At 33.9% G+C, this 72089-nt stretch overlaps 2 protein-coding genes and 1 long non-coding RNA gene across 4 annotated transcripts in view; 1 reads left to right on the top strand and 2 right to left on the bottom strand.

The window, feature by feature from the left end:
* Positions 1-28207: 28207 nt before the first annotated feature.
* LOC132749665 (putative transporter SVOPL) lies at positions 28208-59291 on the bottom strand. The gene is made up of 15 exons (XM_060739523.1): positions 59135-59291; positions 57682-57771; positions 56688-56860; positions 56164-56262; positions 48224-48295; positions 46208-46332; positions 45612-45675; positions 43197-43322; positions 41058-41189; positions 37274-37427; positions 36573-36650; positions 34210-34403; positions 33645-33734; positions 32594-32707; positions 28208-31430 (listed from the first exon to the last, which is right to left on the bottom strand). The coding sequence occupies exons 1-15, from the start codon at positions 59184-59186 to the stop codon at positions 31404-31406; spliced, it is 1590 nt and encodes a 529-aa protein (XP_060595506.1). The 5' UTR covers positions 59187-59291; the 3' UTR covers positions 28208-31403.
* On the bottom strand, positions 37654-40872 carry LOC132749664 (uncharacterized). Its single transcript, XR_009628451.1, has 3 exons — positions 39194-40872; positions 38382-38666; positions 37654-38150 (listed from the first exon to the last, which is right to left on the bottom strand). It is a non-coding gene; the product is annotated as an uncharacterized LOC132749664 (long non-coding RNA).
* Positions 59292-70971: 11680 nt separating the features above from the next.
* The window catches only part of LOC132749662 (zinc finger protein 85-like), an 8682-nt gene continuing 7564 nt past the window's right edge, over positions 70972-72089 (top strand). Inside the window, exon 1 of one of the 2 annotated variants that reach the window (XM_060739521.1) lies at positions 70972-71130. The gene's annotated coding sequence lies outside the window, so the exon portion shown is untranslated. Of the gene's footprint in view, positions 71131-71277; positions 71555-72089 lie in introns of those variants that run through there. The other variant, XM_060739522.1, reaches the window with a different exon arrangement.

Raw genomic sequence — 72089 nt, 5'->3', positions numbered from 1 at the left:
AAATGAATGACCCCCTGGGACAGGGCCAATTTTGACCCCAAGGGCTTTCATTTGAACAAACATGGTAGACACTCATTAGAAGATGTTTCATGCTAAACATCTTAGCTCTAGCTCTTTGGGTTCTTTAAAAGAAGATTTTTTAAGTTTTAACTATATGCATATAGGGAAAATCAAAGACCCCCTGGGGCCGGGTCAATTTTGAACAAGCTCTACCTCTAAGGGTTTTTTAAAAGAAGATATTTAAAGTTTTTTCTTTTGGTTGCCATGGCAACCAGAGTTCTGCATGGAATTCAATTCTTTGAACAATTTTTAAAGGTGACCACCAAAGGAACATTCCTGTGAAGTTTGGATGAAATTGGCTTTGTGGTTTATTAGGAGATGTCAATTAAAGTAAGAGTTTACGGATGGACGAATGACGGACGGACGACGGACGGACGCCTGATGAAAAGCGACCACAAAAGCTCACCCTGTCACTTTGTGACAGTTGAGCTAAAAAGTAATAAGTTATATTTGTTGTGTTTTCTATAAAAGTCATATCCGTGAAGGACAGAAGATACTGAATATGACCTATATATATAGAGGAAACTTTTAACAGTGGACTGGTCTTAACCGCAGGCTGTTCAATACAATCAGGTCACTCAACAATAAACTGAAAAAGTACTTTGGTCATGATTTTGTGCAAGTGGGAAAGAGACTACAGTATTCTAGACACTATGATAGAGATTTAGTACATCCCGGGTGCTCCAAAAAAAAGGCATGACACTATTTAAACATGAGGTCTTAAAGTGTTTTAGGAGAACTTTACGCTAGACGGAGAATAATTATGTATTGAACTATCTAGTACATGTTTAGTTAATAAATTATCATATTTACAAGAAATAAAAAATAAACATATGATTCATGTATTCCGTCTGTTTTTAATTGTTATTTGAAATACTCATCACCACATTCCCTTGGGACAAACCTCTTTTATTAAAAAAATTATGTTTTGGGGGCATTATTTCTTGAAGAGATATAGAGATGATATAATCATTAGTTTTTAGCTAAGACGAATGCTTTATTGTCATTTTTGTAAATGAATCCATAATAAAATCTACATAACCAATACATAATAATAATATTTTAAGTTATTAAGCATATCAGGATTTTTTATTTACATGGTTTTTAGATCAAAACTAGGAAAATGGCCATTAAATATTATTATAATAGAAGCAAGAGTATGGAAAAGTATAGCGACCACCCCTATATTTCTCAGGAAAAAAACGCATATCATACATGATTATTTAATTGCTTCCTGTATTACGGAAACATATTGCGACCACCCCTATATGATATTACTGAAACGTATAGCAACCACCATTATATGATACATATCAAACAACTTTTTTTAGTAGGTGTGCTATATGTAAATATGCTTTAAAAAAGAAATACATATATAAAAAGATGTAAGTATTTGCGCACGTAATGGAGGAGTCACAGTCCTTAATCCAGAAAGCCTCATTCATATGGCTCGTATATAATCTTAAAAGTATATATAACCAGAGACATAGGTAACGGAGATAAGCTCCTATATACTCCATTGAAATATCACTCATGCCTATAAACAAGAGGGCCATGATGGCCCTGAGGTCGCTCACCTGTATATAGGCCCCTGGAGCAGGGCCAGTTTAAACCCCAGGGCTTTTATTTGAACAAACTTAAGACACCCATTAGAAGATGTTTCTTGACGTTAAGTTTTTACTACACACATATAATGAAAAACAATGACCTCTGTCCTCCCCCACCCCCGGGCCAATTTTTACCCAAGGGCTTTTATTTGAACAAACTTGGTAGACAACCATCAGAAGATGTTTCATGCTAAACATCTAAGCTCTAGCTCATTGGGTTTTTTAAAAGAAGATTTTTTAAGTTTTTACTATACACATATATTTAAAAACAATGACTACCCTGGGGCATGGCCAGTTTTGACCCCAGGGATTTTATTTGAACAAACTTTGTAGACACTAACCAGAAGATGTTTCATGCTTAATATCTAAACTTTAGCTATTTGGGTTTTTTCAAAGAAGATTTTTTAACTTTTTGCTATACACATATAAGGAAAATCAATGACCCCCGGGGCGGGGCCAATTTTGACCCCAGGGCTTTTATTTGAACAAACTTGGTAGACACCCATTAGAACATGTTTCATGCTAAATATCTTAGCTCTAGCTCTTTGAGTTCTTTAAAAGAAGATTTTTTAAGTTTTTACTATATGTATATAGGGAAAATCAATGATCCCCTGGGGCGGGGCCAATTTTGACCCCAGGGCTTTTATTTGAACAAACTTGATAGACACTCACTAGAAGATATCTCATGTCAAATATCTAAGCTCTAGCTCTTTCGGTTTTTTAAAGGAAGATATTTAAAGATTTTTCTTTCGGTTGCCATGGCAACCAGAGTTCTGCATGGAATTAAATTCTTTGAACAATTTTTAAAGGTGACCACCAAAGGAACATTCCTGTGAAGTTTGGATGAAATTGGCTCAGTGGTTAATGAGGAGATGTCATTTAAAGTGATAGTTTACGGACAGACGGACGGACGGACGACGGATGAAAAGCAATCACAAAAGCTCACCCTGTCACTTTGTGACAGGTGAGCTAAAAAAGAGACCACCCTTCAGCAACATGAAACAATGAAGAAGATAAACTGTAGACTAACAACAACACAGAGTCAATTAACAATGGACTTAAAGTTTCAATAGAGTGGAAACCAAAAGAGACTGATGAACTGGTGTCTAAATTGTATGATGCAACAAGGGTTCAACATATAGATGTGAGGACAATTTACGGCACTGGCAACTACAGTTTGAATCCAACATTTAGCAAGTTAAAATTGTCAGAATTGGTTTGGCGCTCATTTACAATCATTACGATTACTAGATCTATATTCTGAATATAATTCTATTAAAATATCTAATTTACTTTTTGTATACTCATTTGTATGTGTTTAATCTGCTGTAATAGAAACATTTGCTAGTATTGTTCGAAGACATGTAAGACAAAGGCTGGAGGGAAGAAACGAAAGATAACGCATGATGAGGAAGGACTGGATAGAAAGTTTGAGTATACCAAGCTATTGGTATGGAGAGGATTAAATTACATGATCAAATGAAAGGCTGTAGGATTAAATAATGGAGAGATTATGATGTGGTTTGGGAAAATGGACCTTTAAGTGTCTGATAATGGAAACCACTCCAAATATTTTATTCTTGGTCATCGATTGATTAGAGGTTTTTAAAAGTGCTATCCTAGAAAAAAATCTGCAGAGTGCTTGTCTTTTTCATACGTTGTTGCGACTTCCTTACATTTGTTACAAAGGGATATATTCTTCTGTTTGGTATGAACCATCTAAATATGAAGAATTTGGATGATGATATAACATTATTTGATGGCATGGACAACAGCAAGCAGAGAACAATTGAAAACCACAGCGAAAGAAATAATGAGAAAATATGGTGTGGAATGACAAAAATAGACTCAGAATTGGAGGAATATTTAGCCTGCAAGGGTTATGTTTCTGTAAAGAAAGTACATATTTTGCTTATAAATTACTTCATTAAGAGGATTTTGTCACAAAAAATCTTAGTTTAATTTAAGTCTTTATTTACATCCTTAATTTTTAAGTCTTTATTTATATCCTTAATTTTACTTACTTTTCTTGCACTTTTTGTTTGGTTTTGTGTTTCAGACTTAGACGATTTCAATAAACCCATGATAGAATGCCAGAACAATGACTGTTCGAAAGGCCAATGGTTTCATTATGTGTGTGTAGGAATTGCTGAAGAGAACATACCATCAGAGTGGTATTGTTTGGAGGAATGCCAAAATGATGTGATACATTACAGAAACTGTATTTGCAAGAAATACATAAAAGACGAGCCAATGATGGAATGATCATATCCCATTTGTGAAGAACAATGGTTTCAATGTTGGTTGTTGCTGAACAGTTTCCAGACACAAGTATGGTATGTTATATTTAGAAAACTAAGTAAATCATTGTACAATTTAACAGTTCATTCAGTTTAATGTTTTAAACTTTAAAGTTATTAAAAAATTAATACCCCATCTGTACCTAAACATTATGGCAATATTTTACAGAATAAATGCCGTATTACTGCCACTTCATACTACACAAAAATATTTTTAATTCCCAATTTTATCATACAAATTCACCAAAATTGTGTGAATTGTTCCAATACAGGTTTATTATTTAGGCAAATAAGATTCTTTATAAAATACACAATTAACACATTCATTTATTCTGAATAATCTAAAAAATCTTTAATTTACTTTTTGTTATACCTGATGTGAATGTGTATGATGATTTAATCTGCTGTTAGAAACAAGCTCAGGTATTGTTTGAAGACCTGAAAGACAAAGGCTCGAGGGAAGAAACGAAAGAAGACCCATGATGAGGAAGGACTGGATAGAAAGTTTGAGTATACCAAGCTATTGGTATGGAGAGGATTAAATTACATGATCAGAAGAAAGGCTGTAGGATTCAATAATGGAGAGATTATGATGTGGTTTTGGAAAATGGACCTTCTAAATGTTAGAGCTGAAACAATATTTTGTTTAGTCCTGGATCCAGAGGTACTTGCACTTAGTCAGAGGTACAGACATGAGATGTTGGGGAGGAACAGGCAGGCTGTGGAGAACTACAATAAAACCATGCGGCATTCCGGTAATAGAAACTTTACATTGTGGAGGCATGGCTGTCTAAATGCAGGCATCAGAAGAGTGATTCCAAGTTGCTGTGTTTGGAGAATAAGAGACTCTTACCCGTCTCCTACTAACCAGTACTCTGGCTTTCAGCCAAGCTGGTTCATGTGATGTTAGAGCAGGACATTTGAAACATACGATTTGTGCATCTGTAAATATTGTATGGGGTTAATCTTGACTTAGAGTACATAAATGGCTCAATCTTGTGGGATTTCAAGCCAGGAATGAAAATTGATCATTTTTTCTCAAGGTTAAATGATTTAATTTCATCTTATCCTTTATCAACTATGGTTATCATTCATTGTGGTGGAAACAACATTGGTTAAAACAACATAATTAAACTGTTAATTATTTAAAATATCTAACGCAGGAGTTGTTTACTACTTCTCCAAATATTTTATTTATTTGGTCAGGAATTATCCCACGCATATCATTTCGCAACGAATTTAACCATTCCTGGCTTGAAAAGGCAAGGAAAAGGATAAATAGTTAAATAGGGGGATTTTTTTAATTAAAAATGGAGGTGCTTATTTACAATATCCCTAAATAAAAGAGTCTTCTAAAATCTTGTTGCTTATAGACAGTAATCATAAATATTTATCCCCCACCCCCTCCTCTGTTACAATTTTTATTTTTTAATTAATTGTTTTTATCAGATATTAGAAAAAAGTTTATCTCTAGCAATGTCAGATGCTTATTTGATACACTGTTGATTGCTTTGCAGATGCTTTGCAGAATGATATTGAAGACTTAATAGATGACGATTTTACACCGAATTGTGGAAGACAAGGTAGTAGATCAAGGTGGGGACAACGGAGTAGTTGTCGTTGGAGAGGTAATGGAAGAAGAGAAAGGGGCAGTGGAAGTAGGAGTAGAGAACAGAGTTTAGGAAGATCAGACAAATAGCATATTGATGAGTTATGGAGACAGAGAAAACAGCGAATGAAGGTACATATGTCATTAATGAACCATTTACATCAGTTCTTAATATGGCTAGATCTGAAATGGTGCATGTTGTTTTAATGATTAAGGTTACATGTTATACTGCCCTGTCTTTCTTCCTTTACATGAAATCAGACATAAATGTTGGGGTATCTAGATTAGATATAGTTATCCATACAATAATAATAACCAAAGAATAGTGCTAAACTGGTCAGCATTGAAGTACAGGCTTTTACTAGATATTCAAAGTACAGTACAGCATGACATTGTGCAATATTTTCCTGTTACTGTCCAGTGAACTTTTTAATTTTTATGAATTTCTATGGTTGGAATCCAACCTACAAATACAGTACATTGAATATGCACATTTACCACATTTGTGACTGGTTTTTAAAAAGCGACAGCCTTTTTTATATAATATTCTTCATTGCACCTTTTTATACACTGAGCAATGATCGAGGTTTTTTTCATAATTACATTTCAGGTGGAGAAAACAGGGTATAGAGGCAGACAAGCTGTGTAGTCTAGTTCTTGCTTTTATCGACAAAGAACCAGGACTAGTGTTTGACCTCTGTGAAAGTAAGGACAGTATTCCTCCAAGCCATGATCCACCATCACCAAACCCTTCTGAAGGAATGGCACCTTCATGGTGCAATTGTGGACGGTGCCGAGAAATCGGAGCTGACCTAGACAACAAGTGTTGTGGCTGCTTGCCAAGAAATTGTGTTGCAACAAGAGATGTAAGAACAATTTTCAGCTACATTTAACACTTTGTAGACATAAAAGGAAATGGGCCATATGATGCAGCCTGGTTAATTATCTGAAATCTTATAAATAATAATTTTTCTCTTTTGATAGAATTGCTGTTCTGGCATTGATTAATTAATATATCCAAGTTGTTATGTAAAAACACTAGTGTGTGAACACTTCCCTTACTTGAGCATAGTACATGTACAATTTAGGCTGCATGCCTCCAGATGAGCCAAAGTATTCCAAGAAAGTCACACTTGAGAAAACCAGGAATGAGATTTTAAGTAAATGGAATCAAATACACAATAAATGACTGATTTTTGCAGTATTTATGAACATCTTTCTACTGCACGACTTTTACAGGAGAGTTTATTTTTGCATATTTTGGCCTCTTTCTGGTAATTTATGCAAGTTGTATGTGCCATTAACTTTGCAATGTGTAAATTACTTTCTTCAATCACTTTACAATATTTTTCTTTAAAAAACATATTCAAAATTTTCATAAAAACTAGCATAAATCTGAAGGCATGCTGGTTTAATTGTTGGACATCAGAATGATAGATTATTATTGTTCATTGCAGAAAATGGAGAGATTGGTATAAGATCCCTAAGTGCTTGCTCTAGGTCAGAGTTTTTATACAGATATGTTAGCGAGGAGGAACCAGAGGGCGGAAAATGCTAACAAAACAATGTGCTATTCAGCATATAGGAATTTCACCCTCTGGAGGCACAGATGACTTGTTGCTAGTATACGAAGTGTTGTCCCTTCAGGACCAAATATTGGCAGAATCAACTTGTATGTAAGAAAAGACACAAGCTATGCAGTCATGTTCAAAGTTTGACTAAATAAAAAGTATTGTTAAATTGTGATTTAATTATTTTCAATTTAAAATTGTCATAATTATACAGAGAGACATAGGGAATGAAAATATATATTTACCACAATTAAAATACTACAATAAAGAGACAGCCCCACAGCATCGTGAAACAATGAAAAAGATAAACTGTACACTAACAACAACACAGAGTCAATTAACAATCTACTTAAAGTTTCAATTGACTGAAAACCAAAAGAGACTGATGAACTGGTGTCTAAATTGTATGATGCAACAAGGGTTCAACATATAGATGTGAGGAGGACAATATACGGCAACTACAGTTTGAATAAAAAAATTTGAGAAATTAAAATTGTGGGGAATCGTTTATGCCACTCAAAACAGAATGGAAAAAAACATTTTTATCAATTAAAATTTTCTGAACGCCGACAAGTTTTAAAGTTCATTACCGACATAACTGTTCCGCGGGTGTTGGTCCCCACTTTTGGGGTTTAAAACCCCAGCTGGGGAAAACCGGGCCAAAAGTGCAAAAACCTCCAGAAAGTAGAAAGAACCTGGCCAAAGTAGCAAGAATCTGGCCAAAAGAAACAAGAACCTGGCCAAAAGAAATAAGGACCTGGCCAAAAGTACCAAGAACTATCACACCAAAGAGGTGAACCTGTGTATATAATGATGTTGTTAGAAACAATGTTGTATTTCTAAGTAAATAAATACTTATTTCGGCCAAGGGAAGAGAACATACAGTCCTCCTTGTGGAGTGGCCTAAAATGCAGATGGGTACAGCTGTAACTACATCTGTAACTAATCCCTCTTCTAATGTAGTATTTTTATTTTGTGGGGTTTTTTTTATTGATTGACTCTCAATAATTTAAGAATTAAACATGATGTTACTAATAATCTTTTAGATACAATTATATACAATACTATCAATGTCCTTACTAAAATCTTAGTCCTACCAGCCCTCATGGGAACCTTGGTAACATTCAACTGATAAAAAATATAATTTTCATATCACTAAAATACACATTTATAATTTTTTTTAAGCTTCAAAAATACCATTCCATCAATAAGAAGGCTCTATGAGGTATTTAAATGTCCCTTGTTTGTGCCTCCTTAGGAGTTCTTTGTTCCTCCTTAGCAGTTCTTATTAGTGTTTAGTAGGACCCGTATGATCATGTTGATAAGAAAGATTTAACATTATGAACAAGGTCAATGCTAATTTAAATGTAAAGAAAATAATTAATTAGTTTTTTGTAATACATAATTGTGTTATTAACATTGACAGCTTAATATTGTCTCCAGATAATTAACGTATAAATGATGATTTCCAAAGCATTTTTGTATTGACAGATTATGATCAAAACAAAGGTCAGACATAATAGTGACAAAAACAATACAAATGACACTATGCCAATTAATTCTGCAAACTTGGAGTCAAATTCAATTAACTTGGAGTCAGATTCGGACAGTCCTTTTCCCCTTTAGATGCTCCAATTTCCTCCCAAATTTCGAAAAGATTCAAAAAAGAATATGGAAAACAAATTTGTGGATTTTGGTTTAATGTTGCTGCTATCTTGGGGCCACGACCAGGATACAACCTCAATTATTTTTAAACAAGAGCTGTCACAGGAGACAGCCAAGCTCGACTAATAAAACACTGGACGCAGTAAGGAGGACAAAACTATGAAAGAAAAATCAATTATGTATAATTATGTATTAAGTTATAGTAAAACAAGGGTGCCATAGTCACAAAATACGCCCGTTTACGAAAAAGCTTTAGATGGAGATGGGGGCATTATGGATAAGTGTTATCTAGCAAGCAAGTTTTTATTCTTGGCACTGTGTTGTTAAATGAACCTTAAAACAAATCAGTAGGGAAGATATGCACAGAATGTGTGACCTTGACCTTGGTCGCAGGGACCTGAATTTTATGCACGGCACTCAGCCTCACAATGATGAACATTTGTGCCAAAATATATTGAAATCCCTCTATGCATGTAGAAGTTTTGCTCCAGACAAGTGTTTTTCTATGAGCTCTAACTGTGACCTTCACCTTTGACCTAGAGACTTGGTTTATGTGCAGGGCACTACGTCTCATGGTGGTGAACAATTCTATAAAAGTAACATTAAAATTCCTCCATGCATGTAGAAAATATGCTACAGACAACATCTGAATATTTAATCATCTCCAGTGACCTTGACCTTGCAAATATTAACCTAAATTAAATGTGTAACACCTGTAGTCATGATAGTTACCATTTGTGCTACAATCCATCAATAAATGATGACTAAATGGTCCCTATAACCATCTTCAAATTTTTATCTGAACTTTGACCTCTATGTGTAACCTTGACTTTGGTCGCAGGGTTCTGAATTTTGCATGCGACACTCAGCCTCACAATGGTGAACATTTGTGCCAAGTTATATTGAAAACCCCCTATGAATGTAGAAGTTTTGCTCCGGACAAGTGTTTTTCAATGAGCTCTAAGTGTGACCTTGACCTTTGACCTGGAGACCTGGATCATGCATGGAGCAATACATACCATGGTGGTGAACATTTCCATAAAGTATTATAAAATTTCTTCCATACATGTAGGATATATGCTCCAGACAAAATCTGGATATTTCACCATCTTTAGTGACCTTGACCTTGCATATATTGACCTAAAGTACATGTGTCACAGCCATAGTCATTATAATGACCATTTGTGTTACAATCCCTCAATAAATGATGATTAAATCGTCCCTATACACATCTTCATATTTTTATCTTTTTTAAAACGGGCGTATAAAAAGTACATGTAATTGTAATTTAATAACTAAAAAATTCTGATTTAAGATTTTATTCTAGGGAAATACATTTCATTACAATTCTTAATCTTTGAATGAGCTGAACTGATATTTACTTGAAAATTAAAATATAATTAAATTTCTATGAGAAAGTATTTACATTTGATAAGGTAATTACTGCATGATCTTTATGAACAAATACCAAGTCTACAGAACACCATAGTTATCACAGTTAAGAATCTTGACCAATGAATGAAACATGTGTAAATAAATGTTACATTCTTTAGAACATACTCAAGTCCAAGAAAGAGGATTATTTCATGCCCTTTGATTAAATTCTATTTTTAGAATTGAAAGTGAAAGTAGATCAAGGGGAGTAATTGTGTAAGTCATTTATGAACAAAGTAATAACTTTGTTGTCGCCCTTTGATTAAATTATATTTACAAAATCTGGATATTTAATCATCTTTAGTGACCTTGACCATGTATATATTGACCTAAATTATATGTATCACAGCTATTGTCTTCATAATGACCATTTGTGTTACAATCCCTCAATAAATGATGACTAAATGGTCCATATACACATCTTCATATTTTTATCTGAACTTTGACCTCTATGTGTGACCTTGACCTTGGCCGCAAGGACCTGAATCTTGCACGCGACACTCCACCTCACAATGGTGACCATTTGTGCCAAGTAATATTGAAATCCCTCTATACATGTGGAAGTTTTGCTCCGGACAAGCATTTTTCAATGAGCTCTAAGTGTGACCTTGACCTTTGACCTAGAGACCTGGTTCATGTGCTCGACACTGCTCCTCATAGTGGTGAACATTTATATGAAGTTTCATTAAAATCCCTCCATACATGTAGGAGATATGCTCCAGACAAAATTGGACGCCGCCCGCCCTCCAGGGGCGTTCCCATAATACGTCCCGTTTTTCAAACGGGCGTATAAAAATAATATTTGTTAACATAAATTCCAAGATCAAGGGGAATATTCTAGAAATAGTCATGCTAGAGTTATGGACCTTGTCAAACAACATTTGTGTAATGATAAGAATTATATATTTGAAGTTTGAAGTAGATACCTTAAAAAGTAAAGAAGTTATTATATTTCTTAAAGAAAATCCTAAGTTCAAAGAGAGATAAATGTGTAAATATTGCTTCAAGAGTTATGAACATTGTCACATAAAATGAAATTGATGATAAGGAATAAGTATTTGAAGTTTGAGGTAGATACCTTTAAAAATAAAAAAGTTATAATAAAAAACTAGAACTATCACTAAATGTGATTAATACCCCCACAAGACTGCTTCGGAAATGAGGATGTTACTAGTAACAGAATACCTTGTAAAAGAATTGAAATATAGAGTTATGGTTGTGGGCAATTAAAGATAGTTGTGGTTCTTGTATATTGCATTTCCTTTCAATGTGGTTGACCATTGAAGAAGTTTTATTGAATTACTCTGTAATAAGTCCAGAAATACAAAGAAAAGGAACAAAGGGCAATAACTCTATAAATACTGAAGATGGAGTTATAGTTCTTGTGCACTGCACTTCCTCTCTCTTTTTGTGCTTGACCATTGTATGAAGTTGTTTTGAATTTCAACCAGTACGTTTTAAGTTATGCTCCAGACAAGGAAAGTATCAAAGGGCAGTAACTCTGTATTTTGTCAAAATGGAGTTATGGCTCTTATGCACTGCACTTCCTTTTAATGTCCTTGACAACTGTATGAAGTTGTATTGAATTCCAAACAGTAGTTTTCAAGTTATGCTCTGGACAAGGAAAAGTAACAAAGGGCAATAACTCTGTAATTTGTCAAGATGGAGTTATGGTTCTTGTGCACTGCACTTCCTCTCAATGTGCTTGACCATTGTATGAAGTTATATTGAATTCCAACCATTAGTCTTCAAGTTATGCTCCGGACAAAAAAAAAGCAATGGAAAAGTAACAAAGGGCAGTAACTCTGTAATTAGTCAAGATGGAGTTATGGTTCTTGTGCACTGCACTTCCTCTCAATGTGCTTGACCATTGTATGAAGTTATAATGAATTCCAACAATTAGTCTTCAAGTTATACTCCGGACAAAAGAAAGCAATGGAAAAGTAACAAAGGGCAATAACTCTGTAATTACTTTAGATAAAGTTATGGTTCTTATGCACTGCACTTCCCCTTACTGTGTTTGACAATTGTATGAAGTTGTTTTGAATTCCAACCAGTAATTTTCAAATTATGCCCCGGACAGGGAAAAGTAACAAAGGGCAATAACTCTGTAATAAGTCAAGACAGAGTTATGGTTCTTGTGCACTGTACTTCCTCTCAATGTGCTTGACCATTGTATGTAGTTATATTGAATTCCAACCATTAGTCTTCAAGTTATACTCCGGACAAAAGAAAGCAATGGAAAAGTAACAAAGGGCAATAACTCTGTAATTACTTTAGATAGAGTTATGGTTCTTGTGCACTGCACTTCCCCTTATTGTGTTTGACAATTGTATGAAGTTGTTTTGAATTCCAACCAGTAGTGTTCAAGTTATGCCCCGGACAAGGAAAAGTAACAAAGGGCAATAACTCTGTAATAAGTCAAGATAGAGTTATGGTTCTTGTGCACTGCACTTCCTCTCAATGTGCTTGACCATTGTATGTAGTCATATTGAATTCCAACCATTAGTCTTCAAGTTATGGTCCGGACAAAAGAAAGCAATGGAAAAGTAACCAAGGGCAATAACTCTGTAATTACTTTAGATAGAGTTATGGTTCTTGTGCACTGCACTTCCCCTTATTGTGTTTGACAATTGTATGAAGTTGTTTTGAATTCCAACCAGTAGTTTTCAAGTTATGCCCCGGACAAGGAAAAGTAACAAAGGGCAATAACTCTGTAATTAGTCAAGATAGAGTTATGGTTCTTGTGCACTGCACTTCCTCTCAATGTGCTTGACCATTGTATGTAGTTATATTGAATTCCAACCATTAGTCTTCAAGTTATGGTCCGGACAAGGAAAATGCAACGGACGTCTGGACCGACCGACCGACCGACCGACCGACCGCCCGACCGACCGACCAACCGACCACCGGGTGACTCCTATATACCCCCCCAAACTTCGTTTTTGGGGGTATAAAAACATTTTTCTAGTAAAAAAATCTAAGTTTATGGGGAGATAATTCTTGCAATATTGGTGCTAGAGTTATGAACCTTGTCACATAACATGTGGATGATGACAACGTAAATATATTTGAAGTATGAAGTTGACCCCTTTAGAAATAAATAAGTAACAGTGAAAAAAATATTTTTTATGGAAAATTCTAAGTTCAAAGGGAGATAAATCTGAAAATATTGGTGCTAGAGTTATGAACCTTGTCACATAAGATGGGGATGATGATAACGTAAATAGTTTTGAAGTATGAGGTTGATCCCGTAAGAAATAAAGAAGAAACAGTAAGAAATAGTACTTTTTGAGGAAAATTCTAAGTACAAGGGGAGATAAATCTAAAAATATTGGTGCTAGAGTTATGAACCTTGTCACATAAGATGGGGATGATGATAAGGTACATATATTTGAAGTATGAGGTTGATGCCTTAAGAAATAAAGAAGTAACAGTAAAAAATAGTATTTTTTACGGAAAATTCTAAGTTCAAGGGGAGATAAATCTAAAAATATTGGTGCTAGAGTTATGAACCTTGTCACATATGATGTGGTTGATGATAAGGAACATATATGTTTGAAGTTGATACCTTAAGAAATGACAAAGTTATAGTGAAAAATATTTTACTGCACCAAAACTTTAATCTAAAATCTGGACGCGGACGCCGACGCCGGGGCGCCAGTAGGACAGCTCTCCATATACTTTGTATAATCGAGCTAGAAATTATTATTACTGAAAACGTTTCAGGAGTTTGCTTGTCTGGCCGGGCATAAAGACCTGATTCTGGGAATTCGGGCTTTAAATATATGCTTATGGCATTGGCGGAATTTGTTTCCCTAGATAAAACAATTAGTTCTACTTTTAATATGTTTTATGTTGTTTACTGTTTATTCCCTTATTGAGCATACTTGTACATTTTAAGCTGCATGCCTCCAAATGAGCCAAAATATTCCAAGAAATTCACACTTGAGAAAACAGGGATGAGATTTTAAGGACAGTAAATGGAATTAACACATGTGCAATAAATGACTGATTTTGCAGTATTTATGAACATACTTCTACTGCAAGACTATTACAGGAGAGGCTTTTTTTGCATATTTTGGCTTCTTTTTGGTAATTTATGCAGATTATATGTGCCATCAATTTTGCAATGTGTAAATTATTTTCTTCAATCACTTCTAAATATTATACTTAACATACTTGTGCCATGCTAACGGCAAGCCTTTGACACAGTATCAGTTTAGGCAAATTCTCCGAAAAGCACTTTTATTGTTAGGTCACAAAAATAATTTTTTTCAAACTCACTCCTTTAGAATAGGAGGTGCAACATACCTGTACAATAAAGGGATCCCGGAGAATGATATTCGTACTTTTGGACGCTGGAGGTCAAATGCTTATAAAACCTATATCAGATTATCAAGATTAATCTATTGAAATTACAGGTAATATACAAGTTTGGATAATTGGGTCTTCGATCATCCGAGACGCCTTCTATCATACACAAAATATGAATTTTCAGTTACCAGGGGTTGACATTTTTTGGGAATTCAAACCTGCAATGCAAATTTGTCACTTGCAAGATATGATTTTTGACTTGTTAGGTAAGCACAAACCACCTAACTATTTAGTCGTCCATTGCGGAGGAAACAATATTGGACAAAGTCCGTTAAATAATACTGAACTACTAGCTATTCAAACCATACAAGAAATACAATCAGTTGATGCAAATATCAAAATTATATGGTCGAGATTGGTTTGGCGCAATGAGATTAACCATACAAAACTCAATAAAGCCCGCCGACGTTTCAATACTACTTTGTCCAAATATTGTATTCAAAGTGGTGGTGCATATATAAGATATCCACAAATATCAGAAAATCAAAAATATTTATACAGAGATAATGTTCATAGTTCGGAAGCAGGAAATGATAATTTCATAAGCAATCTTAAACACGGTTTGAATGCAATCATATATGGTGCTGCTACGTGCTTTCCTGAAAACTAAACTTGTCATTAACTGACTCGAAATTTTGTATTTAACAAAATGGAAGAGAAGAAATTGTATATCAATATTGTTATCGATATCAAAGATATATTCTTTATATGGCAGCAAATTTGAAAATCTGTCATGTAGTTACACTTTTCATATAGTGATATTTAGTAGATTGGGCATCCGAATCCGGTGTTGTATAAATATTATATTTCACATGCATGTCTGAGTCCGGCATACTTGATTCTATCGAATTCCGGAGTTTCTTAAATACCTAAATGGTTTTTTGTATCGATATATATATATATATATATATACACGTCCGTAACTGGCGTGCAATGCTAGTTGCTAGCTTGATGAATATATTTGAAGATGAGCCATAACCTGATGGTCGGCCATCTTTGCGAACACGGAGACTGATATCCGGCTCCCGTCTGTTTCCGGATTATAGTTTTCCCCCAAACCGGAGGGATACCTGTTGAATCCAAATTTTTCCCCCCTTGATACCGACAATTAATTATTAAAGAATCCCTTTAAGGCATATTTTAGGGGGTTCCTCTGTTTTATATATATGGGAAAGCCAAATACCACAAAATGGACAGTAAATGGAATTAACACATGTGCAATAAATGACTGATTTTGCAGTATTTATGAACATATTTCTACTGCAAGACTATTACAGGAGAGGCTTTTTTTGCATATTTTGGCCTCTTTTTGGTACTTTGTGGAGATTATATGTGCCATCAATTTTGCAATGTATAAATTATTTTCTTCAATCACTTCTAAATATTTATAATACTTAAAAAAACATTTTTTTTTAATTTTCAAGTAAACTAGCATAAATCTGAAGGCATGCTGCTTGAATTGTTGGACATCAGAATAATAGATTATTATTGTTTATTGCAGAAAATGGAGAGATTGGTGTTAGACCCCTAAGTGCTTGCTCTTGGTCAGAGTTTTTATACAGATATGTTAGCAAGACGGGGCCAGAGGGCAGAAAATGCTAACAAAACAATGCGCTATTCAGCATATAGGAATTTCACCCTCTGTAGGCAGGGACGACTTGGTGGTGGTGTACGAAGTGTTGTCCCTAGTTGCTGTGTGCTGTTAATAAGAGGACGGTACCCAAGTGTAACAGGGAGCTACACTGGCTTCATTATTAACTAAGGGAATAAATAAGGCTAAAGAAGATTTTAATGACAAAAACAAGAGACAAATTTGGTTGCGATTAACAAGGCAAATAGTTAGTGCAAAGACTAAGCTTAAAAAATTAATGGTAAAAAGAACCTGTGAGAATGAAGAAACAAGAGGGCCATAATGGCCCTGAGGTCGCTCACCTGTATAAAGGCACCCGGAGCGGGGCCAGTTTAAACCCCAGGGCTTTTATTTGAACAAACTTGGAAGACACCCATTAGAAGATGTTTCACAATGTTAAGTTTTTACTACACACATATAATGAAAAACAACGATCTACGGACGGACGCCTGATGAAAAGTGACCACAAAAGCTCACCCTGTCACTTTGTGACAGTTGAGCTAAAAAGTAATAAGTTATATTCGTTGTGTTTTCTATAAAAGTCATATCCGTGAAGGACAGAAGATACTGAATATGACCTATATATATAGAGGAAACTTTTAACAGTGGACTGGTCTTAACCGCAGGGTGTTCAATACATTCAGGTCACTCAACAATAAACTGAAAAAGTACTTTGGTCATGATTTTGTGCAAGTGGGAAAGAGACTACAGTATCCTAGACACTATGATAGAGATTTAGTACATCCAGGGTGCTCCGAAAAAGGCATGACACTATTTAAACATGAGGTCTTACAGTGTTTTAGGAGAACTTTACGCTAGACGGAGAGGTAGTGGGAAGAAGGGATCGAAAATAGTACTTTCTCATGAATATGCATTTGAAAAGAAGTTCCGAAAATTATCGAAGATTCCGAGAATCAAAATGGCTGCGCCCACTTGGACCGGCATTGATTCAACACACGGGTTGAATGTCTAGAGGACGTTGATACTGTTCAACGAAATCTAGAGGTGACGACAAACGTTAAATTTGTCAGCCTTCGACGAACTAAAAATTTTGGGAAGAACAATGGTCTGTATTATCTAATTTGTTTTTTCTAATAAGTGTTATATAAGTCGGATAACACAATTTTAAGTTTATAAAACTAAAATATTATAAGCAGTGATATTTTTTGACGAGTTTGTTAATTTCATTTAATTAATTTGATAATTATTACTTTATTTTGAATATGATTTAACTGTTAAATAGTTTCGAAGTTGATTTATTTTTATTATCTTTGTCATTATTCAATTCATATACATGTACATGTATCTAACAGTCTAATAGTAATAGATTTATCAAATTATGTTATGTGTATAATCATAGATATACATTATTTTTGTTACATCTGATAATCATTTAAATTAGAAGTGACATCTTGTTTACATGACACATTTATAAGAAGTTTACACATAAAATATTATTGTATGTATGTTACTATGAATGTAACTATGTATGTTTCTGTATGTATATATGCCTCTGTGATCGAGGCCCCTTCTTACGGTAGCACCGTTTCCGGTAAAATGTAAATAAACTTACCGAAGAAAAATAGAGCCAAATAAGTAAAAAAAGGCACATATCAAACACAATAAAACCATATAGACATTTAAAATATAGTTAGATAACTGGCGGCACGTGCACAAAACATCAGGCAAACATCACGACAACGTTCGGTGACAGCAAACAGCGACTATACCCCACCCACCACTGCAATACTACGACACCATTACTGTACTACGACACCACCTTTCCTTCCCTCCATTAATTATAAACAAATTTTTATGAATGCTTTATTCTTTTAGAACTTTTATTTATTTATTTATTTTGCCTTTTACAATAAAGCATTCGGTCCCATTTGACCAATATAGTGTGTGTTTGGTTTGTTTACATGTTTATGTGCATCACTCAAAAGTCTATATATAAATTTTTAAATTATTGTTTACCTATTATAATAGAAGAACTGGTATTATACCATTTTTAAACAGACCATTTTAAAAGATTTTATACTAGTACATACTAGTTATATATGAACAGGCGGCTGGTCCGCAGATTAAAGTCTTAAATATAATGCGGGTGGCCAGATATGGTCCATCCCATCACCATAGGGACCTCTCCCGTGTCCTTGGCAATACCTTGGACAAACGAGAGGGCCACTATGTAAATAAGGCAGTAGCCAGGAACGTCGGGGTCCTAAAAGGGCTAGATGGGAAAATCACGAGTATTAAAATAAGGACCCTTCCAGTGAGATCAATTTAAAGATTAAAAACGTGCTTAAGGCAACACCTCTCGCGTCGGGTAATATTTTTCTTGAGTTCGCGTCAATGGAAGCACTCAACATTTAGGCACTGTATCTCCCCAAGTTTAAGCATGGAGGGATAGAGTGCATTATTAAAGGACTACCTCAGGAACGCCTCTATGAGGTAGTCATACACGGCATTCCGCTGGAGGAAGATCTGGCAGAATTCCAACATAAGTTGGAATATGACAGATCTGATGGGGCTTCACTCGTGAGGGTCGACCGTCTCCAGAATAAGCATAGGCAAGATTCTGGGGCGGTTAAGTTGACCGCGCGGAGGGGTGCCCCATCACTGTGAGCATCACGGGCGAGGGCACGGAAATAGTATATAGGACGGAGACCTATGTACACCCTCCAAAACGCTGTTTTTTGTGTCAGGGATACGGGCCACTTCCAAATTGTGTAAAAACAAAATTGCTTGTGGCCGGTGCGCTGGAGGTCATAATACTAGGTCTTGTACCTCGGATACTATTAGATGCTCCAACTGTGGGGAAAAACACGTTGCAGCCTATACGGGCTGTAACGAATATGTCAAGGCCACCGCCATTATGGTCTTGGTCAGGACCAGGCGGGTGAACTGGGGAAAGGCCACTGTCCTGTTCTATAAAGAGCTGGAACAGCTCAAGGCGGAGGAGGACAGGGGCCTTCCCCCGGTCCGCCCCCTGGAAATGACTAACACCCAGCCCCCATGTTCTCCCCACAGGGGGAGGGTGGGGAGAGCACGGGTGAATTGGGAGATGGAGTGGGGGTGGAAAACTCCACTTCTATGCCATCTCCCCCCATTTCCCCAATATGGTGAAATGGGGTAAATATACATACCCTGTGCTCCACATGCGGGGAGCGGGGGGGAGCTAGGAGTTAATGTAAATATTTTGGGAGTGAGCGTGGAGGGGGAATCTCCCCCCTCTGGGCTCAACCCCCCCATTCCCCCATATGGGGATAATGGGGTACCAAATCAGTAAGGGGTCCCAATTGTTGTTGTCATGACTTTCTTAATGTAAAAAGGGATCAAATATAAAACATATGGGATCAGATTATTATAGTACCAAGGCAATCAAAAAAATAACCATTTATAACAAGCATTTGATAGTATTGCGGGCAATACAGTCGTCCCCTACCGGTCCCTCAAAAAGTTCTTTAATTGTCATACACTCCTGTGTATTGCCATTTATAATGAATTTGAGGATGAAGTCTGTATTTGAAAATATTGACCACAAAACATAATAAAATAAGTTTGTATATATCACAGTAATGTGTTAAGTTTCCATGCTTAGTAAGGAAATTATGTTTATACAACCTTGTCATATTATTACGATGTGGGATTTTAAAGTAAATCCTATAAGGAATGAAGAAGTTGGAGTGAAAATACCAGTTTCTCGAAAAAAATCTAAGTTCAAGGGGGACATAATTCTGGAAATAGTCTTGCTAGAGTATTTAACCTTCTCAAAAATGTCGAGTGATAATAAGAAACATATATATGAAGTTTGAAGTAGATACATTAGGAAATAAAGAAGTTATTTAAAAAAGACAACATTTTTTCCCCTAAAAAATCTAAGTTCAAGGGAGGTAATACTGATATTTTTTGTGCTAGAGTTATAAACCTTGTCACATATTATGTGGTTGATGACCAGAAACTTATATTTAAAGTTTGAAGTAAACACCTTAAGAAATAAAGAACTTATAGTGAAAAAGCTTAAAAATTTAAATCAGAAATCTTGAAATTCAGTCTTTTTGTTGCCATAGCAACCAGAATTTTCAACAAAAAAAGAGAAAAAGACGTGCATAATCTCCATACTGCCATCTATCCATATTCTAAGTTTCATAAAAATATTTTCAGTACTTTTTGAGTTATCACTGGATCCAGTTTATGTGTTAAATTTGCCATATTTTCAGACTATTTGTTGCCATAGCAACCAGAATTTTCAACATAGGAAGAAAAAAAAAAGACGTGCATAATCTCCATACTGCCATCTATCCATATATCAAGTTTCATAAAAATATTTTCAGTACTTTTTGCGTTATCGCGGGATCCAGTTTTGTGGACGGACGGACTGACGGACTGACAGACTGACAGACAGACAGACGGACAGACAGACGGACAGACAGACAGACGGACAGACGGACGGAGGGTAAACCTAAAGTCCCCTCCGGTTAAACCGGTAGGGGACTAAAAATTGTTTTCGAGACTCTATGTATGTACATTTTGTAGGGGTTCCAATATGGTACACATGAGATCAAATGTAGTATAATGCACAAATATTGTTCCCTTGACCATGTGTATAGTACCATAGTTTAAAATGGTTCCCTTTTCTCCCTTTATGTATACAGGGGATCATATATAGTATCAATGGGATCAAAAGTTGTACCTTATGTAAATGTAGTTACTTTACTCAATTTATGTAGAGATGATATAATCATTAGTTTTTAGCCAAGACGAATGCTTTATTGTCATTTTTGTAAATGAATCCATAATAAAATCTACATAACCAATACATAATAATAATATTTTAAGTTATTAAGCATATCAGGATTTTTTATTTACATGGTTTTAGATCAAAACTAGGAATATGGCCATTAAATATTATTACAATAGAAGCAAGAGTACGGAAAAGTATAGCGACCACCCCTATATTTCTCAGGAAAAAAACGCATATCATACATGATTATTTAATTGCTTCCTGTATTACGGAAACGTATTGCGACCACCCCTATATGATATTACGGAAACGTATAGCGACCACCATTATATGATACATATCAAACAACTTTTTTTTACAGTTTTATAGCAGGTGTGCTATATGTAAATATGCTTTAAAAAAGAAATACATATATAAAAAGATGTAAGTATTTGCGCACGTAATGAAGGAGTCACAGTCCTTAATTCAGAAAGCCTCATTCATATGGCTCGTATATAATCTTAAAAGTATATATAGCCAGAGACAAAGATAACGGAGATAAGCTCCTATATACTCCATTGAGTATCACTCATGCCTATAAACAAGAGGGCCATGATGGCCCTGAGGTCGCTCACCTGTATATAAGCCCTTGGAGAAGGGCTAGTTTAAACCCCAGGGCTTTTATTTGAACAAACTTAAGACACCCATTAGAAGACGTTTCTTGATGTTTTACAATTCTGCAAAGGAACATTCCTGTGACGTTTGGATGAAATTGGCTCAGTGGTTTATGAGTAGATGTCATTTAAAGTGAAAGTTTACGAATGGCCGGATGACGGACGGACGGACGCCGGATGAAAAGCAATCACAAAAGCTCACCCTGTCACTTTGTGACAGGTGAGCTAAACTAGAACTGCCACTATCATGGCGTGAATACCCCCACATACCACTTTGTCAGAATCAACAGTGGCCATTTAGAGCTCAAGGACAACCTCCCTGCCAAATCTAAGGTTACTAAGCCAGTGCATTGCTAAGATTTGTATTCTACATGCTTCAAATGTGAAAATGTCAAAATCAATACATTGCGGACAGGACATTCTTCAGCAATTGAGAAGAAAAGCTTTTTTTGTCAAGGTCCCTGTGACCTTGACCATTGACCCAATGACCTCAAAATCAATAGGGGTCACCTTATAGTCATGATCAACATCCATGCCAAATATGAAGACTGTGGGTCAAAGGAATCTAAAGTTAATGGGCAGACAAACTTTTTGAAGTCAAAGTCCCAGTGACCTTGACCGTTGACCTTAAAATCAATAGGGGTCATCTACTTATCATGACTATCCTCCATGCCAAAAATGAAGACTGTGGGTCAAAGGAATCTTAAGTTATAGGGCGGACAAGCTTTTTCAAGTCAAGGCCCCTGTGACCTTGACCTTTGACCTGGTGACCTCAAAGTCAATAGGGGTCATCTACTAATCATGACTAGCCTCCATGCCAAATATGAAGACTGTGGGTCAAAAGAATCTTAAGTTATTGGGCGCACAAGCTTTTGAAGTCAAGGCCCCTGTGACCTTGACCTTTGACCTGGTGACCTAAAAGTCAATAGGGGTCATCTTCTAATCATGACTAGCCTCCATGCCAAATATGAAGACTGTGGGTCAAAGGAATCTTAAGTTATTGGGCAGACAAGCTTTTTGAAGTCAAGGCCCCTGTGACCTTGACCTTTGACCTGGTGACCTCAAAGTCAATAGGGGTTATATACTAATCATGACTTGCCTCCATGCCAAATATGAAGACTGTGGGTCAAAGGAATCTTAAGTTATTGGGTGGACAAGCTTTTTGAAGTCAAGGCCCTTGTGACCTTGACCTTTGACCTGGTGACCTCAATTAATAGGGGTCATCTACTAATCATGACTTACCTCCATACCAAATATGAAGACTAATAAGCAGATTTGTCAGAAATGTTATGTATGATAATTCGGAAAAACAAAAACACTTGTTCGAAATATAATTAAAATTTATATTTACGGATAGCCAATATTTTTTATATTTTGTTATAAAAGTGTAATTTTCTGTACTTTAAAATAAATTGGGACTAAGAAATGAGTTCCTTATAAGTGGTAATTCCTAAAAACGGTGTAAGCTATAACCATTTATTTCAACATTGAATAAAGAAGGGCAAAAATCGGGCCATAATAAATTGTTCCATATAACCAGAAGTTCGCTAATTGATAAAAGCCATTCAGGAGATTGCGAATGGAATCGTCAGTATAGAAACAGAAGTTTTTATGAAAGGGTTAACTCAACCATTGCCTTGTGACACTGACTCTATAAAATTATTTGCAAGAAATGAGCAAGTGGATGTATATAACAGAAATCGAATAATTGACTTTCCTGGTCAGTTGTATGAATTCCGCTCTGCAGATGAAGGCAATCAGAAGCACCTTAAGAAGATATTAGCTCCAAAAACACTGTGGCTTAAAATAGGTGTGTCAGTTATTTTGCTTCGTAACCTATCCAATAAATTGGTTAACGGTCTGCGTAGGAATATTATATGACATCAGCGAAACAGGACCAGTAGTGGAGTTTCAATCTTTGATGAACGTTAAAGTGCCACTAGAAAAGTTTAGATTTTCTGGTATGTATCTTTAACTGATACATTAACATTGAAAACATGGTCACATTAAACTGTGACACATTAGCCTTGTCAACTATTCATTCACATTCTGCTTAATTATTTTTAATGAATTTAATCAACCATAGTAGGATGAATTTGATTTTGGCTTCATTGCTTTCAGGAAAATAAAAGATATTTATTATTGTTCTATAATAACATCTATAATAAAATATAATAAAAATCACTTATAGATCTATACTATTTTTTCTTTCTTATGGAAAATTATGAGTTTCAGTATAAAATTAATTCTGATATTTTTTTTCAGTTTTTAGTCCATCCCGAAACACTGGTGTGGCCGTAAGATTTCAGTTTCCAAAAATAAAATTGAGTTTTGCAATGAGCATACACAAGTCACAAGGATTAATACTGGTTAGGTCCAGTACTAATTTTTAACCATTTCTAAATTAATTATTTCCCAAAATTACAATACTATTTATAAGTATTGATCAACAATTTATTGGTGCCTACAACCATAATCACTGATCAACAAGAACAAGCAAATTTGATTCAAATCAGTAACATGAGTAAGATTAATGTATACATTCATAAACATTAATATATTTATAGGCCCTAGGACGTAGGACTTCCGTTTCCGGAAATAAACAAAAGTTTTTGTTATCAAACAATTAAACGTATAATAATAAGGTGTTTAACCGTAGTTACTTCAACTCCAGAGGCATATAATTATAGAATATAGGCATCACTATCAGGGACAACCGCATACAACCTCCTAGAACTTCTAGAAGCTAATCAACAATCTACGCAAACCCCAACGTCTTCTAGAAGTATACCCAACCCACTACTATTATTAGCGTGCACCCTTTCCATGCTCCTAAACTTTCGAACCATTAATTTAAGTGAAATTTTAATATTTTATATATATTACTTTATTTGTCTGGGTACCACATCACAAAATTATTTAAAGTGTTATTATTATTATCGATCACTTTGATCGCAGGGTGTGTTTGGTTTGTTCACCTGTTTACGTGAGTCTATCCTAATAAGAACAGCATAAAATAGAATTTTAGATCAATTATATTTAAATTTTTAATCACAGTTTATACAAATTGGCGGCTGGTCCGCAGCTATGTTGAACAAGATTGCCCGTAAAGGGCCATCTTGTCACCATTTGGACCATTCGAGGATCTTAGGCAAGCCTATAGATTACGAGGTCATGCCTCTCACATAATATAAAATGTGCGAACCTTGGCGATGAACACTCCGCCGCCTTTACAGGCTGTGTGGAGTATTTCAAAGCCACAGGTATCACAGCAGTGGCAAGACTGCACAGAGTTAATTGGGCAAAAGCTAGCCTGATTTTCTCAAAAGAAGAGGCCCAGATAAAAGCAGAAAAAGAAAAAAAATTATTGGGGGAATCGTCTCCTAGTAACCCCCCCCCCCCCCCCCCATGTTCACCAATTGAGGGTGAAAAAAAATAAATCGAAACTTTATAGTGATTGTTTCATCCTATAGCCCAATACTTGTCACTGACATTGGCATCTACTTTATAAGAGTTACTTTTGCTAATTTTAACTTGTTATCCTCTATGTATCCTTTTGCTTATACTTGTGTGTTTATTTCAACAATTTCATACTTGGGGCCTGGTTGAGCATGCTGTTACATGTATGATACAAAGAGATATACTTGTCTTCCAAGATGAACAGCTTGAGAAAAGAAAAGATGACTTCAAATAAAACAAAAATATGAATGCAAAGATTGCTTTGAATGCTCCACAAAGGACTGGAATGTTGCCCCTGTCCAAAAACCTGGTAGAACATGGAAAAAGAGGGAGTATCTAGACCATGACTGGAATCAGAGCAAAACATTCCCCAGCACTCCAATGACTCATTTGATTCTACAGAACGAAAAAACAAGTTCAAATTACATCTGGTGGAACTTTCAATAGAACAAAACGAACAGGAAGGGACATTATTGTATTAAACAGCTCTAAATAATATGATAGTGAAGATGTGTCGGTTCTGTGCATATAAGGGATTTCTGTGTGTCAAGGAACTATCAGATGTTGCGAGAGATGATCTATTGAGGCCAAAAAATAAAGGCAATAATTGATATGTACAAAAAAATGGCAATATCGCTACTTCATGAGAGACAAACTTATGAAACATTAGATGGTCGCCTATCAGAAGAGACGGCCACTAACCTAGATGATGAATATAAGGATTTTCTCGAAGGCTGGGTAAATTATTTGGTCAGACAAGTATTGATTGTTAAAAGTGCAGTTTTGTTAGCTCGACTTTTTATGCTCCCCGAAAAATTTCGGGGGAGCATATAGACTGTATGAACTAGGAACAAATGCAAAGTCAAATAAGTATACTTTCAGGGTATGCGAAAATGAAAAAGGTCATGAAAAAAGGTCATCTGCAGCCTATTCCAGATTATGTAAAGTTCAAAAGAACAGGAGAGTTCCATTACTGTAATAACAAGACTACAAAACAAATTTTCAAAATTAGTGAAAACAATGAGGTGAGGAATGAAACAGACTTTTTCCTTCCATCAAGGGTTTTATATATAGCCTTCTTGATTTTTGACAATCCGCCCCCATACATAAAAGAGCAAATTTCAATACTACCATGGAAATCCCCAAATGATGTGGAAAAATACCTTAAGCAGAAAGAAGAAGAAGAAAAAGATTAATAGAAAAAGACAAAGACTGTGTGAAGTGGAAGGGCAATTCCTTCTTCAAGCTAAAAAAACAGGAATTAATCAATATGTGTAAGAAGAATGTTGTTAACCATGAGGGTACAAACGTAGAATTGATACAGCGCCTCTGCTTGACTCAAAGAGGATGCTTTTAATGAAGAAATATTTTATTCTGGAGATCTGGAAACAGTGCCAAATTCATTTTTAGGTATATCTAATTAAGTGTTTCAACAATAAGAAGTATCCTTTCATAATGGGATAAAAATAATTGGGACAAAAGAAGAACTGGTCCTAAGATTATTTATGTTAAAGCACAAGCCAGATTTAATTTCTAAACACAAGAGGAAATGAAATGTCTTTTATATCTTATAAGACCATGTGAACACTTCATTAAAATTCAAGTGCAACAGCAGCTTGTGGCATTAGACCATGAAAAAACATTTCCTTCAAATCAACTCTCAACAGCTAGACAGAAAGTCTAAAACAATCCCATTTCAAGTAGAACATTTCAACTGCCTGTTCATATTCAAGAAAATAACCTACCATATTTATCTAACACTATAAAGGAATATATACTTGAGACAGATAAACAAAAAGACACAACAAAAGCTACAAAATCTCTAATGAGTATGAAAACACAAGGAACTATAATAAAGATCAAGTGGTTGAGAGAAGATGTCTCTGGCACAGGCTGCCAGCCAGGTAACTATATTGGAAGTTCAAAAAAGAAAATTGATGTACTTCAGGCAATTTTTTTAAAAACCATCGCTTATGCAGGTACTAGTGTTACCTTAAAGCTCGTCTTGCAAGCTAGCTATTACTGAATGGTTTCAGACATAACTCTGTCCTCCATCTCAGTTCTCAAAGAGAACCAAGGTATGTCGTAATCTACCCTTGTAAAATCCACACATCATTGTCCAAATTTGAAAACGTGGTCAAAAAAAAAATTTAAACAAGAGGGCCATGATGGCCCTGAGGTTGCTCACCCGTATATAGGCCCCCGGAGTTTAAACCCAAGGGCTTTTATTTGAACAAACTTGGAAGACACCCATTAGAAGATGTTTCATGATGTTAAGTTTTTACTATACATATATAATGAAAAACAATGACCTCCCCCACCCCCCTTGCAGGGCTAATTTTAACCCAAGGGCTTTTATTTGAACAAACTTGGTAGACACCTTTAAGAAGATGTTTCATGCTTAACATCTAAGCTCTAACTCATTGGGTTTTTTAAAAGAAGATTTTTTAAGTTTTTACTATACACATATAGTTAAAAACAATGACAACCCTGGGGCGGGGCCAGTTTTAACCCAAGGGCTTTTATTTGAACAAACTTTGTAGACACTTAGTAGAAGATGTTTCATGCTTTATATCAAACAGTAGCTATTTGGGTTTTTTCAAAGAAGATTTATAAGTTTTTGCTATACACATATAAGGAAAATCAATGACCCCCGGGGCGGGGCCAATTTTGACCCTAGGGCTTTGATTTGAACAAACTTTGTAGACACTCACTAGAAGTTGTTTCATGCTTAATATCTAAACTCTAGCTATTTTGGTTTTTTCAAAGAAGATTTTTTAAGTTTTTGCTATACCTATATAAGGAAAATCAATGACCTCCGGGGCGGGGCCAATATTGACCCCAGGGCTTTTATTTGAACAAACTTGGTAGACACCCATTAGAACACCCATTTCATGCTTAAATGTGTATGTATTAGAGTTTGGCCCATATCATTGATGCATAAATAAATTGTGATATTTCCTTTCATAATACAGTTTTGTTTGTTTGTTTTGGGTTTTACGTCACATCGACACAGTATAGGTCATATCGCGACGTTCCAGCTTTACTGGTGGAGGAAGACCTCAGGTGCCCTTCCGTGCATTATTTCAGGCTCTAGCTCTTTGGGTTTTTTAGAAGAAGATATTTTAAGTTTTTTCTTTTGGTTGCCATGGCAACCAGAGTTCTGCATGGAATTAAATTCTTTGAACAATTTTCAAAGGTGACCACCAAAGGAACATTCCTGTGAAGTTTGGATGAAATTGGCTTAGTGGTTTATGAGGAGATGTCATTTAAAGTAAAAGTTTATGGACGACGGACGGACGGACGACGGACGGACGACGGACAGACGACGGACGCCAGATGAAAAGCGATCACAAAAGCTCACCCTGTCACTTTGTGACAGGTGAGCTAAAAAGAAAAAAGAAAAAAAATTATTTGTCTTTCCGCTTCTTCAAAAGTTTTAAACATCATGCCGCGAGGTAAATGGAAAAGAGGTGCCGATATGGCAAATGGAGGCAGAAAAAGAGCAAGGAACCATGCGAGTGAAGTGGAAAACCGGCCTCAGAGGCAAAATCAGGAACCTGTTGCTGTTCATTTTCCACCACCACCATCCCTAGGTATTAGTCAATTCGACAATTCATTTTCCAATCTGAGACAACCAGCCACCTCTCAGTTTTCTCCCCCAGCCACCTCCCCAAGTTCTGCCCCATCCCCTATGTCTCAAATTGTAATCCCTCCAGGTGTCATCCAACATCCAGACATAACCAATCCTAGTGTTTTTATCCCTTTAGGCAGTGCTCCCCAGAAGATCAAAGAAAAAATCTGGTCACTTGGGGATCATACTCAAATCCCAACGTCAGTTGAACGAAATTTCAGAATCTGGACCTGCTGGCGAAGTTCAATTTAGAGAAGGAAGATTTTTTGTCAAGCCCCTTGAACAGGAGAGATCAAAATTGTCAATGTGATTTAACTATAGGTAAAAAAATGTTCTGGTACATTGTACATCAGAAGAGTGGTGTATTTAAGCAGATGAAACAATGAAAACACAACAGCTTTTCATGTTATAACTCAACTACCAAGACAGACAAAAATCTAGTCTTCAATGTGTAAATATCTTCTTTTTACTACAACATTGCCACGAAAAATTTGGATTATTTAACTTTAATCTATCTCAACATGAAAATATTATATAGGTGCCCAATGTTGATGAGGTAAAAAAGGCTAGGATGAGACTGGGGGCTCATCAGATCCTTTAAACTTTTTTCAAACAGACTTAATTCAAATAAATATTTCAAGAAAAGGCAAAAAAAAGATGTTTCACTGTCACTTAAACCAAATTTAGTGTGTTTAAAATATGAGACAATACATCTAGTAGTTTCCAATTTTTTTGGAGACACCGACAAAGGATCAAAGGAAAAGAAAACTACAGGCCCAAATTGATTCCAACTAACATCATCTTCTTTATAGCTTCACCATAATTTCTGTTCTAACTGACTTTTACTTCAACAGAGAATAATTTGCACACAAATATGGAGTGTTTCCCCCTTTTTTTTAGATTTATTGCACTCAATTCTTAACACTGTCAAATTATGTGTGTTTAATGTAATAGATTGGATTCTTAAAAATATTTCTTTCAACCATCCTGGTAAAATGTAAGGCGTTAAAATGCAACAGATAAACTAAAACTGTTATTTTTTGTCTTTGAAGTTACAAAATATGAACTGTATTAAAAGTCCCTCTGTATTAAAAACTTACAGTAATATTATTAAATCAATTAAATTATCAAAAAGGGATGAGTATGTATGACAAAAATAATGTAAAATAGTCAAAGATAATGCCCTACAATAGAGGAGTCATCATTCTAGTGTAAAATACCAACAATTAACAAAGTATGATTTGAAAATTCAAACAGAAAACAAAAACTCATTTTATGAAGCAATATTATGACACAAAAAACTTTTTACAACCCCTCATAATACCCTTTCCCAACAGTAAATCTAATATGTATATACAGATATCAATTCTACATAAATCTATACTTGTAATATGTCAATTTATATAAATATATATCTATATATAAGACTTAGTATCAAACAATATAGCATAGCTGAAAAAATATATAACAATATATAATTATAATATATGATCAATTTAAATGTACTGAACAATAAAATTAGAATTTTTACAAACAATTATAACGTATTATCATACCAAGAGAATTTCAAACCAGCACCACAATGTACAAACAAGAAATGTCAAACAACATGTATGCCCCCCCCCTTTCTAGCCCATGACTCATAATATTGGTAATTTTGTTATAGAAACATGCCATAAATGGATACATTGAAGCATTCAGTTATGGAAAAAGAAAAATGATGAGATAAGTAGTTTTCAAGATAATGAGTGGAAATCATCCTGACATTTAAGGCCACTGTGACCTTGAACTTTGAACTAGTGACTCAAAAATCAACAGGGGTCATCTACTACATATGACTAATCAATATGTGAAATATGATAACTTTGTGATAAATAGTTTTCAAGATAATCAGTCTACTGACGGACAGACCGACATAAGCAAAACAAAATACCTCCTCTTCTTCAAAGGGTGGTATAATTATTTCAGTTGGAGGTTTTATGTGTATACTTGATTCCTGAACACCTAACTGAGATAAGTAAAAATCATATATATATTTACATGTATATCATTGAATTTAGAGAACAGACTTGTCCTACTTTGCATTTAGAAACAGCCAATTATTAAATAAATAGATTATTTCAATATTCAAATACTAAAAAATAACCAAATAACATGAAAATATGGTCAGGTTTTAATGTGGTCAGATTTCTATGAAATCAATATTTGTTAAATCTGCTTTATAAGAACAGTTGAAAGGTTTGTTTCATACATTTAGCCACATCCCAATATTAAAATACAAAATAATAAGCAAGAAACATGGCAATGTGGTTAGGTTTTATTGTGGTATGATTTCTATTACATCAAAATTTGTTAAATCTGCCTTATAAGAACAGTTGAAAGGTTTCTTTCATACATTTAGCAGGACAAGGGTTAACAAGATCTACATAAAAAAATACTATATTAATATTACATATTATCTACAATAAATAATATAATTCTTATCTAACTAAAAATCTCATCATTTAAATCTATATTTCAAACCTGGATCTGTTGCCTGCATGTAACTAAGGGGTCATTCTTCATTAATCTTGTTGTAAAGTGATGTATGAAAGACATTCCAAAGACTTGCTGCCGTTTTTTGATTTTCTCCTAATTCCTGCTAGTTTTGCTGGTAATCAGTCATCCTCTATTGAAATGCTTTGCTACAAAAAAATAATCAAAATAATTTTCAACATATAAGTGCACTTTTATTTTATTTGTATTTTATTTGAAGAAAATTACACTTTTCCGGAACAAAATTCAAAACAAGTAAATATATGTTATCAAATAAGTTTGTGAAGTTTCAACCAATACTCTACAGTAGTTTTGGTGATACCAACATGCAAGCAAAAACTTTACCAAAGTGTGACAATGACACCAACATTAACACCCGAGTCTTCTTCGAATTTAGTCTGTCTTAGATGCTTCTTAAATCTATATATTGGCTCCACCACTTGTAGTAAATATTCAACACTATACGTCCATACTACTTGGGGAGCTGAATGTTTATAATCTGGCTAGAAAAAGATTTTTGTGCATTTAATTACAAATGGAGATTTTTCTTAAAATTCTTTTTATACAAACCCCAAAAAATCTTTTTTTCTTTTTTTTTTTTAATTTTAAAAATTGATATCTTAGACATATTTTGAGATTTCTTTTCATTAATTACTTTACTAAAATGACAATGAACAATATTATTACACATATGGTAACTGATATTTGTGGTCATATGCCAGAGGAAAAATCAACAAGATATTGCCTTCCAAAATAGATGGAAGTTATTGTCATGCATCTTAAACCTGCAACTTGACTATTTAAGCCACTAGATGGCGCTGGGGCAGATTTTTACAGTATTTTTGACATGCTTCACATCTAACAGCCCTTTTTTGAAATATTAAAATAACCAAGAAGTATTTTGCCTAAAAACTTTTAGTATACCTTCTTTGCAACATTTGAAATGAAATGGCAGAGAAAATATCACAAAAGATTCACTTAAATGTACTTTGTGAAAAAAAAAATCGGTTAACTGTCAAAAATTTGAAAATCCAGGGGCAGAGTAAATGGGGTCATGAACTGCAGGTTGTAAACAAATACATGTGGCAGTGTTAACTTTCCAGTAGGAACTTGAAATATTGCTCTAGGAAGGGAGCTGCTGATCAGTAATCGTCTGCTATAGTGTTTGTTTACATCAGCTAAATATAGCACAGGAACAGCGTCCTTTGCAAAATTTATCTGATAAACATGCCTACAAAATTCTCCCTACCAGGGCAGGGATTTTTGCGGCTTTAACATATCTATACCCAAAATGGTATTTCCATACACTTACAGGTAGTTCTCTCCCCTTGGTTTCTATAGGTAAACAAATTGCACAAATAGCACATATAACTCCTATACTGCCATAAACCCAAACTGCTGCTGTTAAGGAGGCATCTAATAAAACCTGCAATATAAAATATTTGCAGGTAAATGTACAGGTATTTTCAATAATGTCTGTTTCACAGAACTTCTATAATGCACAAGCCACGAAAGACACAGACATGAAAAAATGAATGTCAATATGACAACAAATACTCCTGGCCATTAATATAAAAATCTCCATCTACATGTCATATTACCTAAGTTCACCTATTAATACAGCTGTAGCTTTATGTAGAGTATGTGACTAAGACAATCTTGGCAAGATATCTGAATTTAACAGCATCAGGCCTTTGTTTTAGTTGAGTTTTATTTCACATAAACACTCCACTCTGTAAAAGGTCACATGGTGACTTTCCAGCTTTATTGGTGGAGGAAATCATTAGGAGCCACTTCATGCATTATTTCAGACATGTGCAGACATTATAGTTAAACCATCAATCTTCCTGAAGCAAGCAGAGTGAAGCTGGATAGCTTTCTCAAATGAAAGAATCCAAAATCTCTGGGAAGGATTCCAACCTACAAAATCTCCAGGTTAGATCCCAACCTACTTCCTCAGCAGATAAATGATTTGAGGTAAATGACCATAACAAAATGGCAATAGAGGCCCCATTACACCACTTTAATACAAAACATATTACTAGTATAAAACATTTTCTATTTTCTGAAGAAATATTTTAAAATTTGCTTGTGTATCATTCTTCTTGTATATTCTTTTGATATTTGGGTAATCTAATGATCCCTAGCTGCATGGGTTCAAACCCCCTCAGGGGCAAGTCCTTGTTTACTTGAGCAAGAAACTTTACACTCATTGCACAGTACTGGTTGGTTCCAGGAAGAGATTCAAAAGGGTGTCTATAGCTTCTAACACAATCAAACTAAAATAAATTCTTTATAAATCAAAGATATACTAAAATTTAAGTAAAAGTGTTTCCGTCATAGCATTTATAAATGATATTTACCTGAGCAAGAAATGGAGTGATCATAGCACCAACACGAGCCCATGATGATGCTGTACCTATACCTAATGTTCTTATAGTAGTAGGATATACCTGAAAAATAAAACAACAGTAAATGGTACAACATCTGTATTTACATTATATATGTACTTTATGTAAAGGATTACTAGTTCCTTATCATTTTGCTTAACTTGAATTCTGAACAAATATTGTGATGAATGAAATGCAGTGACAGTTTGTATTGGTAGATACACAATAGCATGTTGAATTTTTAGTGTGTTTTTTTTTCTCTTTTTGAAACAAAATATAAACATAACTCTTGTTATGGACAATTAATAAATCCTGTTTTAGATGCTATATTAGATAATCAAGATAAGTAATCAGTAACCAATTTGTGCAATTCAAAATTCTTTACATAGAGCAAACATGTGTGGCTCAAACTACATTTCTAATACAAAAAGTTGTTTTAAATCTTCAAAAAGTATATATTTGTTTCTATTTTCATTTTATACTAATGAACAAAGTGCGACAAAAGACAAGACAAAAGACAATGGCATAGTAAAAATACCTCTGAAGTATAGATGTAAACAAAGTTGAACATTCCTGCAGAGAATCCACGAACCATGAATATTAATACAGTTAATACAGTCTGAGACACTGGTAATTGAAGAAGTATAAAAAATAGACCACAACCAAATAAATTCACAGCACCAGTCCATCGACGGCCAACCAAGTCTATCAGAAATATGTTCAGTGGAAGAGCTTAAATAAAACAAAAGAATAACAGATGAAAAATAATGTAAAACAGTAATGCTTCAGAAAAATTTCCAACATAATGAACTTTTTGAAATCACTATATATATCCCTTATATCTATGTTTTTCTATTCATTAACATTCTGCACTTAATCATTCTAAAGATTAAAAACTTTTTCAAGTTTAATTCGTTAACTGTTCATTGTCTTATTTAGAATGTAACTGGTGATTTATGGTTATATAGATCAAATGAAACACTTCAACTAAAATGATAACAAGAGGGCCATGATGGCCCTGAAGTCGCTCACCTGTATATAGGCCCCCAGAGCAGGGCCAGTTTAAACCCCAGGGCTTTTATTTGAACAAACTTGGTAGACACCCATTAGAAGATGTTTTATGCTAAACATCTAAGGTCTAGCTCATTGAGTTTTTAAAAAAAAGAATGTTTAAGTTTTAACTATACTCATATAGTTAAAAGCAATGACACCCCTAGGGCGGGGCCAGTTTTGACCCCAGGGCTTTTATTTGAACAAACTTTAAAGACACTCACTAGAAGATGTTTCATGCTTTATATCTAAACTCTAGCTATTTGGGTTTTTTCAAAGAAGATTTTTAAGTTTTTGTTATACACATATAAGGAAAATCAATGTACCCCGGGGCAGGGCCAATTTTGACCCTAGGGCTTTTATTTGAACAAACTTTGAAGACACTAACTGGAAGATGTTTCATGCTTAATATCTTAACTCTAGCTATTTGGGTTTTTTCAAAGCAGATTTTTTAAGTTTTTGCTTTACACATAAATAAAATCAATGATCCCCCGGGGCAGGGCCAATTTTGACCCCAGGGCTTTTATTGGAACAAACTTTGATTGACACTCACTAGAAGATGTTTCATGCCAAATATCTAAGCTCTACCTCTTTGGGTTTTTTAAAAGAAGATTTTTTTAAAGTATTTGCTTAACACATATAAGGAAAATCAATGACCCCCGGGACAGGGCCAATTTTGACCCCAGGGCTCTTATTTGAACAAATTTAATAGACACCCATTAGAACATGTTTCATGCTAAATATCTTAGCTCTAGCTCTTTAAAAGAAGATTTTATAAGTTTTTACTATATGCATATAAGGAAAATCAATGACCCCTTGGGGCGGGCCAATTTTGACCCCAGGGCTTTTATTTGAACAAACTTGATAAACACTCATTAGAAGATGTTTCATGCTAAATATCTTAGCTCTAGCTCTTTGGGTTATTGAAAAGAAGATTTTATAAGTTTTTATTATATGCATATAGGGAAAATCAATGACCCCCTGGGGCGGGGCCAATTTTGACCCCAGGGCTTTTATTTGAACAAACTTGGTAGACACCCATTAGAAGATGTTTCATGCTAAATATCTTAGCTCTAGCTCTTTGGGTTCTTTAAAAGATGATTTTTTAAGTTTTTACTATATGCATCTAGGGAAATTCAATGACCCCCGGGGCAGGGCCAATTTTGACCCCAGGGCTTTTATTTGAACAAACTTGATAGACACTCACTAGAAGATGTTTCATGCCAAATATCTAGGCTCTAGCTCTTAGGGTTTTTTAAAAGAAGATATTTTAAGTCTTTTCTATCGGTTGCCATGGCAACCAGAGTTCTGCATGGAATTAAATTCTTTGAACAATTTTTAAAGGTGACCACCAAAGGAACATTCCTGTGAAGTTTGGATGAAATTGGCTCAGCGGTTTATGAGGAGATGTCATTTAAAGTAAAAGTTTACGGACGACGCCGGAAGAAAAACGATCACAAAAGCTCACCCTGTCACTTTGTGACAGGTGAGCTATAAAGAAAAATAAAAAAATTTACTTTGAATTAAATTGACTATTATTTTTTATGTGTGATTTTTAGCTCGAATTGAGTGAAAAGTGTTGTAAAGCTTTTCAATTTGCGTCATTTTGCACAACAAAAATGATTGATCTTGAAAAATGGGGTGACAATGATTTGAAAATATGTACACAAAGTATTGGTCCAAACATTCATTAAAAGGTACACATGTCTTGTAAAATATTTCCAGTCCCATCATAAAACATCAGTAAAGTCCCTTTAAGACAACAAAGGCTTAATAAGTGTACATATACTAGAATTGCTAGACAACTGAATAGAGCTGTTACTGTCACTGAAAAAATCATTATAAACTTACCTATGAATTCTCCCAATGTAGACACAATCATACTGTTATAATCACCCTTCTTCAGTAAATTACACTTGCACTTCTCACCTTTTAATATACAAGTTAACTACAATAGATTTCATAAAAAGCACACAAATGTCAATCAATACGACGATAAAGTTCTTTCCTTCTATTCTGAATTTAGAATAAATTAAGCAGAAATTTGGTCATAAACTTACTGGCAGTCACCAAGCAAGTTTCAGTGAATTCCTTATCGGGTCAATGGTACACATTTTTGTTTTTATTTTTGTTGTTTTTTTTTTTGTTTGCTTAAACATGATCTATTCATGCTCAATTTTAACAAAATCTTTGAGGTTATGAGCTCAAGTCCATTTCCAAGCTAACTAACAAGCACCTGCATCATATGAGGGAAACATAGTTGTAACACAGGAATCTACAATTCCTTGGTTGAATGATATTTGTAACTCACAGATGTTATCAAAAACATTCAATTTATTACTCTGTATGCCATGTTATAGATCAGATACTTAAGATATTGAAATATTTCTAGCTCAAGATATACAACATGTACAAACTCATATCCTCAAAGTCAAACATTTTACCATTCCACCCATCACTACTTTAATCTATAACTAACGATAATCTTTACAATTTGCTGCCAGTCATTAAATAAAAGGCAAATTAATATCAAGTTAAAATCAGGTACATACCTGACTTCTCCGCATTTCTAAGCTGCAATATTTCAGCACTTGCTAAAACCATTCCATAGTATGACAATGCTGTACCAAACCACAACATCCAGACCATTAATGTTGTACGGAGATATGTAGGTGAGAACAAATCTTTCGGGTTACCCCTCTCTGACTGAAACATCAAAATTAAATGAAAATGTCAGATGTATTTTTCTTCTCAAGTCATCTTTGTCGGCATCAGATACCTGGTTTTTAACAGGTCTCAAGGGATACATGTGCAAGAAGAACAAGATTGCATTTGAGAAAAATGCTATGCCACCGCAATAATACAACACTAAATAGTAGTGTAGGAACAGATTTTTTTGTTTCTATACCAGGGAATTCCCCAGGATTTTTTTTAAGCGCTACAATTTTTTAATAAGACGGGGGTGGGTGCGGGAGGGGGTCTTGACCCCCATACCGCGTGTCGAAAATTTTTGCCATATAAGGTGTCAAGATACTGCTGTGGGCTGTTTTAAAAAATAATGAAAGCTTTTCACTTGATAAACATTTTCTTAATTTTTATTATTTACTTTTTACATTTCCAACAATTCAAATAAATAAACAATTATATATAAACACAAGTTCACAAAATGTGATCAACATTTATATGTATGTGTGTGTCCTATTTAAATGAGTATATTTCAGTTGTTTTTTCTTCATTAACATCATTAAAAGAGGGCCTGTCTTCTAGGTTTGTTGTCCTTCCATGCCTTGACTGCCTTCTCAAAGTTGAAAGATTCTAATGGGGGTCCTTACAGGGAGACGGCAAGAAGATAGTTTAGAACTTTAACAGAGAGACAATTCCTGTTTTCAGTCTTAACTCTCTTCAGGCAGCTGAATCCTCGCTTAAAATCTGAAATTAATAAATGAAAGTAATCATTTATGTTAACCTCATGTCTTATATTTATATTGTTTGTTTGATGTGAATATTTGAAAATTTAAAACTTCCAGCCTGTTTAAACTTAACTAAGTAAAAAAATTTATATTTGAAATGTTGAAAAACATCTAGCAAAGTGTTACACATCTGCAACTGTCATTGGAATTTCATTAATGTTCAAGAATGAATGAATTTAATAATGCTTACCTGCAGTAGAGGTTGGGAGGAGGAGACCCACAGCAGCAATTCTGTAAAGAGCTGGATGACTGGTAGAAAGGTTGCCAGTAATCCAGGTCATGGTCTGGTCGGCTGACTGATCAGTCCCCTCTAGACTGGCACGTACCTGGTGCCAGTGGCTGCGGCACTGCTCCATATCTACACCAAAGTGCCTGCAGGCCAGCTCCTGTATGTCCTGACAAACCAATGCTAAGGGGTAGGACAGTAGATTGCACTTCACAAAGCTGTCCATGAACAGGCTCGAATAAAGAGGGCCTGCAAAGTTAATATTTTTTTCATTTTGGGGATTCAATGAACAGAAACAGATTACAAGATATTTTTTTAATTAAAAAAGAAAATGACCAATTGGCTGTCACTAAGTGGGATTGTTGATGTAAAGTTTTTGTTGTTGTTTTCACTCATTTGCAAGTTGATAATGAACAGTCGTAAATATTTTCAATGTTAAAGTAGCCATCAACCAAATTTATTTCTGAATATCTATGCAGTTTAATTCAAGAGTAAAAAAAAGCAAAATGATCCTGAGACAGTTTCAACGACATTGCTCACAAAAAAACCTCTTAAAATTGATAGTGAACTAGGCTTCCCTTATTCGTGTTAGACATATTATTTTTTTGAAATCTTAATACTACAGTACTGCTTAGACGTAACGATCATAAGAAAGTGAAAGATGAAATTGAACATTACACTTATATTAAGACAAAGAACCTAAATATCAAACTGTTATATCGCATGTCAATTAATGCCAATTATATTATCAAAGCAATAAAAGTTATTACACCTACCTGAAACATGTAAATATCACACATGCCGCGTTTAATTGCACCCATCTCAATACACGGTTATTGACAACACCTGAAAGTGCACCAACAGTCGTCTGCAGACATCGATGACAGGTGTCTGTGACGTCACACAGCCGAAGGCAATCAGTGTATCGGGTTGTGTATACGCCTCGGGTAATTATCTACACAGGACATGTATATTGGCTTGTTTATTTGGCTAAATGGGGCTAATTGGGGTTAACTTATAGACACAAAAGAAAGGGATATCGGTCATTTTTTAAAGCGCTATGATAATTTTAAGCGCATCGGGATTTCTTGTTCTGAAATTTTAGCGCATCGGTGCCGATGCGCTAAAAGCGCCTGGGGAATTCCCTGCTATACAATTGAAGATTGTCATAATGCATATCTAATTCTTATTATCAGATTAGTGGTTAAATCTATTGTTAACTCAATAAAAGATCAGAGTAGGAATATATCAATGCACTTGAGTCTAGTGAATTTGGACGTGAAGGTCATACTTCACACAGCCTAAAATTTCATGACTGCATCAAAGGACAACATGTAATACACTTTGTCAAAATCTAGGTCAGCTGATATCAAAGTTCACTTTTAATTTTGACACTAGAGGCAAAATTTGAACAACTTTGGTAGAGTACCTATAGATGATATCATTTAACAAATATTAAAGCTCTAAGCCTTGTACCTTCAGACAATAAGATTTTTTTGATTTTTACTATATGTATATATTGAAAATCAATGACCCCGGGGTGGGGGCAATTTTGACCCCAGGGCTATTATTTGAACATTCTTGCTAGAGGTTCACTTCACAATGTTTCATGCAAAGTATCTAACCTCTAGCATTTGTCAATTGCTAGAAGAAATTTTTTTAAAGTTTTTACTATAAGTTTTTACTATGTAAATATGAGGAAAATCAATGACCCCCGGGGCCGGGCCGATTTTGACCCCAGGGCTATAATTTGAACAATCTGGGTAGAGGTCTATCAAACAATGCCTTATGCAAAATATCTAAGCTCTAGGCCTTTTGGGTCTTTACAAGAAGGTATTTTAAATTTTTACTATATGTACATATAGTGAAAATCCATGACCCCCGGGGCAGGGCTGATTTTGACCCCAGGGCTATAATTTGAACAATATTGGTAGAGGTCTACCAGACAATGCCTTATGCAAAATATCTTAAGCTCTAGGCCTATGGGTCTTTACAAAAAGGTATTTTAAGTTTTTACTATATGTACATATAGTGAAAATCAATGACCCCCGGGGCGGGGCCGATTTTGACCCCAGGGCTATAATTTGAACAATCTTGGTAGAGGTCTACGAGACAATGCCTTATGCAAAATATCTAAGCTCTAGGCCTTTTGGGTCTTTACAAGAAGATTTTTTAAATTTATTCTTATAATTCCTTTTGGTTGCCATGGCAACCAGATTTCTGCATGGAATTAAATTCTTTAAACAACTTTGGAAGCCCTTCACCCAAGGATCAATCCTGCCAAGTTTGGTTGAAATTGGACTAGTGGTTTTTCACAAGAAGATTTTTTAAGTTCACTATATAATCTATATAACACACACACACACAAACAAACAAACAAACAAACAAACACACACACACACACACAGGTGAATCGCTATATGCCACCGCATCGCAGATGCTGCGGTGGCATAAAAATTTTATTTTATCCTTACTCTAATGAATAAATTGCTATTATCCATTTATTGCACAATACAATATAATGTACAGATTAGATTATTCATCTTCTAGGATAATCCCTCAGGACTTTTTAGGTTACAGTGAATACTTATTGTCAGCTATTTAAATCAAAATTTAATCATTAATAAATGTTGTACTTACAATACTCTGAGTGTTGACAACAACACCTTCTGGTAAAGTGTTTCTATTCATTTTGGCAGCCGACTTTAAAATTTGCATAGCTTCTTCTTTCCTTCCAGCAGCGACCAAGTAGCGTGCAGATTCTGGTAAAAACTTAAATACAATAATATACAATCTTAGTACGGGTATTACAAAAGAGTGACAATTTGTTACAACAAACACCATGGCAATGCTCAGTCTTCACTGTGGACATTAAAATTAAAATTACACAATTCATAATGACTAAATGATCACTAATCAACTTTTCATTTCTTATCTGACCTTGAACCTATACATTTGATCTTGACTTTGACCATAGGGACCTTATTTTTCAATTTAACATGATGCCACACAAAGACGAACATCTGTGCAAAGTTATATAACAATACCTTTAAGTATGCATAAGCTTCATATTGAAATAGTGCTTGCCTCTAACCTAGAACTGTGCAGCAATTAAGTCAAGTGGTACTAGGATGCCTGTAGAAGATATACTCCAGACAAAATCTTTACATTGAATCATCTCCGATGACCTTGACCATGCAATTATTGACCCTATTTATGCTGTATATACTGAGTCACATGATTGTGCACATTGTCAGGAGAATGACTGGCTTTGATGTTATATAACCTAAGGAAGGGTTTGATAATAAATCAAAACCAATTCTCAAGATAAAGAGGCAGGGCACCACCGCCTGTTTTAAAATTGAAATATCCTCAGTTAAGATTTTTTTATTAACTCAAATCCTTATATACAGTAAAACAAGAAACATATCTGATCATTATTTACACCATAAACAAGAGGGCCATAATGGCCCTGAGGTTGCTCACCTGTATATAGGCCCCCGGAGCAGGGCCAGTTTAAACCCCAGGGCTTTTATTTGAACAAGCTTGGAAGACACCCATTAGAAGAGGTTTCACTTGGAAGACACCCATTAGAAGAGGTTTCATGATGTTAAGTTTTTACTTAATGAAAACAATGGCCAATTTTAACCCAAGGGCTTTTATTTGAACAAACTTGGTAGACAACCATAAGATGTTTCATGCTAAACATCTAAGCTCTAGCTCATTGGGTTTTTTTCAAATAAGACTTTTTAAGTTTTTACTATACACATAGTTAAAAACAATGACACCCCTGGGGTGGGGCCAGTTTTGACCCAAGGGCTTCTATATGAACAAAATTTGTAGACACTTACTAGAAAATGTTTCATGCTGAATATCTAAACTCTAGCTCTTTGGGTTATTTCAAAAAAGATTTTTAAGACTTTGCTAAACACATATAAGGAAAATCAATGACTCCCAGGGCAGGGTCAATTTTGATCCCAGGGCTTTTATTTGAACAAACTTTGTAGACACTCACTAGAAGATGTTTCATGCTTAATATCTAAACTCTAGCTATTTGGGTTTTTTCAAAGAAGATTTTTTAAGTTTTTACTATACACATATAAGAAAAATCAATGATCCCCGAGGCGGGGCCAATTTTGACCCCAGGGCTTTTATTTGAACAAACTTGGTAGACACCCATTAGAACACATTTCATGCTAAATAATTTAGCTCTTGCTCTTTGAGTTTTTTTATAAGAAGATTTTTTTAAGTTTTTACTATATGCACATAGGGAAAATCAATGACCCCCTAGGGCGGGGCCAATTTTGACCCCAGGGCTTTTATTTAAACAAATTTGGTAGACACTCACTAGAAGATGTTTCATTCCAAATATCTAAGCTCTAGCTCTTTTGGATTTTTAGAAGAAGATATTTAAAGTTTTTTCTTTTGGTTGCCATGGCAACCAGAGTTCTGCATGGAATGGAATTCTTTGAACAACTTTGTAAAGGCTTCACACAAGGAACATCCCTGTGAAGTTTCATTATGATCTGCCTTATGGTTTCAGAGGGGATGTCGTTTGAAAAGTGTGAACGGACAGCCGACGACGTACGATGGACGACGTATGATGGACGACAGATGACGGACGAAGAGTGATCCTAATAGCTCATCCTGAGCATATGTTCAGGTGAGCTAAAAAACAGTTAATTTATAACTATCTCTTCCACAAAGTTTTCAACCCTTCGAAACGTTGGAGGTAGAAAACTTTGTGGAATAGATAGTTATACATATAATCTGACATACCTTCAATAAGATGACAATAAGGAGGGAAGGTATAGCCGACAACACCAACAACCATCTCCAACCAAGGGTAGGTAATACAAATGAGGCTAATACAATCTCAAATAAAGTACCACTGGCCCAACTTATCTGAAATATAATCATCATTATTTATCATTATGATTTTTCAATCTAATACATACGTTCCATATTCTGAATTCCAGGCATCAATCTATTTTTTTTTTAAATTAAGTAGTTTTTGTAGCAGAGTGGAAATTTATTGCTATATCTTAAAGGATACAGCTCAGTCAGAAACAGACAATTTTCTTTCCTGATACTGAATCATTTTGAAGAAGAATTACAGTTAACATACTCAAGTATCAGGTTTTAAATCCCATTGAGTACCTTGTTACTATAAAGATTTCTTGAGACTTTTAAAATGAATAACCATTAATCCATCTCTATTCCATTTCTGTTAAACCCATCGTCAGAACAAAGATGTAATTTATAAGAATGACATCACCTGCGATCCACCTTCATTTTCAGAGTTGACAAGTACTACAAAAACGAGGAATGTACCTTGAAAATAGCCTTGACCTTTGGTCTAATTTATAACTTGACTCTGACATTATTGTAGTAGGCAATTAACCCTTAAAAGCAGTTTACAAGTACCTCGAAACAATTTCGGTATCACACTACTAATTTAATTACATATATACTAAGCCCAAAATGATATAAATGACAAAAGTTATTACAAATGCCTGTCAAACTGAGGTCACTATCAATTGCCTCCATTAACCGTGATTATCAAATTGCAATTTTCACATCTCTGCATCAATGTTTTAATTTTATTTAACAAATCTAAATGTTTTAATATTATAGAAATATCTAAGAAATTTTACATTGATTAATTTCAATATAATTAAAATAATGACAGAGTACTGAAGTGTCAATTCTGTTAACCTATACTCAGGACGATATTCGAGGGAGTACATGATTAGCCGGTTACTTGTTGCCATCCCTACATTAAAATGCAGAGGTAAAGATTTTGTCAATTTTGAAAGTCTTGACTTTGCTTCTCACATCCTTAATTTCTTATTTACATTAGTCAAAACATTACACTCTCAATACTATGTTGACAGCAGAAATACAAAGCCTTTGTCATCAGTATAGAGACAGGCCAGTCTAAATATTTGTACTGTCTAAACTAGCTCTATACAGTTAACTGGCCAACTTCAATATCTGCATTCTCATATCCCAAAAAATTGATACTGGTAACAGAGATCTGCCGAGGACGCGATTTTGCGCCATTGGCGCTAAAAAAATGAGAATGGCGCAGGAAAATCGGCAGCAAAGGGCCATGGGCGCATCTAAAATTTGTGCCAGACTTATAAGAAAACACAATTGTCTGCTGGGTTATTCAGTCATCCAGTCAAAACTGGTACCAACAGCAACATGTTACCCATGCTCCTGTAATTACGCATATTCTTGAGTTTATCCATTCCCCTATAGCTTTTGTCCATGTTATCTACTTACCGCATTTCTTCTCATAATCCCTTTCCCACACAGATACTCATTTCTACTACCGTAAATTTAATCCGATAAAACAAACAAACAAATTATACAACTACTTAATATTTAAAATGATTATCGGTAACTGAAAAAAAAGTGTTGCTATTTTAAGAAATGCTGTAATTTACAGTATAATATGACAGGTGTTCAACTTGATCAACCCTAAGGTCACTAAAGTTCACGTAAGTTTTGGCTGATGAAGTGTAAAAAAAAGTTGTATATTTCGTCATCAGAATGTTTGACAGGGTGATTAACCAATCAGAGAAACATTATGCATGACTTTTTTCATTATCAAAAGGTCTGTCGGCAAATGTCTTTGATGTATGCTGTCTACACAGAGGCATAAAAGGGGCAATAAAATTCGTCAATATACAGTGGTAAGGGACATTTGGTGCAAAGTAGGAACAATTAAATGGATAATGCACAATATAAGACATTACAAGTAAGAACCAGCAATTATGTGAATAAATTTGCATATCAAATTTTTGAGCAGCCATTTAAAAAATATTTTCATTTTTGCCTGCAATTAATATTAGTTAGAAAGTTACCATGTAGGCATAATTTTTAATTATTGGTAAAGTACTGAATTATAAGTGAACCACTTGTCATAAAATATGATTTGAGTTTTATTACGGGGGAAATTCAATTATCTACAAACTTTTTAACAGTTATTTTGGTCAATGTTTACTTATTTTCCCAAGGCCCATACTTTGGTAAAAATGGCCCATCATTTTCAGACCAAGTGGGCCCTGGGCCCAGTACTTTCAAATTCTTGGCAGATCTCTGTGGTAATGATTCAAAATGACAGCTAGAGAAGTTCAGTCAGAGATTTCAAATGTTATGTGTAAGAACATGTGGTATACTTACTGAACCAACATTTAATAGCTTGGCCCTATATTTGGATGGTAAGTATTCTGTGAGCAATGTAAACCTGTAAAAAAACACCATATCATTATTGCAGGTTTATTTGATCTGGTTTTAGCATCATTTTTCTTTTCTTCAGACATTCTGGAAATCAGTTACCAAACAAGTGTTTCAAAAATCAATCATCAGTATAAACATTTTCTTCCACAAACAAAGACAAATTATTCACACAGGTGTGAAGGAGGATCACTGAATGAAAGATGTCTTTAGTTAAAACTGTCACAAAAATGGGTAAGCCAGACCAGTTTCTCAAACTTGGCAGTCAAAGGGACATAAGTATCTTCTTCTCTCTGTATCAATAACATAGGTCTTTAGTCTTAAAATGTCTCATAAACTTAAATCATTATTCATATGGTATATCTTAGGTACACATTTAAAAACAACAATATTTGCCTTGCTAGCATAATATGTTCTGATAAAGATTTAATTTTTTGTAAGAGTTTCAACCTTTCCCGAAAAGATAAAGTCGGGACAAACTTTCAGTGCAGTTTACCAATAATTAATGCTCGTAGTTATACAATATGTAAATTGTAACATACGATTGAGGAGATCCAGCCATTCCACCTCCCACTAGGCCTCGTAAAATTAGAATCCAGGTGTAGGACGGACTGAATGAGGTCAGCAGTCCAAAATAACCAATCCATAATGCTACCATGTATAATGTCTGAAATGTATATAAAATAATTTACCATGCGTTACATGAGTTAGATTTGTGAATTTGTCATCAGCCATGAATTTGTCATCAGTCATAGTAGATTTTCAAGAATATCAGAATCATAATACTGTCAAAGTACGTAAGTACAGGTGATAAATATTATGTCTAGCTATATTGATAACAAGAAATGTTAACAACTGTCTTATTGTATTTCTAGAAATTATTTCGAGCTTTTTAAGTTAGCTCTTTTCGCAGTGCAAGTACAGTCTGTAAGAAATGAACACAGAAATTCATCCCACACGCTCACCCGAGTGCCTGCAGACATATATACAATTTGACAGCTGGACACTGCAAAAACTATATGCCTTCTTTCATTTTTTTTTTTTAAAAGTGGGCGGGTGGATAAAAATGATGAGCTTAAGTGGTTTTGCACTGGCGGGGGCTGGGGGGAGGGGGTAAAAACGAGTTTATCGGTTTTACACATTATATTTTCTTTTACTTTTCATTCAGTATTAGAATCATTAATGAATATTACTTAAAACTGATGTGTTGCTTCAATATTTCATTGAATGTCACATACCACACACCTGTCTGGGATTCAATGCATATATTCAAAAGCTGCCTATAAAACTACATGCTTTATTTTTCCAATGTTTTGTTAACATGAAGAAATTAGTAGTACACAAATTTTCAACATTTGCTTTTCATTATATACATCAATGATCTCCCACTTCATTTAAAGACCTCAGAAATAGACATGTTTGCAGATGACACCACACTTACAGCATCAGGACATTCACCACAAGAACTACATAATAAACTTCAAACTAACCTCGAACATGTAAACAAATGGTGCATACAAAATGCAATGGTGTTAAATACACAGAAAACAAAGGCAATGCACCTTACATCAAATAATACACAACTTCATTTACCACCTTTACACCTTCAAGATCAAATGATCCAATTTTCTGAAACCGAAAAGTTACTAGGTGTTTTTGTTGATAGTAAACTAAAATGGAAGATCCAAATAGAAATGATACTTAAAAAATGCAACTCTCAGTTATACCTACTTCTCAGAATCAAGCAATACCTAGACTTACATGCAAGAAAACTATTCTTTAACTCATACATCTTACCACACTTAGATTATTGCTGTACTATCTGGGGCAATTGCAGCAATGATCTGATCAATGAAATCATAAAATTTCAAAAAAGAGCAGCAAGAATAATTCTAGATAAAAGTTACGACGCACCCTCCAGTGATTTGTTTAAAGAACTAAATTGGATGAGATTTGATGACAGAATGATTTACAAAAAAGCAATCATAATGTTTAAATCTATCAATGACATACCATATCCACAATACATGCAAAGTAAATTCCAATTTGTTTACCAAAAACATGAGCGCAACTTAAGATCTACAAATAGTTCAGACCTAGCTGTTCCACGACCTAAGAAAGAATTTTTTAGAAAATCCCTAGTATACTCTGGCCCTAAATTATGGAATAATATCCCTCTTAACATAAGAAAATCTAAAACAGTTCAGGAATTTCAAGCTTCATATCTATCCTGGCATTTCTCATCATTAAATTAATCATTTTATAACAAAATTAGAATCTAATCATTTGATGTTCCACCTAAAACGTATTTCATTTGATATGTACTTCTTTGACATGTATTATGCTATTAATGGACTGTATATAATTATTTAAGATGTATTTCTTGTTCTGACAATTTCAATGTACATTGTAACACAATGTTGTTGCAATTATTTTTGTAATATTGTAGTTGTATATATTGTAAATTATGTTTCATAGAGGCCCACATGGAAGATTGGGAAACCAAATGTGTAGCCTCGATAAATAAAGCCTTTACTTTACATAACATAAAAACTTACCTTTTGCCTGCCGTATCTATCTCCTATAAATCCCCATATTGGAGCCATGATACACATTCCAATAAATACAACCTATAATATAACATTGTTACTTTAGTAAATCTATTATATATATACCAAAAGGGATTACAGAACAATAAATAGGATTTCTTTATAAAAACTTGAAAAGGATTATTATTTCTATATCTTGGATATATATTATACAGGATTAATGTTTATTACACCTGAGATCTCAGACTAATTGATAAACACATTGTGCTAAAACAACTTCAGTTATTTAATAGACTTAAGTGCTTACAAAAATTTGTAAAAATGGCTTTCAATCATTCATCAATAGATACAGAGGATTTTGAAGGATTTTCTTACAATGACTTATCTGGCAACTTTACAATGAACAATCAGTATGATATATATGTAAGCCCAACAAGTGACAATATCCGTTTTACCTTTTTTGAAGAAAAAACACATTCAAAAATGCAACAAATTCTTAAATCCATGTACCAATTAGTGCCAACAAAGGACAATACAGGACTTACAACAACTTTAACCATACTAGACAAGAAAGTTGTTATCACAATATATCACAATACTATGACAATGTTGATCCAGGGAACTGGGTGCAAAATCTGGCTAGATACATTCCTTGAGAAGATCAGACAAGACATGAAACAGCTTCAATGCAATATCAGTCAGCACAATCAATCCGGACAACAGTTGCCAACCAAATCAACACCCAACGATACAGGCTTAAAGCAGCACTTATTCAACGTCTCAACATCTCCAATTATGTCCTCCACTCCATCAGCGCTAAAGAAGCCAAAATCTTCAAGCATCCTACGCTCTGTATCAAAGACAATATTTGGGCCACCTATAAAAAGTGGTTTTGTAAAGCTTGGCAAAGAATTAAAAAAAAGCTGAAAAATCTGCAAATAAAGGTGGATTTAAAGTAGATTATGAAGAATTTCATAGACAGTATTCTGTAATTCAAGAAACTGGTAAGAAACCCAAACAAAAACTTCATAGAATGGGACAAACAAAAACTAATCAGCCTATTAATTTTATGAGGACAAAAAATGATGAAGAAACTAGACCAAAGTTTGTGTTAGAGGAAATTGATATTTCAACTGACTCTGAGCAAACAGTGCCAAAACAGATCAGCCATGAACACACTTTCACAACAGCTGATTCTAAAGTACTCTCTGAACAGAGTTCAGAGCAATCTATTATGTCTTTAAAGCAAAGTGAAGATGTTGAAACCAACCAAGATACACATTCACAATTATGTTTTTCAAGTAAGCAAGCAAATGATGAAACTGATAACCTGATGCTCAACATTATAAAATGTGATGTAGCTGTGCAGTGTACAAGTGATGACAAAGATACAAATAAGTACACGGAATGCCTAGAGATAAACAAAAAACTAAAATCAGAAAACGAAAAGCTCCAGACTCTCAACAAACAATTAATCATTAAAGGCACAGAAAAGGCTAAAGCTGAGAACAGTGAATTAACTGGTCAATTACTGGTACTTCAAGAAGAAACACAAGCCCTCAAACAAGCAAATAAAACATTGACACAAGAAAATAAAATCCTCAGAGGAAAGTTATCATCACAACAAACCGAAAATGAAAATACATATGCCCTGCAAAATGATGTGTCAGAAATAAAAGAAAAACTTTCAAATTTTTCAACAACTCTGGACAAGGTTTTGAAAAGGACAGAAAATATGCCGTCTAGTACAGACATCTACTTCCTTCAGGCTGAAATAAGAAATAACAAAAATAAACAACATCAAACATCATCCATATCAAGTCCTGGCCTTAGTCACTTTGATGAAAAGAAAGATGACCAAAAACAAGAAACCTGCTGTGAAACTCAAAGAAATCAAAACCAAAGCAGTGAAATATCTAAACAAGAATCTGAAGACAAGCATAATATATTTATACTTGGTGACTCAGTTACCAAAGTACTAAGTTCAAAAAAAATGATGGACAGAAATACTAATGTTCAGATTCGCTCAAAGTCAGGTGCAAAACTTTGTGATATTAAAAACAATATTGGATCCCTAGAAAAGACGACAAATTTAAAGGACTCTGATGTATTTGTTATACATGCAGGAATAAACAATATCTCTAATGCTGACAGCCCTACAACAATTATACAAGAACTTACAGACCTTATAGCGACACTTTATTCAATCAACAAGAAAGCAAAATTCATCCTTTCATCCATTTTACCAAAAAGAAAAGACAAACTCTCTTTACAAGTCATTAAAACAGTAAACTATGAAATTAAGGGACTATGTGAAACAAACGGTTACACATTTGTGGACAATACACAATCATTTACAACGGATGAAAACATCAATGAAAGGCTGTTCTATGATGAAGTCCATCTTAACAAATCTGGTGGTGCTGTGCTCGGAGGGCAAATTATGGCAGCCATTAAATCTACCCTAAACATCAGAGGTTCTCCAGCACAGTCAGCTCGAAATTTTCCCAGGGACAACCGTCACAGAATACCACCACATCAATCTTATTGGAACAACAGAAACCAACATCAGAGGAGACAGCAGTATCAGGGTCACAACAGGATTCCCCAACACAATTTCAACAGAAGGATGCCTGTGTGGATGCAGAGGCCACATCCATGGACACCAGTGCATCATGCACCATACTAACTGTACAATGTGGAATCGGTGACAAACTCCATTTCGAAGCTCTTAATAATTCTACATCTTTACATACTCGTCTAGAAAATGAAAATAGTCAAGAAAATAAATTTCCTCTTAAAATAAGTAATAACAATCTGGACTCATCACATCAAGACTTAAAACTGCAGGACTTAAAATTTGACAAAAATGGACTTAACTTTATGCATCTCAATATACATTATTTATATCCAAAATTCAGTGAAATACAGTTTCTAGTTGATAAACTCCCGGATATTGACATTCTTGGATTACAAGAAACCTTTCTCAGTGATGCCTTCTCAAACAATGAAATAAATTTAAAAAATTATCAACTTTTCAGGCATGACAGACAGTCAAATGGAGGAGGAATAGTGTTATATGTAAAATCAAAATTACATTGTGAGAGTAGAACAGACCTTAATTCAAGTGATATTGAAGCAATATGGATAGAAATGAAGCTTGACAAACAAAAACCTTTTATTGTAGGATATATTTATAGGCCCCCTTCATCACTTAATTCATGGATTGAAGAAATTGAAAAAATATTAGAAACCTTATACGTTGAAAACAAAGAAATTATTCTCTTTGGTGACTTCAACTACAATTTTATTAACTCTATTTCAGTTAATTCAAAATGGAATAATACAATCAGTACATTCAATTTAAATCAACTGATAACACAACCTACTAGAGTCACGCAAACATCATCAACTATCATTGACCATCTCTACACAAATCAAAATATATGTAATATTAAGGTCCCAATTCTTTCGATAAGTGACCATTCCCCCATTGTTTTTACCCGTAAAACTAAGTCAAAAATAAAAAAAGGCCCATTACATCTTACTATCAATTATAGAAATTTAAAGCAATTTAATGCAGAACATTTTTTAGCTGATCTAAGTAATCAACCATGGACATTGATTGATGTTTTTACTGAACCAGATGATGCTCTTGACACATTTTATGAATTATTTTTAAAAGTTCTTGATTCACATGCACCATATAGACAAAAACGGGTCAAACACAAAAACCAGAATGAATGGTTCACAGATGAAATAGCCAATGCTATTCATATGAGAGATTATGCAAAAAAGAAAAAGAAAACAGAAGAATTCAAATACTGGAGATCACAAGTTAAAATACTATCCCATCAATCAAAAAAAGACTTCTTTAATCAAGAAATAAATTCACAGAATAAAAATCCTAAAAAGTTATGGAAGAACCTAAAAGTACTATCTGGCAAAACTGACAACTTCCAAACAAACTATATAAATGATGACAATGGAAATCCAATCTCTGACCCAAAAGAAACAGCAGAAATATTCAATACTTTCTTTTCAAACATCTTTAAAAAATCAGGAAATATTTCAGCACTGAATAAAGCAAATGAATCTATATTAAAAGAAATGTTAGAAGGTAAATTTAACTTAGATATTCCAGATTTTGAGATACCACCAATTGAACCGGATTATGTTAAAAAAACATTAGACTCACTTGATGTTGAAAAGGTCACAGGGCTCGATGGAATCAGTGCTAGATTTCTAAAAACTGCATCTTCTGTAATATATAGACCTTTATCTACTATTATCAATTTAAGTATTCAAACAAGAAAGTTTCCTACCAAATTAAAACAATCAAAAGTTACACCCATTTATAAAAAAGGACAAAATTCTGATAAAAATAATTACCGACCAATATCTGTACTTCCACTCATTTCTAAAATATTTGAAAAGTATGTATCTGACCATCTAAAACAATTTCTAGAAACTCATAAGTTTATTCATATGACCCAGTCAGGATTCAGGACCAAGCACTCTTGTGAAACAGCATTAACAAACATAGTTGACAATTGGATAAATGCAATTAATGATGGAGAACTAGTTGGCACAATTTTTCTTGACCTAACCAAAGCATTTGACCTTGTAAACCATAAAATTCTTATTCAGAAACTGCATTATTACCATTGTTCTTCTCATACAATTAAATGGTTTTCATCTTATCTTGCAAACAGAACACAGAAAGTCAGTATATCAGGTAAACTCTCAGAATCTGCAGAGGTTATATCAGGTGTTCCCCAAGGATCTGTCCTTGGGCCCCTGCTTTTCATTATATACATCAATGATCTTCCACTTCATTTAGAGACCTCAGAAATAGACATGTTTGCAGATGACACCACACTTACAGCATCAGGACATTCACCACAAGAACTACATAATAAACTTCAAACTAACCTCAAACATGTAAACAATTGGTGTATACAAAATGCAATTGTGTTAAATACACTGAAAACAAAGGCAATGCACCTTACATCAAATAATACACAGCTTCATTTACCACCTTTACACCTTCAAGATCAAATGATCCAATTTTCTGAAACCGAAAAGTTACTAGGTGTTTTTGTTGATAGTAAACTAAAATGGAAAATCCAAATAGAAATGATACTTAAAAAATGCAACTCTCAGTTATACCTACTTCTCAGAATCAAGCAATACCTAGACTTACATGCAAGAAAACTATTTTTTAACTCATACATCTTACCACACCTAGATTATTGCTGTACTATCTGGGGCAATTGCAGCAATGATCTGATCAATGATATCATAAAATTTCAAAAAAGAGCAGCAAGAATAATTCTAGATAAAAGTTACGATGCACCCTCTAGTGATTTGTTTAAAGAACTAAATTGGATGAGATTTGATGAAAGAATGAAATACAAAAAAGCAATCATAATGTTTAAATCTATCAATGACATACCATATCCACAATACATGCAAAGTAAATTCCAATTTGTTCACCAAAAACATGAGCGCAACTTAAGGTCTACAAATAGTTCAGACCTAGCTGTTCCACGACCTAAGAAAGAATTTTTCAGAAAATCCCTAGTATACTCTGGCCCTAAATTATGGAATAATATCCCTCTTAACATAAGGAAATCTAAAACAGTTCAGGAATTTCAAGCTTCATATCTATCCTGGCATTTCTCATCATTAAATTAATCATTTTATAACAAAATTAGAATCCAATCATTTGATGTACCACCTTAAAAGTATTTCCGACTTCTTTTAATTTGATATGTACTTCTTTGACATGTATTATGCTTTGAATGGACTGTAAATATTTAACATGTATTTCTTGTTCTGACAATTTCAATGTACATTGTAACATAATGTTGTTGCAATTATTTTTGTAATATTGTAGTTGTATAATTTATATTGTAAATTATGTTTTTATTAGAGGCCCACATGGAAGATTGGGAAACCAAATGTGTAGCCTCGATAAATAAAGCCTTTACTTACTTACTTACTTACTTACTATTGGTTAATATTCACAAATATAATAAATTTATTAGAGTTTATCCTGCTATATCGAAAACAACATTTTATGATCATAATGTCAGCTTTTAAATTTTACAATTAAATTAAATTATTTCAGGCATGTGTGTAGATGCCTGGATTGTACCACAGATGTAATGTGTGACTGAATGCCAAACATTGACATTTAAACAAGAAAATCGTTTGATAAATGCAAATGCCATTTCACCAGATTGTTGTCAGTAACAATTTAGTTATGGACAAAAAAATTGTCAAAAAAATATAAAGCCAGTTATACAACTAGACAGTCATGACATTTTGTTATTGTGAAAAATATAAGTTGGTATGTCATTGCTATTTGATGAGCTGAAAAATATTCAACTTACCAATAAGAATTTATCAAATATACAGATAAGACATGCATAATCTCAAGACTGCCATCTACCCTTATGTCAAGTTTCATAAAAATATTTCCAGTACTTTTTGAGTTATCACTGGATTCAGTTTATGTGTAAAATTTGCCATATTTTCAGTCTATGTGTTGCCATAGCAACCAGAACTTTCAACATAGGAAGAAAAGGAAAAGACGTGCGTAATCTCCGGACTGCCATCTACTCATATTTTAAGTTTCATAAAAATATTTTCAATACTTTTAGAGTTATCACTGGATCAAGTTTATGTGTTAAATTTGCCATATTTTCAGACTATTTGTTGCCATAGCAACCAGAATTTTCAACATAGGAAGAAAAGAAAAAGACATGCATAATCTCCATACTGCCATCTATCCATATACCAAGTTTCGTAAAAATATTTTCAGTTCTTTTTGCGTTATCGCGGGATCCAGTTTTGTGGACGGACAGACTGAGGGAGTGACAGACTGACAGACAGACAGAAGGACAGACGGACGGAGGCTAAACCTAAAGTCCCCTCCAGTTAAACCGGTAGGGGTTTAATAAATTAAGGTTGTATACACAAATGTGAAGAAATCTAATATTGGTACCCCTGACCTTGACTCACTGACACGTATGTCAATCCAAAGGAAGAATACCTTGCAAGTTATCTTCCTACCAAATAGGAAAGACATCTGTCAATACAGGGCAAAAGTGTAAAAATCTATTTTTGCACTGGTGACCTTGACCCAACTGGCCCCCAAATCCATCAAAAGGTAGAAGACTTCTCAATTTAAGCTAGTACCAAATATAAAAGAGACATCTGTTGATAGAAAAAGGTTACACCTGTAAAAGTGTAAAAATCTATTTTTTTGGCCAAAAATGCCCATATCTAAACCCAAAGGAAGAGGACATCCCTAGGCATGACCATATTTAACATGAAAGACATCAATTTAAAAATAATGGCCATTTGAGCAACAAAAAAATATTTTTAACACTAATGACCTTGACCCTAGTAACCATCTACCAAATATGGAAGATATCATTAAATAAATGAAGTAATTGAGGAAATTTATGATAAATCAATCTCTGCAGAATAGGCCTTATTTTCAAAGTCATAAAAAGGAAAATAACTGCCAAAGACTGGAAACTATAGTTATGTAACTTGCCCAGATTATGAACTTAATAATAAATTAGTGTGTAAATTATGAAGCCATTGGACAGACAGATGGACATCTAACTATATGTCCGGAGGCATAATAAAAATATTGGCTTAAATTTTTGGAAATTTTTAAAAACATTGCACTTTAAAATAGAAACTTGCATTCTTTGAATTGACATGACTTCACTGTCACAATATGCAAGTATACAATAAGACAAACTTTCGTGAATACATTTAGCACGTTGTTAAACAGCCTTGTAACAGATCATATAAAAAATTCAAAAGTAATCATCATTTTGCAACATGCTGTTCCCTATCTAAACAATTAATCTCAATGACAAATGAGTATAAAACAAATTAGACGACAAGAGCATTATGCTTACAGTGGTTATAAATGCAACATGAAATTGTTCCAGCTGCCACTCACAGCGTAACACAGGAGACAGGACAGCTAACAACATCATCTCGAGAGAATCAGCTGCCTGAAATAGAAATAATGATAAAAGTATACGTGTTGCTGAATTAAAATACACTTCTGAATTGTTTGTGAAAAATAGTTAAACCTATGGTCAAAGTTCCTCAGTAAATATAATAAGCATGTATTTTTGCAATCAAGAACCTTAATAAAATCCTCTATCTTCAAAATGGCTAGCTGACTAGATACCCAATATGATACAGTTCAACCAGCATGCTAAAATTAAGTAATTCTGACCTTGATCACCTGGCAACAGTTAAAATGTATTAATTTGATGGTCAGATAAGCAGCTAAATTACACAACACATTTTTATAAATACAATGAAATATCAAAGGCAATTTTACTTTGATTACTTTTACTTTCATAGCTTCTGCATTGTGACTGTAATTGTAACACTATTATAATTAAATTTGAGTAAGAATGGAACTTACTGTAAACAGGCCACATATAATATACAGTCGCACCTGGAAGAAACCGAACCCGATGGCTTCAACACCCTCCTCTGCAGTGAATGTTGGTGACCTGGTACCATTAGCATGCTTATACAACTCTACCTCATCATCGTCACTAGATACGTCATACATGAGTGACACAGTCTCTAAATCTGAAACATTTTTATATGTACAAGTTGTGAGGGATATAAGAAAGAATAAGGTGGCCTTGTTGTTGAATCTCCAGGGGCCTCCCTCTTAATCCTGGCATTGTGGATTGAAGCCTTACTTGGGTCATGTCCATATTTCCTCATGTTATCAGAACTAACTAGAATGTTTAAAACTAGGACATAATAAGCTTTTTTCATACCAGCCAATGACAACAGATTTTTTTTAATTCTGGCCTCCAGCCTGTATCAACAAAACCTATACATGATATATAATTGCATTTGCTGTTAAGAGTGAAAACCTAATATCAAAATATCCTACATGTAAATAGAAAAGGAAAGCAATTTTACAAGAATTATGGTTTTTTCAAAGTATCCGAGTACAAAATGAACATTATAAATTTTATTTATGTTCTAAAAATGTTTGGCTGGTTATTCAATCAATATTGTTTAGTCCTTAGAATCCTGAAAATCAAAGTTAATAGCTTTTACTACCCATAATGACCCAGACACTAAACTGTTGGCTACTCAAACCAAATAATTTGAAACAAAAATCCCTTAAACTGCATACAGACTTTTCATATGAAAAGCAAACCAATTGTTAACCTGAAACACTGCAAATATGGGTTTTTTTTCAATGCTAATTCCCTCAGTACAAACAGACTTTTACATTTTTTTTTTATTTGCTTTTTACAACTTTATCAGTTACATGTATAACTTCACAAAGCGCAACCCTTCATGATAGATAAGTTAACCTGATGCAACTGTTTTGAAGTTTTAACTGTAAAAGTGTTACTGAAAACCCGAAAATACTGTTCAAAACTCACCATCAACATTTTCTGCATCAGTATCAAGCTTGGAATATTTTACTCTTTGTTTCGCCATTTCTGAAGTTTTTCTGTTATATCCTGATTTATCTGTAAATATTACGAGAAATAACAAAATTTATAACAAAATATGGAAAATCTATTGGGTTTTTTTTTTGTTTAATTGTTGGGTTGTACATTAAACCAACACAGAATTATAAGGTCGGACTTTGAAGCTTTACTGGCGGAGGAAGACATTAGGTGCCTCTCTGTGCATTGTTTCAAGCATACACATGCATTTGAGTAGAATCAACAGCATTCCTCAAGCTAGCTTTCTCACATATAAGAATCAGCGTACCAGTTTTTATACTGTGAACAGATGGGTAAGCTGAAGGCAACACCATAGGCCTTGATACTAACTTTTTTATATGGTTGATCTGTCCGGCAATACTTTTGAAATTGTTCTAGAATTGTTTAACATTGTACTAATGCACAAGTGATACATCTAGACTATTCCACCAGGATCTGATATTAGTAGTGGTCAGTAATATATCATCTGTTTATGTCACTAATTAAGGCAATTTTATGACAAAATTTTTCGATGATTTTCTTTTGAAAAAGTTGGTGTCAATGGAATTCTTATTGAAGAACTGACATTAGAATTTAAGAATTCATGCCTTTCACGGAACATGCAAACTTTCCTTACTAATGGACAAACTTCTACTGTCAGTAATTGATGCAATTACCAAAGCCCAACAACAATTACATTTTCGGTGCTTTTTCTTTTCATTTTTAAATGATTGAAACTAATAAGGATTATTATAACAATTTTGTTAACTATTTCAATTAATGTTGTTCAACTGCAACCAAACGCTCTTTTTTTCTTAGCAAATTTCTTCACTTTGGCCAACATGGCGATTAATATCTAAAGAGTAAACATACGAAGACAATTGCTCTTTCCTGGTTAAAACCATAAAATAACATATGCATTTTTGACTTTCATATTATTTTGAAAAGTGCTGTGCAGTGTGTCCTGTCTGGTCGTACATATCACTAAGCTGAACTTTGGATAGCTTACGGCTGTCGCTAGCTCTTCCTTTAAACTTAGTTGAACGTAAAACTTACAACAGTAAATAACAATTGAACTTGAATAGGAATTCAACTAGTTAATAGAATAAAACAGCTCTACTTTAAATGTATGTGTATTTACAGACGAAAATGGTTAACAAATGCAGCTAATACTGAGCTGCTATGACACCCATACAGCGAACTCTGCTCACTTACAGACTAACGGAAGTGATGCCATCACTGATGGATGCTACGATTGAGTTTACGTGCGATACGTTTACGTGTACAGTATTGTTGTTTTGTCTGTTTTTATCGATTTTTTTTTAATAAAGTCAACACACAGATAGAATCCACATCACATTTTTACAACATATATCAATGCAAACTTTTCTAATTGTACACTTACATGTGGGCTCGAAAAATTTGCAAATGCCACTGGTCAGGTTTATTGAATTCATCCAGACGCTTGCTGTTACTATTTTTACAATCGCGGGGACTGTCTCAAAATATGGTGGGGTAATAATCAAAGGGCTGCAAGCTCTGTGGTATTTTCTTGATACAAGATACAAGAAAATTTATTTTACGTCGGATACATATAAACAGGAAACATTAGCTCATGAGCTATTTTCCGACAAACAATAGTATATGAACTAAACAAAAGTAAAGCAGCTATAAAAAAATATAAGCATACTGTAAGCACATAAAATTTAAGTACATGGAATTAAGATATTAAAGCAACTAAAAATTATAAGCATAAGCACATCTAAATACATGGAGTTAAGATATTATAGCACCATAGCATGCTTAAAAGTTACATAAATTACAAGCAAGATAAAACAAATAACAGATATAATATAAATAATGTACATTCCTGTAAAAGAGTTATATATTAGCTAAAGACAGACATGTAGGCCTATAGAAATAAGCATTTATAAGCACATCTAAGAACATGAAATTAAGAAAATAAAAATTTAAAATAAGTTATAAACTACAAAAGTTACAAGAAAAAGAATGCAAAAAAATAAGATATACATATACACCTATGTACATACCTGCAAAAGAAATATAATACATATAATATAATATAAAAAAAGACATATATATACAAGAGCCCGGTTTGAGCCGGGTGATGCTCCCCGAATAGGTTTTGGACACAGGAAAGTACACCTCTTGTAGTTTCAGAGTTATGTCCGTGGAAAAAGTTCAAAGTGCAATGATTCTAAAATTAGGCAAGGCAGAGTTACAGTTCTTTGCACTGCACTTTAATCAATGTGATCTATCAACCTACAAAGTTTCTTGATGATATCTCTTATGATTTCCGAGTTATGTCCTGGACAATTCAAAAAGTAAAAATAAACAAAGGGCAATTACTCCAGAATTAGGCAAGGTAGAGTTATGATTCTTGTGCACTGCACATCTACCCATTGAGATTTATCTACCTACAAAGTTTCATGTTGATATCTCTTATAGTTTTACAACTATGTCCTGGATAAGATTTTTCTAAAAGGGGAGATTATTCAAAAATAAGGCTTAACAGAGTTATGGTTCTTTTGCACTGCACCTCTACTCAATGAGATCTATCTACCTACAATGTTTCATGTTGATATCTCTTATAGTTTTAGAGTTATGCCCCGGACAAGATTTTTCTATAAGGGGAGATAATTCAAAAACCAGGCAAATAGAGTTATGGTTCTTTGACACTGCACTCCCCCTTGATGCCCTCTACCACTGTATGAAGTTTCAACAAATTATCTCCAAGGGTTTTCAAGTTATGTTCCGGACAAAGTTCAAGTTCAAATGTATTAAATAAACAAAGGGCAATAACTCCAAAATTAGGACAAAAAGAGTTATTGTTCTTATGCACTGCACATCTACGCATTGAGATCTATTCACCTACAAAGTTTCATGTTGATATCTCTAATAGTTTTAGAGTTATGCCCCGGACAAGATTTTTCTATAAGGGGAGATAATTCAAAAACCAGGCAAAATAGAGTTATGGTTCTTTGACACTGCACCCCCCCCCCCTCAATGCCCTCTACCACTGTATGGAGTTTCAACAAATTATCTCCAAGGGTTTTCAAGTTATGTTCCGGACAAAGTTCAAAGTATTAAAATTAACAAAGGGCAATAACTCCAAAATTAGGATGAAAAGAGTTATTGTTCTTATGCACTGCACATCTACCCATTGAGATCTATTCACCTACAAAGTTTCATGTTGATATCTCTTATAGTTTTAGAGTTATGCCCCGGACAAGATTTTTCTATAAGGGGAGATAATTCAAAAACCAGGCAAAATAGAGTTATGGTTCTTTGACACTGCACTCCCCCTCGATGCCCTCTACCACTGTATGAAGTTTCTACAAATTATCTCCAAGGGTTTTCAAGTTATGCTCCGGACAAGACAACGGACGGACAGACGGACAGACGGACGGACGGACAGACGGACAGACGGACAAGGCGCCGACTATATGCTCCCCCGAAATTTTTCGGGGAGCATAAAAAACAAGGAAATTACAAGGACTATCACATAATGCAAATAAAAATTAACATTAAACATTTATAGGTATAACTTTGCAACATCTAAATACTATACATAGAAGCACATATAAAACATGTTAATCACATTCAAACACATGTTAGACACACATGTGTTTAACAAAAGGCTACAAGCGACACATTGAACACTTACATTTTGGGCCTGTCCAGGTGCCAACCAGCCTCCCAAATTCTTTGAAGTTTTCTTCTCTTCTGATGTCACTGGGGAGGCTGTTGCCTCAAAACGAAAGGACTTCTGTCCATACCTGGTGGTTCGAACTGTAGGCACTTTTAGAATATGATCATACCTGCAATTGTAAACAGAGGTCTTAAATTTGGCCAGGTTTTGGATATATTTTGGTGATATATTGTGTAAGCACTTGAAAGTCTCGATTGCAATTGTTTTTAACCTGCTTAAATGGAGTGTGGGTAATTTAACCTTATTAAGGAGACTTTCATATGATGATGTAAAATCATTGAAAACAATGCGTAAGGCCCTGTACTGGAGTTTTTCAAGTTTGTCTGTGTTGGCTTTACTACAGAAGTGCCACGCTATGGGACAGTAATTGAGATTTAAATATGATAAGCCTGGTAGGTACAGAGAGGAATTTACTTAATCTGTGCAGGACATTTAACTGTTTTGCAGCTTTTTGGCAAATGGCTGATACCTGGGCATCAAAATTTAATTGATAGTCAATATCTACTCCTAGTAATTTGACCTGTTCATCACATGGGATAGTGCTGCCGCTTATATCAAATGACTTAATTTCAGTATGTGACTTGACCCCCACTGAGATAGCTTGAAACTTTTCAGGGTTTGCCTGCATTTGATTAGATTTAAACCAATTTATGATCGAGGATATTACTTTCATCCTCAAGGGTAGATTTGACAACTGTAGCATTTTTATGCCAGAAGGACAAAGTGTTATCATCAGCATAATTATAAAGGGTGGCTTTTTCTATGACGTAAAATATATCATTAATAAAAATGTTGAAGACCAGGGGCCCTAATATTGATCCTTGAGGGCCACCCTTAATAATATTATCCCACTGGCTGGTATAATCCCCTAGTTTAACCCTTTGTTTCCGCTCTCATAAGTTTACAAACGTTATCAGACAGACCATAAGCCTTAAGAAGGATAATTAAATCATGTGGAAGACAGTCAAAGGCCTTTGATAAATCCATTAGTATTGCTCCGATGAACATGATTTCATCAAGGGCCTTTTTCCAGTCTTCCACTAGCCTTAGTAGCGTAGTCTGACAGCCATATGATTTACGGAAGGCTGTCAGATAAGGGTGAAAAATTTCCTCAAAGTAACCCGAGAGTTGGTCGTGGATAACCCTTTCATATAATTTGGACATGGTGAGTAGAATACTTACTGGCCTATAATTTTTTTCTATATAGACCCCTTTCAAAATTACTAAAAATAGAACGCTGCATATCATTACTGACCACAGGTTATCTCTGGAGGCAGAAAGCTGTCTGCTAATAGCCTAAACTCATGGAAAAGAGTCTACACATGCTCAAAAATGACCATGGCATGTCTTTGGGTTTTACTCTTAATATTTCATGTCTGTAAATTTAGTTTTTTACTTTGATAAACTATCCTTTTCTGCAGACAAAACACTTCTGGTCCATTATTATTGGACAATAAAAATCTTGGCTGGTAAGCTACAGATACTGGCATTCAATGGGCCCACTGATAAATTATTTTCCGAATTAAACTGTATTTAAAAAATTCTCTGAGAGTAAGTTATAAAAAGGCCATTTAAGTATTTAACTGACCTTAAACACTCTTCTCCCTGAATATATGAAAAATCTTTTTAATACATGTACCAGATAAACAATATGTATCTTTACATAAATCATTTGATTGAAACTGTATACTATATGTACATTTTGATAGAAACTGAAAAGATATCCTGAATGTGTCAAATTATGTTGCCTCTTTAAATAAAGTCATCATCATCATCATTATTATAATTATGTACTAGTGTTTGGACATGTGCAGCCAGTTCTATAACGAGAAACTTACAAGTTTTGGCAAGCGATAGACAGTGTACAAAGAACATACCTTACAATGCTTACCTGATAAAGAAAAAAAATGATCAAATCAAATTTTCCTAAATTGTCATTGATTTATTTTAAATCATCTTTAATTTATTTTTAACCTCAGGCATAAACTCAGTTTCAAAACTATAATTAAAAACTACCAATATTAAATAAAAATATCAGAATGCAGAAAAAATGAAAACAACAGACTGGCTTAAATACATATATTTGTGTAACATCTATCTAAATTATACAGGAAATGCATTACCTAGACATTTAAAATAGTTCGATTTCTGCAGAAAAGCCTGTTAAAAAAATAAAGGCTAAACTTCAATTTTTGCTAACAATTAATTTACTGTGTGAAATGAAGAAATTATTAGGCCCATCAGTTACTTATTATGTTATGAAGCATTAAAAAAATCATGAAGCAAAACAATTGGTCACATTATAAAACATAAAATGAATACAAAGAATTATTTGTGTCGTTGCCACGGCTTTACTTTTCTTGTTCCAATCTTTTTATAGCCTTTGTCCATGCATCCCTTCTCCACAATAAGTCTTTAGGAATCTAAGTTATGACATTGTGTTTTCTTTGTTTTACCTATTTGAGCATCCATAAATTTGAATAGGAATGCCTTTATGAAATAAATATGTTTTGTTGTGTTAAAAACGTATTTAAAGTAGTAGCATAATATTTTGTTCCGCAACATAATGTATTCTGTTTATGCACAGTTTTCATGTGTTTTTCAATAAAAGAAATATTCTATGTTAAAAGCCGACCGTGAGATGTAAATATCATAATGTTACCATTTTCAAATTTTATGAAAATTATTTCATTAGAATAATTCATTTTTGATATTTCATTAGTTTTTTAACCTTTAACTATTTTATTCACCATTAAGTAATATCCTTATTTTTTACATTAAACAAACCTTAAATATACCAACAAACAAAAACATCAAATAATTCACAAATGTCTGAAACATGTTTCATAAAAATTGCTTATTTTAACAATTAAAGTATGATTATTGATAAATAATTTCTCTTTAAACTTGTTCTGGAGGCTTATCAGTAAATAGCTTTCTGCCTCCACTAAATAAAACATGAGTGACCTGAAATTGACCTTTCATTCTGCAAGGCGTCTATAGGGGTCATCTTTTTTAAAAATTGGGGTTACTTGGGCAAGTTTCAGATTTTCTGGGAACTGACCTTGACTTAACATAGTATTACATAAATCTCTAATGGGACGGGCCAGGGAGGGTTTGCCTGCAATTATGACCTTTGGTGGAATTTGATCAACTCCAGTAGCCTTTTTTTGGATTTAACCTTTTTATTGACTTAGATATATCTTGTTCAGTGACCAGATTGAATGTAAATTGTGATTGTGGGCAATTATTATTTATTTTATCTATGCTAGGGTGTGTGAAGGTGTATTGTTCATTTTCTTCTATACCAAGATCTTTGCAATTTAAATCATACTGACTAGATCTATCTGTATGTATTTTCCTGTTTAAGTTTATTTTTATATACTAAAATTCATCTTACGCAGCGACTGCGTTTAGATTTTTTACTATAACAGTTTGAGTTTGATACATATGGAATTTTGCATGACTAGAGTTGCATCAAAAAATCATTTATTTATGTTCATTTTTTTATGACAGCCACACTTTATCCTTGCATATCGTGGCTTCTTCCTTAAAAAAGACACTTCAAAAAAAGTTGCCTCGACTGGGATTTGAACCCCAGACCTCTCACACCCTACACGAGCGCGCTACCCCTGCACCACGGTGAAGTAAAACATAGGTAGCCTGAATGAAAACCGGTACAAGTCAACCCGGCCCCAAGTCAGCCCGGCCCCAAATTGGTCAACCCGGCCCCAAACCAATGTTATTTCTGGTCAACCCGGCCCCATTTTTTTATTATTTATTTTGCTTTAAAATATAAACACTTATCAAGAAATAAAATAAAAATTAACAACAGATGTTTCTATGCCAAAGTATTAAATTGAGTTCCTAAAATGTCACGAAATGAAAATATTAGTTACAAAAAAAAAAAAAAAAAAAACATCATAGGGAAAATAGAGAGAAATGACCAAGTCAGGCGATAATAGGCATACGCTACCTTTTGCATCTGTAGACAAGGCAATGAAATGACCGAAAATACTGGCTTATATAGCCACTTCTCTCTGCAATCACACAATTCATGAAAAATGTGTGACTTGAAAATAAGTAACAAAAAGAGGAATGTTACAAAATATTAAGTAAACAATATCGAGAATCAATACTCTGCTTTAAAATGTATTGAAGTGTATTAAGTTAAATTTAATGAACAACCCTCTATTGGATAAAAACCTTACATAAGATATGAATAGCATGAATATCATGAAATAATGCATTTTATGCTTACTGTTACTATAGAAAAAATAGTGCCAGCTGAATGATTTTGAAAAGATGACAATTAATAAATAAGGCTAAGGAAAAATATTCATTGTTTATATATTATTCTGAAAATAAGATTCTATCAGTAAAATGTAATGATAGGCATTCCTGCTACAATTCATTCACTGTGAATTTAGTGTGTTTTACTCTTGAGAGTTATACCGAAACAGTGCAATCAGATCTCTTCCGAGTTTCATTTGTTGACAGTTTGGGCTTGAATATTACTTGCTACGTATAATAAGCGATGGTGCCAGTGTTGTTTCCTTAAAATGTATTTATTTATCTAAGATTTGACACCAGAATTGTTAAGATCGGTGAAAAATTGATGAATATATGCTGCTAGTGATATTTCTATGCAAAATGAAAGTAGAGTAAAATACCTTTATAATTTTTTAAAAAGTCAAAAAATATTTTTCATAAAATTTATTTTTGTCAATCAATGATGTTTGGATGCTGTTAAAGGGTTTTGGGTTGTAGAGGGGGAACGGGGGTAAAGTGTAAGTCATGGCCACGCGACGTTCACCTGTGTATTAAACTTGAATGAAACTGCATACGTCATTTCGCCTTTATGAATTTATACGTTATTTTAAGAAAATAGCTACGGATGAAATGACGTTAATTTCCATTAAAAATTGTTTTAATGAGGTAAATAAATGTGATAGAATATGGTTGAACATGCAATGAAAACTATTTGTCATGCATATGTTTTCGGTTCATATCGGAATATCCGTCGCTCGGGGACCCGTCCATGGGCGGCAACTCATCAAACCTTAATTGTTACCGTCCAATGGGCGGGTTCCCACGGGACGGATATTCCGATGCGAGCATGTATATAATTTTATGACAGATATTATTATCTAAATACACAATAACAAAAATAGACTTAGCAAATCACAAAACCCCAACAATATACGACAGAACACTTGGTGAGAAAGTTTGAGCAATGTAATCTCTCTCTCTGTTCAATTGCGTACTAAAATAAATGTATCTATATACAAAGCGCCTTAATAACCATAATTAGGTAAAAATGACAATATGTCAGTGAAAAATTGCTTGAAATCGGAAGAGAAATGCAGGAGTTGCGCACAAAAGAGATTGTTTATGTTTGACTGCTCATCCAGCCGCCCACCGACGTTTTACAATATATATTAACTAATATTTGCTTTTGAGAAAACCTGTATACTGACAACATTTAGTATATTTTTGTCTTTGTCATATATATTTTTTTGTATTTTTCACATGAAAAAAAGGACAACAGTTATTACTTTACTTGTCAAATTTTTCGTATTTTTCATCTTAAGAAAAAACTGACAACAGTTAGTATCTTGTCAAATTTTTGTATTTTCCATTTTAAGAAAGAAATGACAACAGTTAGCATCTTAAATTTATTCAAGTTTTGTAGCACCAAATACAACATTTCAACTTTGTCAAGGTCTTTATATTATTAATGATGTTCTTCCATTGTAAGATAACAGGAACTTAAATTTATTCAAATTTTGTAGCAACAAGAACTTTCTCTGTAAAACATTAAGGTATTTATATTGTATATCATGTTCTTACATTACATGATTGTTTACTGTATTGGCTATAAATGTATATTGTCGTTTTATGCCAAATAAAGAATATGTTATGTTATGTTATATATGTTATTAAAAAAATAATTAGACTTACCTACCGGCTCTTTTGTTAAAAGCGGTCTAGTAAATCACTTACCGACCGCTTAACAGGCCTGCAAATATATACCGACCTGTTTTTGTTCTATTGTTCTCTATACAATAGAAAATATGTGAAGTCGAGAAACTCGTGCATTACACAATATTTACCGTAAACGCAGAAATTTTGAAAAATAACGCTGAATTGTGCAAATTTATATATATATTTTAAAGTACATTTCATCAAATTAATAGAAATAAATTAGCGCATACGGCTGTAAGGACCCTCATAACATATATTCCAGATTATTTGCGAGAAAAACGAACTGGCTACTGTTCTGTGGCGCTGAAGTTTGTGTTTCGCCGATATTAATGGGTACAATAACGCACATTTAGCCTTTCTTGATAGTTTGCTTTTCGGTTTACCTAACACATTTGCCGAACTATATAGCTTCATAAGATACTAGTTTTCGGCATTTATTTCAACAACTCTGTCTGATTTTGCACAATTCTGCATTATGGGATATATACGATGATTATATTATTGGTGCATATCGAATCAAAGTCAACTTCTGCATCTTTATTTCCAAAATATTACTTTCAGAGAGAGTATATATAGTTCATCTTTAGTATAAGACCGTTTTTTTCTCATTTTTTCCAGTTTTTTTACATTATAATTTGGATTTTGTATACCAGTACTTGTCTGTTCTTCGCAAGAATACGATTTGCGCTTCCATTCTAGACAAAATTCTAAGAACATTAAAAATCAGCCATCATAAAAAAACCACTAAAAAACCAACGTACATGACGATATAACTACGTGTATTACTAATATTTATTCATAGAACCCTGTCATTTACTTTCCTTTGAAAAAAAAACGTATATTTTATATTCTAATTATATTAGAAATAGCCTGATCATCTATTTCCCATGAAATTTATTATATGTAAAGATAAAGTGTTCCGTTTTTATTATTAGAAAACTTTTTTATCTTCCTCAGTATTTGTATATATTATTAATATGTTATGTATTCATATATCAAAATAATGATCTTACCTTTGCCTACTCGACAAGTTCTGTTTTCATTTTCTGTGAAATGAACAAGTACATGTACAAGTACATGTACTCAACAAGTACATTACTGAAACCCCACGAAAAACACGAGAATATTCAAATAACACCTGATTTGTGAACGAATGAATTACAAGAGCGTAGCGGATGTTATCTTTGCATGGCTTTGGAATGCTTTCTTAACATGATAAAGTACATAAATAATATGTTTCTTGTGAGTAATATTAATAAATACTGAGTAAAAAACTGATGTATAGATTGCAAAAACAAAAGAGCATGTAGCTAAGATAGTTACCGCACTCGGAATAGGTCTGCATAGTATTTACAGACCCGGTGGCCTTTTAAAAACCTCGATCGCTACGCTCTCTCGGTCCGGGTCTGTAAATATATACTATGCAGACCTATTCCTCGTACGGTAACTATTCCATAAATGATGGAAAAGCAGGTCCTGCTAGAAACGAACCGTCCGGTTAGTTCAATAGGAAGAGCGTTGAACTGTGAATCGGGCGGTCCGGGTTCGATTCGCGTACGGTGCAGCGCACATTAGTTTAAACAATATACAACATAAATATGTACTGTACAGCAAGCATATACAATGACACTGATAGATTTTGTGGATTGGAAAACAAGTCAAATGTGACTTACATGTATGTAAATTCCTTACTTACAATAAAAATATGCACATATTTGGTTAGAATAATAAAGAAAAAAGCAAATCAGATAAATAATTAAAATGAATAAATTTGTTAGAACATTGCTGCCTAAAGTAGTAGAATAAGAAAAATTCCGTTTCAATATTATTATATTTCACAATCGTTGTAATTAATTGCAAGATGTGTCGTACTGTACAGCAAGCATATACAATGACACTGATAGATTTTGTGGATTGGAAAACAAGTCAAATGTGACTTACATGTATGTAAATTCCTTACTTACAATAAAAATATGCATGCACATATTTGGTTAGAATAATAAAGAAAAAAGCAAATCAGATAAATAATTAAAATGAATAAATTTGTTATGTAAAGTAGTAGAATAAGAAAAAATCCGTTTCAATATTATTTCACATTCGTTGTAATTAATTGCAGAATGTGTTATTCGCCCTGTACCTCTGCTCTGACATGTCCAGATGTTACCAGTTCCCTGCGAATGTGAGGCAACTTGTCGTGGTTAATTTCTTGACAGCATGCCCAGGAACGATGCTGTGTCTGAACTGTGCTCTTGCAAATTCAGTGAAGCTTAATGTCGTGGTCCGGGGGTAAACTACCAACACCACCACCACCTGCTAAACAGGGTGCCTCTTTGTAAATTTGGATATGGCTAACGCACAGTCTGATAATTTTATTACATTTCGAACCTGTTTGTTTCATATATTTGGGAGAGAGCATTTGAGCACCAATGTGCTATTTTGGAAGAGTAAAAACCCCGCGGTGTAAAAGAATTGTTTCTCGCAGAAAAGGGAAAAATGAAAACCAGTTCCCTATTGAAAGATTTTACAATTGATCTCATGCGATATTTAAATATTGCATTTTTAAATGTGAAATGTATTTGCATATTATGCAATCGTGCACGGGTGAGACTGTAATAAATTAATACATAAATATTGAAACTTTATTAACCCATTTAATTATCTCGGTGTTGTCTATTTGAGTATATTTCAGGGTTTGTCAATGCTATTTTTCCCTGGTTATGTCAATTACAGTATCAAAACGTGAAATATCGAAAGAATTGATCATATTCCCTAAGATCACAAGAGCATCACATTTTACAAAGTATTGTTTCACGAGAACTGTGTGTAACTGTTGTACATGAACATGGCTATAGAATATTATTAAGTTTCTATTTCATGAACATTTTTTTCATAATCATAATTTTCATGTCGGTAAACATTTACAAGTTTAAGAACATTGGTTACAAGTTATTTACCGACACACATAATATATTATACTAGAATAAACATAACAAAAAAGTCACATTAAAACTGTTGTAAAAAGAAAGTTGTTAAATTTTGTAGTTCTTTATTTAGCTCTATTGTTCTATAAATGCATTAAATAGTTAAAAATTGCATATATAATTTAAATATTACAAATATGATCATAATAAGGCTTGTTGATATTAAGGTAACTTAATTGAAATTTGAAGTGTTTTAATTATCAAAAATAACTTTTTATTACGTTTCAAAAGGAACCATGGACAATTAATGAAATTGCAAATTATTTCATTATTTCTCTGAGCGACTGGCTCCAAAGCTTTAATTGAATTTCCTTAAATTATTTTGTTAATATAAATAAGTGCTAGTAATAATTAGAATTGATTGTTAAGCAGTAGATCTATTATGTAGATGTAGATGAAGTGTGCTTCATTTCTTATATAAAATAAGAAAATCACACACAAAGAAAACTATTCGAAAAATGATGTCGCGTTAAATTTTGACAGTTAAAACAAATTGTGAGAAGCTCCCCACCAAGTAAATGGACGCTTATTCGTGAGAAATAAGCGTCTGCTAATACAGACAGGATAACGTTAAACCCCAATTTTTAGAATGGTACAGCCCGACGAAAATTGGGGCTTTCAGTAAATGGAAAAGATTGTATCAAATTTGATTAATACTGAGGATATCCTAAAATAGCTCCATGAAGATTCTGCAGGAAGGTATGGAATTGGTTTATCTATACAGCATGTCACAACAGTGCAGACAAAAAATAACTTGCTAAAATTTTACACACACTAAAAAAAACGACCTCGTTCAGTTATCGTGTGATTTTTATTTTTTGCAAATCCTTGAAAAATTGACATAAGCACGTTTTCACACAGTTTTTTTTAAGATAATTCAGAAAATTTTCTTCCAAGATTTTGATAGTGACAAAAATAGTTCATTTCTGAACAGAAACGTGCTTTTAGACCAATTATCGATTTTTATTTTGTCAGTATTCAAGAAGTGAAATATTGATTTTTGTACCAGCCAGGGTCGTATGAAAATATTCAAAATGGCGGAGACTCATTTCATATTAAAATAAAAAGTTCTAGATCTATTAAAGGGTGTGGATTTTTAGCATTTACATGAGGCCCTTCTGAGGTATAGATACTTTTTATTTCAGTGCAATGTTTAAATAGTTCTCAAGCACAGCTTTTTTCACATGCAATTTTAATGGAATACTAGATCTAGCTTGCTGTGATTCCTCTAGACTATAATATTTAAGATGCATTTTACATGCTTTTGAACCAGTAATATAAGCAGTTAATATTATGGTTATGACAAAAATATTTTTAATTTCAGGCACAAAAATTTTGGGATGTTTTACTGGACAACATAGTTTCAATAAAAGTTACATATAATCATACCACAGGAACTTGATATTTTGTCAATAGATAAAAATTAACATCAAATATATAGACCCATACATGTGAACTCTCCCTCTTTTAGCGGGAGACTCCCACTTTCTGCAGCCATATTTTCAAAGAATTTTCTTAAAATAAGGGGTATTTTTCACAAATAAAAGAAATCTCCCTCTTTTTCATATCAGAACTTTATTCTTTGTTTATTGCAAATTCTAAAATTTCACTCTTTTTGAAGAAAAATCTCCCACTTGATCATCGAAAAAAGTTTACAT

This window comes from Ruditapes philippinarum, unplaced genomic scaffold, assembly GCF_026571515.1.
Source record: "Ruditapes philippinarum isolate M1 unplaced genomic scaffold, ASM2657151v2 ctg985_1_1_1_1, whole genome shotgun sequence".
In the NCBI taxonomy this organism is placed as follows: Eukaryota; Metazoa; Mollusca; class Bivalvia; order Venerida; family Veneridae; genus Ruditapes; species Ruditapes philippinarum.
The sequence above is the reverse complement of the archived record's forward strand: the minus strand, read 5'-3'. Positions and strand labels throughout refer to the sequence as shown.

Excerpts from the sequence above, each read along its gene's own strand:
- LOC132749665 (XM_060739523.1), bottom strand. The coding sequence starts at position 59,186 with ATGAATTCAATAAACCTGACCAGTGGCATTTGCAAATTTTTCGAGCCC. Across the intron at positions 41,190-43,196 it reads TTATTGTCATCTTATTGAAG|TTTTTACCAGAATCTGCACG; the intron begins GTATGTCAGATT and ends ATTGTATTTAAG. Across the intron at positions 32,708-33,644 it reads TCACTCCATTTCTTGCTCAG|GTTTTATTAGATGCCTCCTT; the intron begins GTAAATATCATT and ends TTTATATTGCAG.